The following is a 72,089-nucleotide window of genomic DNA, read 5'->3' on the forward strand; positions in this document are numbered from 1 at the left end:
GAGGACAGGCTTGACCAATATAAGTGTAGGTTTAATAAAAATACACTGTAGAGATACTGGGGTGCCCGAAAACAAATGCTTGATTCTGATTGGCCAGTCACTAACATAGCTGTGATGTCTCCTTGACTTCTCACGTTATAGTTTCATCTTATTCTTTTGCATATTGATTTATTAGATACATACATAAATGTTCTCAAGGCAACTTGCATTGTGACTTTTGTAAATCTAGTTTCAAAATCAGGGCACAATTGATAATACACTTTTTTTTAATGTAGCTATTTTCAGGGTCGATAAAGTGTAATTTTAGACAAACTGATACACATTCACACAAAGGAAGAGTGCAGGCTTCTCTCAACACCACACAGGCAGTCCCGGCAGCTCTGACGTCAATCAGAGATGTTCTCCATTCGGATTGGTTGCTTCTTACTCTCCAGAGTGCCAGCGGGCGATGCCAGTGGGACAGGAAGTGGGTGTTGGTGGAGTGAAATTGCCCCGTACTGACTCCCTAAAGCCCACGGGCATGGCACTGAGCTAAAAGCGCTCAAGGCCATCAGCGTGCCCATGCAGGAGTCCATATCCTCTCTCATTCACTTCCTTTTTTACATGCTAGTAACTCGTTTTTGTGTGAATATAAAACCTTCCAAAGAACTCAAGTTTTGAGGATGTTGGCCATTTATATTATGTACACTGTTTGCACTTTTTCCAAAGACAAGCCTTGAAACACTATACATTTTGACTTATTATTTTAATTTATTGAAATGTACAATAAACTAATAAGTGAGAACAGGACAAGGCAAAGACAAACAGGATTTGCCTTTTTCATTTCATTTTTATAAACGAATGGTATTTGAGCATTCTTTATTTTCTTAGGAAATTGTGAGTGGCAATTGCCGTTGACAAAGCTCACCACCACGATTTATTCTGTTGCTATGTGTTCAAGTAGACATTATGGGATGGTTTCCCGGACAGGGATTATCTTAAAGATCCCGTTCCCGGCGAAGCCATTTTTCTACCTTTAGTTAGGGTATAATGTTGCTGTTAGTGCATAAACAGTACCTGCTAAATGATAAAACTCAAAGTCCAATGCCAAGCGAGATATTGTCTATGGAGAACGTCTGGAATCGGACTACAGCCGACAGCCGATTTTAATAACCTCCGCCCAAAGGAATACCAAAAAATGGGTGAGGCCTTCCTTAGAGAGGACGAAGAACCGCTGGAGTGGTGTTCGGTTATCAGAGATTGTAAACATTTGACTGAGCTACGCGCTAAACTACTTTCACTTTCATCACAGTACTACAGCTGGTAATAAGAATTCAGCGACACACATTCTAAGATAACCAACGGTCAAAAAACAACTTCCATGACTTTAACATCCGCTCTGAAAGCTGTTCTGTGTAACACTTATATCTGTCACACTTATATTGTGTGTGTGCGCATACCTCTTAAACACTTCTATGAAATGTCCTTTGAAGTCCTGCTTGCAAATGTCTCCTGGTCAATCTCCTTGTTTTATTATCCAACTCGGGTCCAATATAAAAAGGGCAAAACTAACGCTTCTGTTAGAACTGATTATTAATATAAGCGGCCTGAAACCATTCTGTCAGGTGTCATTTCCCTCACCATAGTAGGAAAAAATGTGATCTCTCACAAAGACTGGAATTTGCACATGCACTAGCAGACCTCCGTTACACTTCGATGGATCCGCATGTTTTTAACTGATGAATAAAAGTTGATGCCATTGTTACTGTTTATTGCTAAAAGTTTAAGAATGCACGTCCACAGAGAGGGGCATCGACCAATCACAACAGCCTGAGAAGGGGAAGCCAATCACGTCAGACCTGGTCTGCTTTACCAATCAGAGCGTTTCGGAAGGAGGGACTTTACATAGACCGGAAGAAATCCAGTCGTTTTGTGAGAAGAGGGACAGTGGTGAACAATAAACTTGAAATATAAAGCGTGATATGAGTCAATTATTTTTAGTTTGATTGATTTTTGTTGCCTTTATTTTAGGCAGTAATAATATTGATATTTGCTTTCTCATTACTAGTAATATCTGACGATATTTTATTAAGCAGAGCTTCTGTGTGTGGCTGTAAACGTGACTGCATCTCTTCAATATAGATGCTCAAGAAGAGGGAAAGGTTAGATGTTTATGTGACAGTGAGTCTCTGGTCCTTCAAATCACACACACACACACACTGCCATGATGCGTCAAGGGTCACTGGTTCTATTACTGAGGGTACATGAGAGGACAAAGATATGAGCCAAAGATGTTACAATTCCCCCTCTGTCTCACTCACTGTCTCGCTCTCTCACACCCTCAGGCTATGACCCCCCATCCATCCCCCGTCACTGCCATCATGGCTGTCTTCATCCTCCATTGGTGTATGTTCATATATGTGTGTGTGTGTGAGGATGCAGAGAGGCATGTTGGTCCGTCGGCTCTGCTGGTGTCCTGGGGCTCACACCAGGTGTTTGTAGTCATGCTAATGAAAGAGACGAAGGGAGAGCAGCCAAACCGAACGCGAATCATCTTTTCTTCAACATTAACATCTCTATTAAACGCAAGCCAACATCTGCTACTGCTGAACTGACACCCTGTGTTCACTAGCTCACCCTGCCGTCACGTGTGTGTGTGTTCAAGCATGTGTGTATGAGCCCCCAAAGCAAATTCTCTCTTAAAGTAAAAGGTACCAACTGTAGCCAGAGTGCAAATTAGGTTTAGGGCATTTCTGACCCCCTAATTGAGGCCTGAACCCTCCCAAAGCAAATCAAACTGAATTATTTAGAACTACATAATGCATTTGACAGATTTCCAAAGGGTTTTTAAATATTTCAGTAACCACAAGCATGTTTTCGCCTGTGAGCGCAATAGACACTTAAGGAAAGAAGTCACCTTCACTTTAAGAGGTAACCATAGCAACAGTATCCAGCTGTAGCATTTTCTGTTAGCATCAGTATAGACAAAACATATGTACAGTTAGCGTTATTCAAATACCTATCACAATCATTTTATTTTATTTTCAAGGTTTTACAATATTTAACACATTTGGAACAAAAAAAGAGAAGAAAAATCAGCTTCTACAATACTTCATTTTTCTTCTATCAATCTTTCACCTAAAATGTTATGTTAAAAAAACATTATTTGTATTTTTAACTTCATACATCAACATAATTTTTTTAAATATGTTGACATAAAAAGTTTAGTGGTTTGTTTAAAACTTATTTTAACATTTGTGTGGTGTTCGAGTGGGTTTTTCCTATCTCTAACATTTATATTTTGTCATTCAGATCATAGCTTTTCCTGTTTTGATTATTTTTGTGTTACAAATAATTAATAGCATCTTATTCATAAATGGGAATTGATAAATTACAAATATTTACCTAATGTTCTGTCTGTTGATTATAATTTGTATGAAGTAAACATCTTTATTCACAAATATTTGAAGAGTTTGTTTGCAAAAATAGATAATTCAATTTAAAAAACAAAAAATGTATTGCATTTCCAATTAATATCAATCAAACTGCAGCTGGATTTTTTTGATTAGGTCAAATTGACAAAAAAAATACAGCTAACTCAAACAATAAAACAGATAGATTAAAATAGATTTTTGAAATTTGATTTCTATTTTTGCAAATTGTTGATTTATAATTTATTCATATCTGAATAATGTCAGTCCACTAGACATTTGCCATTACCAAATGTCATGAGTTCCATGATACAAAGTTACCAACAAAATGCTTCACACAGTAAAACCGCAGTGCATGATGGGATAGACTTCCACCTTTATGATGTTCTAGTTGATAAACCGGAGATAAACAGTGTTTGCATGCGTGAGGTGTGTGTGTGAGAGAGATGTGTGTATCCCAGACTGGGACTTCATCCATCATTAGAATCAGCATGTGCTGTAATTACTGTGTCAAATAAATGAGAAGATGCCTTTGAGGAGGACGACGAATGTGTGTGTGCGCGCGTGATCGGCTCCTGATCGTCTCCTCTCCCGAGTCTCTTTCTATTGCGCTGTCATCTGTCATGCCCGCAGAAGCTGTCACCGAGAGCTGGCAGCACGGGCCAATCCCTCTGCAGCGGAGACAGCGGGATTTCACACGCGCTGAAGGTTATATATCACATCAGCCGACGGTGAGGCTATGCATTAGGGAAGACTGATGCGATTAGGTAGGGCCGCCTACTCCAAAACACAGCTGTAACCTTTTATCAGCAGAAAATATTGTCAGGGCGCACAGAGCTGGACGGAGATGCTGAGGCTGAGAGGAGATCTTCATTTTCCTTTTTTGGATTGTAGGTATGATGCTGTGGTTTAGCGTATGATGTGGATAGGTTGGGCTGGGGTGCTCATGCAAGAGACACCGGTTTGAATTTGATCAATGGCAAAAGATGACAAAATAAAAGCTTTCCTGACCTGAACATCAGGTCATCTGTTGACCTTGTTAGTGGTGCTTGCTTTGGCAATCTGGGAGGCAATAACATTGATTGGTGACTTGATAAAAGGGGAATAAATATATCAGAAGCAGGGCTCTGAGCAAGGGAACAGAATATGTAGGAGAGGATGGGCCACAATGTGGGCATTTACTAGTAAACTAAAACCAAACATCGAAGAATACAAATGGCTTATTTTTAGCTTCAGTGTTCTCAACAACGCACGTGAATCTGAGCAGATCTGAGACCTCATATGTTCACGGAGTGTATAAAAGCAGTGATGTGTTGAAGATGTGTTTCTCCTCCACTCACACGAGCAGAAATGTGAGCGATGAGCGGAGTACTCCCGGGGCCATATGGCTCAGCTGGAGGTTCCAGGAGTGCCCGGGCGAAACCGTGAGGTGGAAACGGTTTAATCGCTCGAGTGATTCGCCATGCTATCAAACAGTCGCCGAACCTGTAAAGAACCCCCCGCCGGCGCAGGTACTGCCCCAGCCTGTGTGACAGGAAAACGTGGTAAATTATTTGCCCCAGTGCCGGACGCCGTATCCCCTGTCCGGATGAGGATGTCTCGTAAAAACACTACAAAGAGCGACCCGCAAGTCAAGCGTCTGAGAATGTCACGAGCTAGATGATGTGAATTGAAACGTTATAATGAGGATCAATACATCATAGTCTGGATATAAGAGCTGTCAAATATGGAAATTCCACTTTAATAAAGGTCATAAAGTCTCAGATGTTTCTACAAAAAAATGAGAGAAAAAAAACCCAATACAAATTGGAATGGACGTGTGAAATAAATGTAAAAGTAAAATAATCTGATTTGACAAATCTGCGTTCAGTTTGAGACATTGTTGAGATCTCTTCCAAAATCAGAGACATCCTTCATCCTAGGGGCACACACACACACACAGTTCTCTCTGTCTCGTGTGGTCACATTTAGGTGAGTTACACTAACAGTTTGTGTTCTTTTAGCTGTGTTTCAGCCGCAGGTTTATTGGGAAGTGGCAGCTCTCGTGGGCTATTAAGACTGTGTAACATTTGGTGCCATATGCTGGCGGGTTGTTGAGCTGCTGTGTGGCTGAATGTTACAAACATTTTGGCAGTTAATTACCGTGGTGACATCTATAACCAAGACTGGACGACAGACGCCAAAGACAAAGAGATGAGACAAGCCCCGGTGAGACCCATAAAGATGTTAGAGAGAAGATGAAAATGGGTAAACAGAACGCAATATTTGGGGTGACAAAAATATGTAATACTCACCACATAGGCAGTAAATCATATAAACAGAAGCAGATTTTCACTTCCTTAAGGAGAGTTTGGTGTGCTTGGGTTGGAGCATTTGGTTCTTTGAATTTTTTTAACTGCTTTGGTATTGCAGTTACACTCTTGTTTTCTGTCGACTATAGTTGTAGTGTTAAATATGTCTTTGCTTTTAAATAATCTGTACTTTGTTCAGAATCGCATGGATATTTCACCCAAAACTGACAATTATTTTATCATTTCCTTACTATGTCATTCCAGACATGTGACTCTGATTCTTCTGCAGAACAGAAAAAGAATGTTGTCGAAACGTCATCAAACCCCAGAGACTTCCACTGTATAAACACCAAACCGCATTTTTCATAACATCTTCTTTTGTGTTCCACAGATGAAAGAATGAAATACGTGTTAAGAATGACGTGAGGGTTAATAAATGCTGACAGAATTTTTTTTTTGTGTGAACTATCCCTTAAATAGAACTTTAACTTCAAGGGTAAACCATTTATACTGGTTTTAGAATAGAAAAGAATAGGATAGTCATTGATGTATTACCAAATTAAAGTTCTCATTAGATATAATTCCATTTTATTCATAATTAATATAATTGTTGAAATCTGTATACTGTCTGATTATTTAACTATTACACAAAACCCAGCTTGTAATGTTTCTGGTCTCTGATGTGCTACCTGAAATTTGGTTTAAATAGCAAAATGCAATAATTATTTAGACCACAGTCGTCACTTTTTACAAATTTGATTCCATTTAAAGGAAGTTGAATATACAAAAAACGTTGGGTTGTTGTCAACCCATGGTTGGGTCAAAAATAGGTTAAATAAACTCATAAATGTTCATATTTGGCTTAAACATGAGATGAAACAACCCAGCATGGATTCATTTATACCCAACGGTTGCTTTTTTGCCTTCTAACAGGTTAAAAATAATCCATCATATTTTTGAGCTATATAACTATTCACCCATTCTGCTGTTGCTGTCTATCATCAGAACCACAGCAGATTGAGTTATAACTGTATGATGATGTGTAGACACAAATCCCAAACTGATCGTTTACGAAATATAAACCCTGTAAATCTGTACTTGCCCTCCATCTGCTATAGGAGGGTTCTGCTATTCAATTTATTCAGGTATTCTGAATTTCATCACCGCACCAATTCTACTCAGATAATTGGTTTCCACGCTTACCTTGCGAAGCTGAACTATAGGTTGATACCTCACCTGCGGTCACGCCTCAGGTTAGCTCTTTATTACGAGAGAGAAATGAAACCGCAGCTTTCATCTCTTCCTCCACTGCAAACCTCGCGTCCAGAAAGCCTGAGGGGTGTTTTTTACGCAGCCTGCGGCTGAGTGGCACGCTTCGGGTAATCGGCATGAAGGGAGAGGTAATTTAAAGATGTCTCATCGCTGACAAGAATGAAATTGTATTTTGATTTTCTCATTAGCCTAATCTCAAGTGGGCCTCGTTATTGTGTAATTTTCCGGCGTTGACACGACATCTTGTTTTTGGAGCTGACAGCCTTATGTTGTTGCTGCGGTGGGGGGGTATCAACCGTGAGCTGGGAGGACACCGATTGGCTCCCTCCCCCTGAGCCGATATGAGACGGGATGTTGTGTATCGACACCTGGGGTGTGGTTGAGGAGGGGGGGACGTGACTGGAGAGATTCGCTCGGATGCATCTTTCAATGTCACATTGCTTTTGAGATGCCATCACTTTTAGCGTGGAGTAAATTAGCTTTTCAGGGTCCTGGCGTTTCTCTCCGGGAGGTTGTCTGATCTTCAGTCGCTCTTCCCGCTCTGTCACTGGCTCTGATCAGCTTTATATCATGGGCGGGTGACCTCTATCTGTGAGCGTACGGAGCCATATCCAACTCTTTGGATGCGCTTGACTGTTTTCGCCTGACGCTAAAAATCTGCCACATTTCTTAATGGGAAGCTGTGTTGAAGCCCTTCAGGGCTAATGATGTCTTTTTCACATCATAGTGTGACTGATGTCACTCCTTACCTGAATTTTCGTAAGATTTAAGCTGGAATCTCACATCTCACAGTATCAAAAGTGAGGTCACGACCTTCTTTAAAATAGAAAAAGATGACAACAAGTTCAAGGTACCGACGTTGTCCACCAAAAATCGACACAAAGTCTAAATCTCATTTTTATTCAGTATATTTGAAAAAATAGTTTAATATTAATGTACATGTTTTAGAAATGACATGGAAAACAGACCTAAGCAGGCTTTTTAGCATTAAAGTCTATGTTTGAGTCATTATCTATAGCGTTGTTTTACCCAGCGTTCTCTCTGATGCATTTTTATTGTCTGTCACATTTTTGACAGCAGATATAAATCATCCACCCTAATATCCTGGATCCTCTCTCTGGTTTTGCTTTCCGTTTGCCAGTCTTTAGCAAGCCAAAAGTGAACAATGTGACCCCAGCTGTGCTCCTCACACCTGTTGTGCTGAATCCTGTGCTCAGGCAGGTATAACTGGCTTCTGTTCAAAGCAAAACAGAGGATGTGTTTCAACACCTAGTGAGCCACCTAGACAGATTTTTGAGGCATGACGGTTGTTCTGCTGATATAAGGCTCAGAGAAATGTCAACTGAAGATATATACTGTAGAGACTGTACATTTATTAATTTCATTCAATTGTAAAATATAAAGTATACATTTATTTATATTTATATTTATATATTTATACAGTAAATTTTTATAAGTTTTTATAAAAAACTTAAAAGCCATATCTAATTTGAAAACATATACAAAGAAAAGTAAAACTTAATAAAGACAGTGAATACTGCGATATAGGAAACATCACTGCAAAGAAATGATAAAAAAATAAGAATAACTGTTTTCTGATTTACAAATTTTTTCTGAATTTATTTCTGATTCGTACAGGATTGGATTATTTCTGATTCATGTGATTTTTTCATTTCTGATTCATGTGATTTTTTTATTTCTGATTCATGTGATTTTTTTATATCTGATTCATGGGATTTTTTTATTTCTGATTTGTGTGATTTTTTATTTCTGATTCATCTACATTACTGGTTTATTTCTGATTTCATGCTATTTTTATTTCTGATTTGTGTAAATATAGGTTTATTTTTTAATCATTAACTTTTTTCTGATTCATCTACAGTACTGGTTTATTTCTGAATCATGCATTTTTTTATTCTGATTCATCTACAGTATTGGTTTATTTTTGATTCGTGTGATATTTTATTTCTGATTCATCTACAGTACTGGTTTATTTCTGAATCATGCATTTTTTTATTCTGATTCATCTACAGTATTGGTTTATTTTTGATTCGTGTGATATTTTATTTCTGATTCATCTACAGTACTGGTTTATTTCTGAATCATGCATTTTTTTATTCTGATTCATCTACAGTATTGGTTTATTTTTTAATCATTCACTTTTTTCTGATTCATCTACAGTACTGGTTTATTTCTGAATCATGCATTTTTTTATTCTGATTCATCTACAGTATTGGTTTATTTTTAATCATTCACTTTTTTTCTGATTCATCTACAGTATTGGTTTATTTTTTTAATCATTCACTTTTTTCTGATTCATCTACAGTACTGGTTTATTTCTGAATCATGCATTTTTTTATTCTGATTCATCTACAGTATTGGTTTATTTTTTAATCATTCACTTTTTTTCTGATTCATCTACAGTATTGGTTTATTTTTTAATCATTCACTTTTTTCTGATTCATCTACAGTACTGGTTTATTTCTGAATCATGCATTTTTTTATTCTGATTCATCTACAGTATTGGTTTATTTTTTAATCATTCACTTTTTTTCTGATTCATATTCAGTATTGGTTTGTTTCAGATTCAAGTACAGTATTGATTTATTTCTGAGTAATGCTATGTTCTATTTCTGATTGGCGCATTGGTTCATTTCTGATTTACGGATTGAATAATTGATCAATCGATTTCTTTTTTGGTTGTTTCTTTTGGCATCATTGAAGATACAGTAGGCCATGTTAGAGGCATATTGAAAATGGTTTAGTAAGAGTTTGTCCACACTTGTAGAAGAATCTTCATCCAGGGTGTTAAATTGTATGCATGTGGTAGACTCTTTCGTCCAAAGAGATTTGCGTTGCAATAGTTTTTTGTTTAGTATGTGTGTTCCGTGGGAACCTTTGTGTTGCTAATGCAGTGCTTTATAAGAGCCACTGGAGCAAAAGTTATATTGTTACAGTTTAAACCTGATGCTTTGGCTTTCTTTTGTTACACTGTGTTTGTTGTCTGCATGTGATTTTCCTATGTGATAAGATCTTGGAAGTATCTTGGAAGTGTATACGAGTCTATTACATAACCGCTCAGCGTGTCTTTGTCCCACAGGAAACGTTCACTTTGAGCACTTTTAAAGTTGAGCTTATTGTGTTACGGCGACTAATAGGCTCTCTTAATTCAGAGAGGATACTCTTGAGGTTTATTAGCACCAGTCTGTATTTCGTAAAAGCCGAAGGCAAACAAAGGCTCATCAATATAACAATACTGCTAAACAAACAATGGCAGGGCTTTGATTCTCAGTCGAGGGTTTTGTAACCTTGGTTCCCACACCTCAACACCAGCAGCTACGACAGACCCATCATGACGCTGCACGCGGATGAGATTAATGCCTGTGAGTTTCTCGTATGATGACAGCTTCCTGTTTGAATAGGGATGTGTTAATTTCCCACAGTTCCTGCAGCCATCAAACTTTTCGGAGACACGTGCGCGCCCGCAGAGCTCGGTAGCGTCCATCTGGTGCCTCGTGCTCGGACCTCATTTGTCACATTGGCACATCCTGGCCTTTGATTATGACAGGTATTTATTGGTTTGCTCATTCAGAGACGGCACAGGAAAGAACAGTAGCTGTTACGATGTCTCGCTGTCTCTCTCTCTCATACAATCTTGCTTTTACAGTGTCAGAGGTTAGATGACCAGCCCTTTGTTAGCGTGACCAGTTCAACAGGCCTGTGAGCTTCTGAGAACCATTGGCGTAAGCGATTGAGACGTCTGGTAAAAATAGCCGGGAAAACCTTGGCCCTAACGTCTGTGCGGAGATGAGCGAGGTTTGTTTTGTTGCCTGAGTTTTATCATCTGTCTGGTGACAGCCATTAGCATAAGAATTAGCTTGCATTTAGGAGACAGGACAGAACATCTGCGGTGATGGGAATTAATTGAAATCTCGAACGCTCGCAGCAGCGCTAATTCGCTGCTTTACTAACTGCACGCGGTGGAAAAAAAAACACATTTCGCTATTTAGACATGTCTGTTCTTTTACGCTAATTAAGAAACAAACAAAGGGCCGATGCTGCAGGATTCTCATCTGATCGTTTCCCGTCTTCATCATGCTGTGCATTTTAAGGGCCTTCGAATGTGTTTTTGCCTTTTATTATCGGCATTCAGCTCAGCTATCCCGAATGTCAAAGGTCTCGATCCCATAATGCACAGTAAATGCCAAGCCCACTGTTCCCGAGTTCCGGTCGGGGTTGCCGTGGCGATGCAGTCTCATTTATATGGGGCTTAATGGGTATGTGGGTGTCAGCTAACGGGATCTGACTCTTACCTACATGTGCATTAGGCAGCCGCTGATCTGTGGCAGCTCTCGGTCGGGGGACGCTCGCGAGAGAGTCTGCTTTACGCCATGATATATTGCCACGTTTAACTGTGGTGATCTATCGCATGGAACTGGCAGTAACGGATGAATCGGCCGGGCTGGAAAAACTTCCTCATTTGTCTCTGTCGCGGCCGCTGAAGGAGAGGAGAGGCTAATACAGGCTGACGGCACAGAGAAGGGATATAATTATGTCTCCGTGCCTCCCCAAGTGCTCGCTGGGTACCCAGCCGTATTAGACGTAATAAAGCAGAGTTTACCGCTTTCCTCTCCAAATCCCCTTAGGAGCCACAGGAGGCAGCGCTCATAATCCCCCCGAGCTGTTCTTGTGCTCGCGGGCCGCTTCGAATAACATCTGAAGGGTCAGGAGTTGCCTTGTACCGAACCATTTTGTGAGACAAGAACATTTTGGGTATAGGCTAAAATGAATGTTTAGAGGAGTGCTCTGAACTTTATGAATAGAAATGTAAGAAATGAAAGTTAGTCACTTTCACTAAATGTGCTAATCTAAAGCATAATTACAAGGAGAATTGTGGTTAATTTTTCCGGAACTTGTTATTGACGAATCAAACACAATTCTTCACATTTTAGATGATGGGATCATTACAGGCCTTCGACATTTGAATAAGCAGAAAAACACACGTACACACAATACAAACACACTCTGGCCCTGAATATTTGAAAAATATATATAAAAAAACTTTAAATTGTTTATTTAGATTTTATAGAATGTGCACTTATTTTATTTTCTGCTTTTCACACGTATAATTAACAGTTGGTTGATTAATCAGAAAAAAACATAGAAACTTAGAAATTAAAATATACGTCAACAAACTATTTTTATCCTACTTTTGTTTTATTTGACTCCTACATGAAAAATACTGTAGTATACTTATTTATATTACCAGAGTAAAAATGAGCGTACAGCATTTACCATAGTTTATAAATTCACTATACTTATTTAATATTTTAATTTTATTGTTGATATATTTTCATTTACAACACATTATTTAGTAATTGCTATAGCATAGTATACCCCAATTTACTATATTTTCCTGTAATAACACTAAAGTACAGTATTTCCTGTTTGTTTATTTTTTTAGACAACTGGACCCTATTAAACAGAAATCACATGCTCCACAAATTTCAATTCACATAAAAAAACATTCAAGGGATTCACATTTACATAATGTACACAGATTTTGTTTCCAGTTTCTGTCAGATGGAAATGTCCCTGAGAGCCTGTAGTTGTCGGATCAGGGTCTCTTTACAGCCGTCACACATTGAGTGACGTCATACACTTTGAAGTGTCGTCTGACCACTTGTTGCACATCTCAACACTCTCTTTCGAGGCAGAGATACAGGGCCTGCTATGTCAATTTACCAACCCGACTCCTGCGTTTGGCTGCGATTCAAGGTTGCACGGGAGGAGTTGAAGTGCTCGAAGGGAAGGCTAGTATTTAGAGAGCAGGAGTTATTCATGTCACCGAGCATTTCCCAACAACTGCTGCAGACCGCAGGGGATCGCAGGCACCCCAGAACTCATCACGCGCTGCCGCAGACTGGGAGAGATTTTTCCTTCACTTCTGAAATGACTTGATGGATAAAGTCTTCCTTCGCTTCCCATCTATCTTCAGCCTCTGTGAGGCATTGAAGGCCTTATACAAACACAATTGCTTATCATGAACAGGAAAGGCCTGCTGTTTTATGAGGACCAGCTAGTGTATGATTATAGACCCACTCTCTCTCTCTCTCTCTCTCTCTCTCTCTCCCCCCTTAGAAAGAAAAATCACTATTTTAGTTTAAATTCCTGTTTTCTTACAGAAATTCCTAAAGAATTTTAGATACAGCATTAATTTTTGAGAACACCATTAAACCATTAAGTTTCATCTACGCAAACTTTCTACTGAGTTTCTCATTCTGCTCTTTCATTCAGAAACCAGAGTTTATTTAAAAATGAAGAGTTTGTTTCCAAAATGAGAACTCTTCAAATATATATGCAAACATACTTTCCAAAAAGTGTCAACCCAGAGCCAAGCTCTGCTTAAGCTTTGACCGTAACGTTACCTCTACCCCATTAATAACCTTCAAGCAAACCTGTCACCTGCACACAAGAACTGAACATTTTGAGTTAAAGGTCTTAAACAAAGCCTTTATTTCTAACCTTTTTCTGATCCATAGAACTGTACCAAAAAGATGTTAAAGGTTCTATAACGGACTTTTCCTTTATGGAATCGAGTAAGACCATTAGACACATATCTCTTTTGAGATTTTGACAATCAAGTCTCCATTTTGTGATCATACAGACTACTGTTTCCATTTTATTTTGCTTGACTCTTGGTCCACATTTCGTTCACACGGTTGTGTTTTGACACTCTTTAAATTATTTCATTTAATTCTGATTTTAATAATATTACAGATCTGTGTAAAATATTAACTTGACTTGTGGGTTGTGTTTACAATGCACTTTATAATCGGATCACACTGCAGACTCTCAAGGTCTCTATTTGCTTTCCATTTGAGGGTCTCGATTGGTTTGGTGCGTTCACACGTACTCCAGAATTCTAGTGAAGCACTTTCCGAACCCTAAAACTTAAAAAGTGTATAAACACACCTTGGAGGGACAGAAGAGGTTTCCACCTCTGTTAATGATTGTTACCTTCCCAGCTGACACAGAACTTTGGCACTTTTAGGGAGAGAAAAACACGAGATAGGAGACCAGTTGTCCCCTGAAGCGACTGAGTGTTGGTCTCTCGGCTGTGGTCTGTCAGTTTAGTCTACTGGGAGACGCAGACTAAGCTGCTGATCTGGCACGGTTTGGCATATATCCGTCCCCAGAGACACTGTTTGCGGGTATATAAATGAGTTCCCGTGATGGTGTGCGAAGGACCCGGCTGGGCTGCCCGTGAGAGCGCCTGAGGCAATTTTACGTTTTTTACCCTCTGCTGGAACACATGAACGAGTTGTGCGTCACGTTCCATAATTCATCTCTTTCTCTCTCGTTCTCTCCACTTCACCCTGCGTGGCAGATTGCCGTCTTCCCTCGTCTGACTGAATGACAGATATGAATTGGGGTTGGGGTGCTGGTAACACTTCTGATGGAGAATCCTGTGTGTAATCTGTCTTTATTACCATCCTTATGTGTTCATTAATGTGCTGTTTTATGATAAGTCCTGAATTTAAGAATGAAAATATGATGCAATTACTCACTTTTCAATAGAATGGAACATCACAAATACTGGATAGTTCATCCAAATATGAAAATTCTGTCATCATGTGACTTTCGCCTGCAGAACACAAAAGGCGATATTTTAAAGAATGATGGCAACCAAACAACACTGACCCCCATTGTGAGATAAACCTCTCTCTTTCAGGGCAGAAAGCTTTTTTCGTTTCATCTGCGATGATGTGCGCTCTCCGTGAAGGCATTCCTGGCGGCCGAGGTAACGCAGATTTACCCTCTGCACCACAAATGTGTTTAGAAAAGATATGATATACGGGGCCCAGCGTTTTATGAGCGGAGCCGTTCATTACATTCCTAAAGTAGCCGCATATCTCAGCGAATACTGGTCTCCTTCACCTCCCAACCTGACCCGTGTGTGTCCTCCCAGATCAACAGTCAATTACACTCTCTCCCTCGCTCGCTCTCTCACTTTCTCTCTCAGAGAAGAAAGGAAGGTCTTGGAGCCGGCCGCGGTGCCACCGCTCGGCTAATTAGAACCAGGGTCTGTTAAAACGAGAACTTTAGTCAAACATGCAGTAAAACCCTGAAGGCAAATCATAAACTAACCCATTTCTTTCATTCTTTCAGAGGGGACTTGGTCTGAAACCTGGGCGTTAACTTTTACGAGCACCCCTGGGGTCACCAGTAAACCCGTTAATAGAGATGAGATATGAGGACTCCCAATGGCCTCCCATTTCGTTTGCTTTTTCTGTTTTTGTGTGTTTTTTGTGTTCTGAAGGGTCAAGTGCTCGGGCTCCAGGTAAACCTGGGGCAACACAGGGTTTTTTATTTAAAGAAGTGTCACCGAAGAAAAACAGCATTCAAATGGATGGATAGATGGATGTCAGTTTTCTGCAACTTGCTTATTTTGTAAATATTTTCTAAATTGTTGAGATCAATGATCTACAACACATTTTAAACAATTAGCCATTTTCTAAAAAATACATTTTAATAGAATTGAAAAACCTGCAAAGCTAATAAAAAATGAATAGAAGATAATGAGGTTTGACCTAATAGGGAATTACCTTTTTTCAGGCCCTGGTTTGCACTTTGCCTTTTCAGGCCCTGGTTTGCACTTTGCGTTTAGATCTTTTTGATCTAAATAAACAACCCTTTTAAAAGCGTTCGCATAATCGTAATTAAATTCAGTACATAATTTGTCTCATTGCAGGTTTGTATGTACAGGCCAAACTTTGACTGGAGATGGGAATTTAAAACCGCTAACTGAGTTCCGAAAAAATCTATTAGCACAGGAATGATGATGCCGTTGAAAAACCTGACAAAACAATTTGTTAATATTATAAATGATAATGATTTTTAGGCGGTCACGTTGCCCTCGGGCAACACAAACACGCTGCGCAAGGTTTATATATCTACGTTGGCGTTGTCACAAGGGTAACGCGCTTCATATTTCAGAGCTACACTGTCTCAAGTTACTGCGTAGTCTGAGCTTTCCTACCCCTCGGACCACCCCCGATTAATCTTCCCCTCATAGCGCCTTTATAATTTGCCATTACAAAAACCATTAAAGCGTAGTCTGATTCAGGCCCCTGGAGGATACTCTAGCTGAGAGATCGAGAGGCTCCTAAAGGCCCCCGGTGGCCCTTTGCACCTCGGACGAGCCAGAGCCGAGCGGACAGGTCCTTAAAGCTGGGTGAAAAGATCAGCCAAAAGAAAACAAGCATGATTAATGAGAGAAAACGAAGGCCCTTTGCTTTCTTTCATCTGCTCTGATTCTGGTCTTCAGTGAGCTATTAACCCACAGGACAACTGTCCACCGGCGCGCTGAGAAATGAGCTCCCTGTGCTCGGTTCAGGCAAATGTTTATGCCTCACAAATGAAGGTGGAATCGGGGGGACACTGAGGAGGAATGTGGGTGGAGAGATAAACAAAAAAGCCAAAGTTGAACTGATATGATTAGTAACGGTTTAAGGGCAGCTGATCACTTACTCTCTTTTTATCTGACAAAGTGGAGCAAAATGACCTCTGATGGCTGAGACACATCGCAGATTATGTAACCCACCAAACCAGATGACTCTTGGTGAATTCAGAATGAATCGTGCGTGCGTCTCAATCAAAAAGGTTCACTCGCCGAAAATTCCTAAAATACTATAAGGATGGATGCCCACGCCACGGTACATTTTCTGAAGCCTATTGCCACAAATATGCAAAAGCCAATAAAATAGCGAAACAAGACAGAAGTTTTAAAAAAAAAATTCATTTGAATATTTAGTATTTCAACACGACCACTAGACACATATGGAACACAACTTAACCATTTTTATCATAAGTATTTAGTCAAAGTATTGCAAAAAACAACAGACTATGAAAACATGGAATACTTACATTTGCTGTCATATGGTTGTGAGAAAATGTACGCAGACCTGTTAACAATATTAAGTTTGAGCCATATTGTACCAGGCTTTTCAGTGCTGACTTGAGAGAAAGGAGCATTCTACACTTTAAAACTTTGCTGTAGTTTTTGCAGCAGGTTTGCCAGTTAATTAAATTGAATTACTACTTAATGTTCTTTCCAATTATTACTGTTTTCAATTACTTTACTCAAAATTACAACACTTAACTTTTGAGATTAAAAATGAGCAAGAAGAGACTATGACATTCGCACAGCAACACTGCAAAAAATGACATTCTTCCTAAGCATTTCTCTCTTGTTTTCTGTAAAAACATTTAAAACTTTTTAAATTACAAAACATTTACATAACAAGAAAAGTGACCCAAGATATTTAGTCTTGTTTTAAGAAAGAAAAATGTATAAACTTTAACTAGTTTATGCTTAAAACCAAATTGTACATCTACAGTAAGTTACTCGAAATTACAGCAAAGTTTTACATTGTATAGTTACCTTCATTTAATTATAAACATGACTTAATATTATCAGGAGTTGATACAGTGCTGTCCTATTTACACTTGTCACTATTGTAGTTTTGAATAAGAAGCAGGATTTTGTGCTGATATAGTGCTTAAAATCATATTTAATAAACTGGTGGTGTTGATTATTACAGGTTGAACGACGTTTTAAACCGATGTGAATTGCAGAATACACCTGTGACCGCATCACATCAGTATTACTGCGCGATCATTCTTATATTCTGAAGAACTATATCGTTTGGCGGAAGAGCATTTTTAACATTGTTATGTGTTTATCATATAAACCTCGTCAGTTATTTGTAATATCCGCTTTATATACACTCCGAATTGACGTGATTTTAAACACCCTTTATCTCCGTGGTGGGAAATCTTCGGAGATACGGATTTAATCGTCATTTTGCTGACAAAAAATGTAAAACAAGTATTAAACCCGGGCTGTAAAAATCCCGCTCCGTGTTAAGGGTCTGAATGTTGGGACGACTCGCGGCGAGTCCAGCCGCCCGCACCTGGACCGGAGTGAAACCGAATACGGGCTGAACTCTGCATGTGTGAATCTGAGGTCTGCCAGAGAAGAGAGAGAGAGAGACGCCCGAGGTCAGGAGAGTGAGAGAGGAAAGGTCAGTCACACAGACCGTCTCACACGGTAATGTGTTTCAAAGCTGTTCCCTCTGCAGGGGTAAAGCAACACTCTTTCACTTTATATCGCAAGAAATCGGAGTACTAACCCACCCGATTGAACGCCGCTTTCAAAAGGCTTGATGTGGAAATGGTCAAGGTCAAATATGATTTAACGTTAGATGTGAAGAAGAAAATTTATTATTTCAGCGTTAAAAATGGAACTCCATGATAAATGGCTCGCAAATCCCAAAAAATGGCCCTTATAAATATATCCTACAGTTGGAGAGGTGTGAAAAGTAAGTCAAGTTCATTCAATTTCTTTATGCAGTTACAGCCATTTAATCTTATCGAGGTGAATTGAAATTGTGATCTGAAGATGTCATTTGATCAGATTATGAGATATTACTCTTAGACACAAACTCGTGTTTATCTTCACTTGGCGCAATGCTAATTGATGTGCGTTATGACGTCACACTCAAGAGTGAGTCACGGTGCTGAGCTGAGTGAACTCAAACTCAAATTTACGTTTAAAATCACGTACTGTATGTGACAATTATGTTTTTAACTTATTGTGTTTTATAACTTAAATAAGAATAATAATAAAATAAAAAGTTCCTGCCATTTTATATCCGCCATGTTTTGTCGTCACGTGACCTGAACATGTTTGTTGACGTACTAACAATAACGCGAAAATGATTTACTCCGGTCTTGATAAGTTGGCTGCAGAAGTTATTTGTATTACTCACTATAATTTTTTTTAAATTGTGGCACAGCTCCTGTGGCCTTTTGGGATAGAAAAGGGTCCATCCAATCCATACTGTTAAATCTATCCTTATATATATACTATCCAGGTGTTTCCAAAACAAATTCACCATACTAATGTTTTGGACAGACATTAATTTTTTGAATACTTTTGCACAAGAAAGCTTCAGCAGCAATAACATTAACAAGCCTTTATGTGGCTACAACTTAAAGGCAGGGTGGGTGATCCTTTACAGAATTTTTTGTCATGTTGGTTGGAAATCTCTTTACATCCTGATAGCAATTATATTTGTATTATTATATGTTGTCTGTGAAAGGCATAGGATAAAAAACGTTTGCCCAATCAAAATGTTCTGGTTGAAAGTTGTGACTGCTCATGTGTACATTTTCGGCCAACGTATTGTCCATACCACTGCGCACCCTGTTCACAAAGACATCATACATCATCAGTCAATGTAGTGAGGATGGCGGACAATCAGCAACAATCATACTTTCCTGCGGAACCGACAAAAAGTAAATCTATAGAGTGAGAGTCAGTTTTTGAAAAAGCAGTGACGAAAAATTTCTGGATAATTAACAAGGAAAACTTGAATTAATATCGGTTCAGATTTTACACGATGTGGACAGACAAAGGGTCTGAAAGACAACACCATGGTTGCTCTTTTGGACAGGTGTGTACATGCTTCGAGATGAATTTAATGGATTTAGTTTGTAATTTGTTACGTGGATTTACAAAATACATTCATGTGCTTGGAGGAGGTGTGGCTTTGGACAGCGAATCGCATGGAGGGTGGGATTATAATGTCAGTGTTAGCAGGCTAAAGTTAGCACTTTTCCGAATCGAGTAGTTCTAATGTAATTTAATACAATTAATATACTATAAAATGCTAACATAAATTAATATTAATTTACATTAAAGGTGCTGTGTGTCATTATTTTGTTGCAGAGGTTGCGAATTGCAACCAACCGTTCATTCCCCCCTCCCTTTCAAAGCACTATGTCCTGTAAACCAAGAGTGGATTCAAATGTTTTCGCTACATGTCAACAACTTTCGATGCATGAAAGAAATAGCTAATTCTAAGGTAATCCAAGCATAACTTTTCATTATGTAACGTACACCTCTAGTTATGTATATTATATTGCACGTCTGTCAAAAGATCCTCTAAAAAAACAACAGACTGGTCATTTAAAAAACAAAAAAAATGTTTTATATTATAACCAAACAGACTGGAAGTAACATCGGGTCAGCGCGTGTGTCTGTCCAATGAAACCGTCTATAGCAGTGTTTCTCAACTCTGGGCTGCGAGATCCACTTTCCTGCGGAGTTTAGCCCCAACTCTGATAAAACACCTGAAGAGGCTAATCTTTGACTTCAGGAACATATGCATTAAGGGCTGCGCAGACTGTTTGGCATATCACATTAAAGTACCGCGAGAGCGATTCAAATGCGTAGCGAGTGATCTACAGTTGAATCGCTGTTGTGGTACTTAAATGCCATAAGATAATATACTTGCGCAACATTAAGTTGAATTCATCTATTCTAAAGACGCTGGTTAGCTTTTTCAGGTGTTTTATATCAGCATTGGGGCTAAACTCGGCAGGAAAATGGATCTCGCGGGCCAGAGTTGAGAACCACTCCTCTATAGTTTAGAAGTGTTTCAGGTATTTTTTCTTTGTTTCTTTACCGACAACTTGAGCATGGGAGAACACACGGGCTGCTGGGAGAGAGGAAATAATCCTTCATTAACCTTTGAACTGGAGAGAGCGTCAATTCACTAACACACACAAACACATTCCCTGCAGCGATAGATGCTGCAAACAGACCATTTACATTTTAGAAGATATCATGAAGTTTGGCAAGCAAAAGAATCACTTGCTGCAGTACATGGTTGGCAAATGTCCCATAAACCCCTTTCCACGTCAAAGACCGTTATAAATATGAACGTTGCCTTGGATTTTTAAATACACATGCATTATGATCAAATCTGTGCATGTGCATGTTTTATAAATGAGGCCCCTGAGGTGTATCTATGGACTCTATCAAAGGTTAGACTCTTAATTTTGGCCGATAAGAAACTACCCAGAACACATCAGCATCATGTCTGGAACTGCTGCTTGTGTCAATATTTTTCCTGTTATTTTCTGTCCCACAAGTTGATATAGTTTTATGTTTGCCCTCTCACAGAATCTTTAAGCATCAACTGACCCCGAACCAGATCTCTTGTGCTGACATTACACAGTGGTAGCAGTAGTTACGCGTAAGTCAGTGTTGTGTAAAAACAAACTAAATGCCAACAGAGGCGCACAGTTTTCAGTGCTGCACGAGAGCGGTTAGCAACTGCTTCAAACTCTCAACAGCTACAACCCGTATGACATTTCATCCAAATATACAGAATGTGGGAAAGAAGCCAGCCATGAGTTTTGACTCTGTTGGCACTGTTAGAGAAAAGCTTTCATCGATTTGGACCGTAGAAACCGAGCAGAACGGTCAATGTCTCGTGTTGAGGTTTTTCCTTTCTATTGGATGCTTGAAGTACATGATGGAGAGCCGTATTGATGTCTTTGGGATTTCAAATGGTTCCGTTCAGACTTTTTTGTGAATTAAATTGTACAAGAAACGATACATCTGTATCAGTGGAGACTTGTCGTATAATGATATTGAAGTGTCTTGAGTTTTTTTTAAAGCAACCGCTGGGTGCTATCCGAGATGAGGCCAAGAGAATGTATCTGTGTTTATTTATTTTTTAATATTAACTTTAATTTTTTTATAAATGCATTTATTTACTTACTATTTATTTACTAATTATTTACTATGCTTTGATATGGTTGTTTAATCTTAGATAAAATACATAAAATCAGTTTTTCATGTCAGGCTATTCTCTCAATCCACATGAAATGAACATGATGTGACAGTGAGGAATTAAGGGCATCTGTGTGTGCAGCTGAGGATAAAGAAGCTTGTCAATAATTCAAGAGTATGAAATTAAAGGGAGGATTTTTATTAAGAGCGCAGTCATTACTGCAGAACTATGTGTCTGTCATCCAATACGAGCTGTAACACGGTTAGAGACCATTCCCAAATGAAATTGGAGAAAACAAATATCTTTCTACAGAAATAAGTGACTATAGCAAGGAAATACAGAAGTGTCGGTGATTTCATGCTTTACATTCAAGTTTTGTATTTTAATTCATTAGTTTTTTTATTGACTTCTGTAGTGCCTGCTAAAGCAAACTTTTCTTATTGCTGACTCCAGGATTAAACACGTGACTCATCCTGTAATGTTTATGTGCTACGGACATGAATGATACATCAAATCATAAAGCTTCTTGAGGTGAAGAGTTGCATTTTGTAGGGAGATTTTCAGCTGGCAAATGAAATGTAAATTTAAAAAATATAGATTAAAATATTTACAGCAGTGGCCAGAGGGAATACTTGTACAGGATTTGCTTTTCATAACTAAACTTGGTTATTTAAAGGCCAAACTACAGTGCACCAGGAAATATCTGTGTGTTATTCTAATGAGGGCTGTCACGATACATCGTACATTTGTCTAGCGTTACATTGTCACGCTCTTATTCGTGTTAAACCACGTCCGCGTGTTTTGAAACAGTTGCTTTGACGCTTTCAGTGTAGATGGACATCTTCTAGTTGTGGGACGTGGCAAAACGCAACGCAACAGCGGTCCAGTCCTAAAGGCTGCGTCAGTGAATCTCTGTCCGAATCTGTCAGACAGTACACCAGTATAATGTTATCTTTTGTGCTTGAATGAACAAAACGTGCTGAAATGAAAGTGCTTTTGGATGTGTTTTGTAGCTTTAATGGGAATTCTCATGTATTTGTTTTGGAATTAATTTAACATTAATGATATATTTCCAACCTGTTAGACATGATAGCTCTCAATTATACCGTTGAATGGCTATATTTAATGTTACAAAAATAAATAAATTAAATTAAATTATTAGAGACATCAGATGCAGTTCTAATATCAGAATGTCTGCTTTCATTCATAAAATGATGCTGTTAAAGAAATCTGTTGTTTACATTCATTTGGAGATTAAATGTGAAATTATGAGAATGTAAAAGTTTATTTAACAAACATTAATGTTATGTGTGATTAATAGCGATGACATTTGTCATAAATGTTAAACAAAGATGTATTGTTTTAATTCCTGTCATGTCAACATAAAAAATAATTTGCGATAAAAATCTGTTTTATTTCTAAGTGGCTTAGACTTATTTTGTTTTTAAGTGATGTACTAAAGGTTTAAAACATATTGAAAGTACAGTTGAATGTACATCAGAATTGTTCATGTTTTGGAAATAAATGTTATTTCAAAGAGAAAGGTTTAAATAGTTATTTTGAAATAAATCTGCTATGTTGTTTAAACATTTTGTTGACAATATCATTAAACTATTGTATCATGAACCCAGTTCATCACGTTTTGCATCACGTTAGTCCAAAACTGAGCTTTCTTTTCAAAAATGTGTGTATATATGTGGGTATATATATATATATATATATATATATATATATATATATATAATCATTCTTTCTAATTTCTTTAGTAATTTATTTTAGGGTGAACATCACTTTTGGCCAATGCTGTACTTTGAGAAAGGGACTTAAAATATAAATATAAAAAAGTCCTTAATTACTATTCTTGTCATTTAAAAAAAGTTGTTTTAGCAATAAACAATGTAATCAATACCTATAAATTAGAGTTAATTAAAACAACATGTAGTGACATGACAGCATGTATACAGCATACGCCGTTGAGTCAGCGATCATGCAACTGTTGGATATGTTTTGATTTTTCATCTTTCATTTCTTTCTGTTAGTGTTTGCGTTTTTCCCTCGTAAATCGTGAACTCTAATCAGTACGTCAAGCTGTACGTGAGTGTGTGTGAAGCGTTGTGTCATCACCGTGTGCGTGTGCGTGTATGAAACGTGTCCGTTTGCAGTCTCTACATCACCAGAAGAAAGGCAGGAGTTGCTACCAGATGGTTAAACAAACACATCACCCAACTGCACATAACTCAGATCCAGTTAGTGTGGCCTGTCAAGGGTTCCAGGGGAAGTGGAGGGACGTACTCCTCTCCTCACCTCTCGCTTCGCTCTAAACTCTTCCCATCACATGCTTCAGGAGAATGAGAACAGCATGGGAAAGACAGAGTGCAGTCCAGCGCCGGGTGTAGTTAATTGTAATCAGGGAACACATTTGTCTCTGTTACCGACTCTCCGTTCCATGTGTGTTAAATAAGAAAGTGGAAGAGTGTGTATGTGTGCCTCTGTGTGTTTGCGTGCGTGCAGAGATAAGAAGATTCATGAGGGAAATCTTGTGTATGTGTGCCGGTTTGGCAATTGACCTGATTGTTCATGCTTACTTAAACATGTAAAAATGCAAAAAGATTACTGAGATGGTTAGGTTTTGGGGTGTGGTTTGGGGTAGGAGACCGAAATAACTATTCTGCATAAAATCAATATTAGTCTTTGGCAAGTCCCCACAAAGACACCACAACAAACCTGTGTGTGTGTGAGTTTGTGTGCGACATCGTCTCCTGGTAAGCGTGTGCTGTGGAGTTGTTGAAGGCCTGGGGGTCAGAGGTTAAGAGTTTTTAGGTCAGAAGTTCAGTGCATTTTACTCTCTCTTTACCTCTCCTCACTCTAAAAGCTCTTTTGAGATCCATTAGTTACTGCAGGCCCTGCACTTCCTGTTTATAAACCTGCACACACAGACCTAAACATCTACAAACCTGTTTTGTTACAGTGATGGCGAAGCTATTTTTATTCTTCTTCATTTATAGTAGAGTAGTTTAACTTTTATCAGTCTTGAAAACTCAAAAGGTAAAACAAGCTGTACTGTAAATGATTAGGAACAATTAATAAACTAGTCTACATTATGGCTGTTTAAAGGAGCAATTTCAGATGAATTTAATTGCTTTATAATTAAATATATATTCTACTTTTTAAACTACAAACAGTAGTGTATTTAAATTAACTTAACATAATACTGTAAAAAGTGTTGGTTTATGATACATAATGCATTACACACAAACGTTAATTAACGTGTTGCCATGCTTATTTCTGTTGATTCTTTTTTATTTTATTATTTTACCCATTATATACAGCTGCTGATAAAAAGAGAGCATATAAAAACAAATCTAAATATACTATTAATAGGTGTTAAGTTGATAATTTTTTATTTTTGTTTCATTCTGTCATTCTGTTCTGTTTTCATTCATTCTGTTCAACTACTTCCAATATTTCTCCTAAATTTCAAATATACATTTTCAACAATATTGTTTCTGTTTGCATTTATTTGCAGAAAATGAAAACTGGAGAAACAGGTGAAATGAACAGAAAAGATGATTTTTATTTTTTCAGAGAAAACAAGTTCATAATCACTTTTAAGCAACACAACAGTAATATTTCTACATGTATTTAGGAACATTACAGAAACATTAGAAACATTTAGAAACATTTTTTCATGTTGGAATTTTATCACAGTTTTCATGTGTCTTGTCATATGCTCTCAGTCTTTAACATTGCTGTCACTCCTGAGGTTTGATTTAGTTGAAATTCAACAGACATTTGACTGGAATGACCACAATACATGTAGTAATAATGATTTAATTAAAATGTGGAACTGTATTTTAATCTTTTCCGCAGATGTATGTATGTGTGTGTACAGTATGTTTGGAAATAAAAAATGTACTGACTACTCGAAATTTTATTTCAGAAAGTTGATTATTGTATTATGTTTGTTTGTCTCTTCATGTGAACACGTGTTTAATCTCATGCATTAACGGGTTTTATTGCTTTATAAACTCCCTGCATTCAAGTGTTTGACTCGCACTGAAAGTAGATTTTGGCTTCGCATGATTCAACATCACTTCCCACGCCGGTCTTTCCCAAGATTTGTGATTCTCACAATACTCTTCAAGAATGTTAGTTATGCATCACATTACCTTCTTGTGTGTTTTCTCCGTTAACAGCAGCAAAGGAGGAGCGATAATTATTATCGCATGGCTCCGCATGTCAACAGAGGCCGACATCAGCGATGCTCTAATGCGAGGCTTCACGACGGAGTGAATTACATTGAGCTCCTGGTATGTGTAGAAGACGTCCCTCAGACTCCTGAAGTTCAAACGCAGATCAGCGCTGTCACTCCTACGGGTGCTGAAATGTGATTGGCAGAGGAGGATTCGGGGGAGGGTACGGAGGTAAACCAGATGTTTTCTTCCTAAGAGAGAAAATAAAAGCGATTCCTCCTGTTGTCCACCTGTAAGAAGTACTTTGAGGTGGTGGTTGGGTGCTGGCTGAAGGCAGATAGGAACATCGCATGATAGACAAACTGCAGATTTGAAATAATCGTTTTTGCCAATCGGTCTAAAATGGATTTAGGGCTTCACATCTGCACTGTTTTTCAGTTATTGATCTACGTAGACATTCAGACGGGCGTCTTTGGCCGTGGAGCGGCATCTGTTTTGTCTGTTTTCTGCATTAATGTGTTTTGTCTTTAGATGCTTTTTTAAGTTATAAACGGGTTAAAAATGAGAGGTCTTAAAGGAACAGTTCACCCAAAAATGGAAATTCTGTCTTCATTCACTCACCCTCGAGTTGTTCCAAATCTGTATAAATGTCTTAGTTCTGATGAACACAGAGGAAGATATCTGGAAGAATGCTTGTAACCAAACAGTTCTTGGTCTCCATTGACTACAATAGTTGGAAAAATTGCTGTTCTGTTGAACACAAAATACAATATTTTGAAGAATGTAGCAAAGCAAACCGTTCTGTGGCACACCGTTGACTACCGTTGTATTTTTCCTGCTATGGCAGTCAATGGTGGCCAAGATCTGTTAGGTTACAAGATTCTTTTAAATATATTCATCAGAACAATGACATGTATTCAGATTTGGAGTAAACGAAGACAGAATTTTTGTTTTGTTTATTGTTCTTTGGAAATTAAAATCTAGATTCATAGAAAGAGTCCTAAAACATCTAAAAAAAAACGTTCTGTAAATTTAAGTGATTCCTTAAAATCCTCCATTGGTAAAAAACGACAATGCTGTCAAGCAACGTGATTTAATGCGCACATTTTTATGCAAATGCGATCAGTGCACATTTATTTGAAAATGTACACGCTCATTTGTCACCGTTTGTGTTTCAGCTTTTCTGGACATGAAGCCTGTGCTTCCAAAATGCACAACTGCTATCTGTCAGTCCGTGTGATCGAGTCTCACCGCAGACATCCTGGAGAGCAAAAGAAAGAGAAGCCAGAGGAGAGAGGCCGCGGCAGACCGGCGTGACCCCGGGCACCGCCTGATGAGCGTGCGGTGATAAAGCAGGAACTCTCACGGATGAAGATGGAAGGAAAACAGACTGTATTTATCTCTCGGCACACACGGCTCTGCCAGAGATCTGCGGTGATGTCATACAGCCGCACCAAACGGAGATTGATGCCTTCTGCGCACAGATCCAAGCGATATAAATTGGGGAAAAGGAAAGGGAGAGCTTTGCTTCTGACGAAGGCCGCCAAATGTGAGCAGAGCACAGCGTGAGTCTCATATCACGGTTGACGTGCTCTTCGTCCGCCCTTGAATGTCTCAGACAGGCTTGCTCACTTATTTCGCATCGTGTCTTTCAACGGCTTCATTTTGGAGTGATGACTTCACTAGAGAGGAGAATGGGAATCATTTACCAGCACATGTCACAGCGTGACATCAGCTGAACGTACCTTAGACTTTACCCACAATTCAACAGGCCTGCACGGCTATTATCGCTTTTGGAGAGACATGATCTTTGCAAGTATGTGAACGCAGAGGCTGGATTTCACAATCATAAGGCACGTGTATTTAGTTACATCATCAATTATAGCCGTCAGTATTTTCCCAGTTTAGGTCAACTGGCAGTTTGCTAAGCAACTTAATGTTGCACATACTGTCGGTGTGTTTATGGCAGCTATCTTGAATAATAACACATTAAATGGCACAGACGTTTGAAGAAAACTCTATCGGCCCTTTGAGCACCGAGGTTTTAACTGACACTGTATTGTTCATTGATCATCAAATTTCGACCTTATTTTTGACATTCACAGACAATTATTTTATCTTAGGTTGCCATGCGGTAGTTTATGAGCAAATTTTTTTTAGTCCCGATTTGCCTCCAGAGATCTTACCGCATTCATTGACAGCTTTGACCTCACTTTTATATGTTTGTGTTAATGTGATTTGGCTCTCTATCGCCATCTCTGTTTAAAATGTAAAAGCGCAGGTTACTTTACCTACTGTACCTGTGTTTATCACATAAACCTGTTGACTAAACTCATGACTGTTCAAATTATAAATATATTGTTTTATTATTACATGCTCATTGTTGTGAATTAGGGTGTTTAAACGCTTGATGTTCATGCTTAAAGAGATAATACACCCAAAATTATAATTCCACTGACTCTGGTTAATCCAATCTGTATAAGTAAAAATTCTGTTGACATTTTTTGGAAGATTGTAAGTAAACAATCAGATATATCCCCCATTTACTGCCATTGTAGGGGAAATAAATACTATGGGAATCAATGGGTAAAGAGATCTGTTTGGTTACTGACATTCTTCCAAATATCTTCCTTTGTGTTCAGCAGAACAAAGAAATGTATACGGGTTTGGAACAATCTGAGTGGGAGAAAATGATGACAGAATTTGCATTTGGTGTGTACTATCCCTTTAACTTTTTTGTTTATGTTTTTACAAAAAAGTCACAAATAACACCTTTAAAAATACTTCTCGACCAACCGAGAAACCAAGAGACATACTGAAACTATACACTGTTTGTCACTGTTTGGAAATGATAGAAACCATGGTTTTATATTCTCCTTTATTTCACAATTCATTACATTTATTTATGATTCTTTTTCAACTTTAAATTTTTTCTTTTAGAAGACTCTACTTCTTCTGTGTCCAGTGACCAGCTTTGAGTCCAAAAACATCACCAAGGTGAGAAACAAACTGTAATTTTCCCATATAAATGCATAGTTCTAACTCTGCCTGTCCAACTGGTGTTTGAGCATCAATCTAACATAGTAAACGATTTTAACCTAGTAAATCACTCAGGTCAGCCTAAGACAGTGAAAATGTAAGAGAAAAAGATAAGGAGACAGAAAGCACATTGAAACTTGGTTGGCCTACTCAGTTTTCTGCCAGGAAACTCCACATGAGTCTTGAATCTGAGTATCACGCTGAAATACCGAGAAGTGGTGACGTTACCGCAGGAGAACTGAGATGCATTGGCCAGATAGTCGCAACAGTCTTTATTTCATTGTATACTGGAGCGACTGCATTTATAGAATGATGTGAATGCCTGTGTGTTAACATGGCACTGCATTTTAAATTCATAGCATTTTATTTATTTAAAGCGTAAGCTTAAATGGCATTAACAGACCTAGCTATACTGTTTCAAACCTAATTATACTTTGAGAAGAAAAAACTCTCTAAATAAAAAAATTACATAGACACCATACAACCAGAGGTGTATAAATAGTACTTGAGTATTTTACTCCAGTACATTTATGGAGTACATTTATGGAGTGTTTTTTACTTGTGGAAAATTCTACTTCACTACATTATGAAGCATATATACAGTACTTAAAGTTTACCGCACTACATTTCATACAATATTTTTTTTCACGTTTTTACATTAAATCTACTATCTTACTTTTACTAAAGTAAAAAGATTTTTTAGTAAATTACTTATAAATAAGAAAGTACTTTGACTTTGAATGTACTTTCTTGAATGTAAAAATTGCAGTGTATGTTTCAAGTGTAGTTGAGTAAAAAGTTTGATAAATGCCATGCTTTATAATGTATGGAGGTAAAATATTTCCAAAGTAAAAACACTAGTAAAAACCTATAGATACTTGATCCGTTTTACACGGTATACTTGAAGTATTACACCTCTGGATACAACCAAATGTAATATTGCATGCCCTTAAAGGTACAACTTTAAGTACGAAAATGCCCATTAACTATAAAAAGACAGAAGTTGTATTTTAGATTTAGGGATTGAGTTAGAAAATGCATTAACATCCAAAGCAATTATAATTTGCTTAATTCTATCCGTTTACTTATTTAATTGTACTGTTTAACAATTTAAGTCAATAAATGAAGAAAATATAGCTATAGATACATTTAAATCTCGCACATCCTCTCTCTCTCACTCGCTCTCTCTCCCTAAGACAGTCGGGCTGAGATGAGATTATGAGAGCGAGCTGTGTAGGGAATTGAGTTGCATTGATCTGCCCTCTCTTCTCTGTCCCTGAGCCCATGAAAATCATTAACCTTTCTGCCACCGACAAGCTCCAGCTACAGCCCAGTATCTAACGGAGGTTAATTAAAACTAAATGCAGGGAACGGGTTGTCGAGAGGTGGCCGATCTCAGGGGAGAGTCACCCAGACTTCTAAATGAGCTCGCAGCAGACTCGCACACACAATGGCATCATTGTCTGCCTGTTATGGGACATGATCTCCAATATTCCTTGGGGTCTTTTTTGAAAGATTAATATAGACCGTGGTTGTTGTCTCATAATTTATGACCCCTTATCTCACCGAAGGACTGGTTATGGAGTTATTAATAGATTTCTGGTGCGGTTTCAAAGCTGTTTCTCTATGGATATGGAGGCTTATGGAAGAACGGCTTATATATGTGCATTGTGCAACTCTGATGAACCACATTGCGTTGTTCATAATGGGGGGTACTTGACACTTTTCAATTCACTGATCTTCATCTTCTACAATTGTCTTTCTAAACACTAAAGTGTTTTTACTATTTATAATGTAATATATCTGTCAAATCAAGCTCACCAATTATTGTTGAAGAGCGAATAATGAAAACATTTTGAGTTGTATACGTTGAAGAAGAAGATTCGTGAAGTTTCATCCTGTAAATGATGAGAGTGCAAAGACTATTCGATTTAAGAAGCACATTTATGAATCCTGTCAACAACAGAAAAGCTTAAAACAAAGAAAATTCAATCTGCGGTGCCCAATTCATTCCGCGCATGACTCAAATCTTTTATTATTATATACATTTTTAATGAATTTCTTATTGAAGATTGTGATTATGCCGCAAATAATGACATTTTGAGTTCTAGGCCTTAATATCAGGTTTTGTAGGATTGTAGCTGTAAATGTGATTACTGTAATACACTATAATGATGTACAATATGAGTTCCTCTCTGTTTTGTGTCGGATAAACAGATAAAGCTGTGGAAGAGACACACTTCAAGTTTATTGCTCTCTATTGAACACGTTATTGCTTTTCTCCCCATAGTTTCTGTCCCAGGTGAGTATGTGTGTGTACGTGCGTGCGTGTGTGTGGTGGTCTTTCAGTCCAGAGCAGATCTGTAATTAAAAATGTGCTGCTGACTCAGCCAGTGCTCAGGAGACGAGCAGCAATGAGGTGCATTTAAAGGGATCGTGGATTTAAAGGGATCGTTCACCCAAATCTGAAAATTCTGTCATAATTTGCTTAACCTCGTGTAATTTCATACCTGTGTGATATACTTTGTTCTGGTGAACAAAGAGAAAGATATTCTGAAGATTGTAAGTCATTTTCAGTTCCGAGACATTGACTACCATAGACTGAAAAATGTTATGGTAGTCAAAGGTGCCCCAGTACTGTTTGTTTTCCTAAATCCTTAAAAATATCTTATTTTGTGTTCAACGGAACAAAAAAATTACAATATTTTTATTCCTACTATGGTCCAGTATTGAGTCGCAGGATTGAACATTTCTAACATTCTTCCAAATATGTTTCTCTGTGTTCATCGGAACAAAGAAATTTATACAGGTTTGGACCAGCCTGAATGGGAGTAAGTTATGACAGAATTTTCATTTTTGGGTGAACTATCCCTTTAAGGTGAACCACATTCATACACAATTTTGACCTTAAAAATTGCTCACAGCAATTGTACTATTATAGAGTTTTCCATAATATTTTAACCTATTTAAAATCTGTCGGTCTGGTATTGATTCATAAAGCGCTAATTAATAATTATTTCAAGGTGTTTTTAATTACACATTTTTGGAATATTTTTAGATTAAATAGGCTAATTACTGTTTATTTTAAATGAATATGATGTCCAGGTCCTAAATTACTCCATAGAAAAAAATATATAAATTAATAATATAATACTAATTGAAGAAATTATAATATTATGCAGATTTTTAGCACCGTCTCAATATTATTCTGAGTTATTATTCTGATTATTATGTCTCAAAGTATTACAATATGTCATTGTAAATGTTTTTTAAACAAGTATAATTGAAAGGCAGTTCGACATGCTATTATAGACGTAATGCGTGTGTGTAATTGTCATTAAAATATTGTAACAATGAATGCATCTGAAATTGCTTTTGGATTTATTTATTAATTTCTGTATTTTTTTGCCTCCTGTTAGTCACTGGTGGAGAGTTAGAAGTGTCTAAGGTGGACTCTTAATCAGTTTAATTGCAAGAGTCACATTAAACAAACATTACATCTCCATTTATTAAAGAAATCTTTTTCATATATCAGGTGCTAAAAATATTATTTTAGGGTTCATAGAAAATCGAGGGGAAGAACAATAAATATTAAAACCTAAAAGGGATTAAATTGTTACATTTTAAATTATTAATATCTTCAAATCTGAAAAGTTTTTAGGGAAAAAAGGCAATGATTCTGTGTCCTGATGGAGAAGAGAGATGAAGAAAAGACCAGACAAAGAAAGAGAAGATGGTAAGAGAAGAAGCATCTGTAGTAACACGTGAATGTTCTTCCACTGGTCTGCCGCTGGTGTTCTGTTTGTCACAGAGCAGCTCTACTCATGTATTCAGTATTGTGTTTCTGACACAAGCCGCTTTGTTTGTGATGAATGACTGTGCCAGCGGTCCTGACGGCTGTGCTGTTCAATACATATAGAGACAATACCGGCTGCCTCAGTGACACGCTGACGGGCCTTTGTCCCTATTCGTTTCCATACCGTTTAATCTCGGCCACCGTAATGTGAGTGTTGCTGGAGACGGGCAGAGCCGACCCGGCACCAATGAATAGACTGCGACTTTCAAGAATGGCTGAGCTGAGAGATTATGAACACACACGACTGCTCTCTATCTGAGGTTTAGGTTCAGATAAAAGACTTGAAAACTGTTGATAGGACTCTGCTGGAGGGACCCATCAAAGATGTTGGACTTGATTATAGAGTAATACATTCAAATACCATGAAATATTGTTTGGAAGTGTTAAACACTCAAGTCTTTCAGATCATAGGAACACATTAAACAGCTGAGCTGCTGTGAATAATGTTTTTCTTTTCCGTTGTTTTAGATTTTGTGTCTGTCTGTGGTTTAATTCGTTGCTTTATTTCATTAGACATTATTTAAGATGTGAGAAAACAGATGCTTTTTTTAACAGATTCACCCTGAACGCTTTCTCTGTGCTAACAGCTGTTGCTCTTTAGTGTGAGATAAAATGTCAAACGGAGCCGTGTGAGATACTACTGACAGTTTTCTTGAATCGCAGGAGCGGAGTGCTGATCAAAATGGAAACTAATAACTGATGAGATCTTCGTGTTTCGAGTTATTTCTTGTAGACATCAATGAGATCTAATGGCAAAATGGAAGCTTTTGCTTAAGTCTCATCTGTGTCTCAGATTTCCCTGCTGAGAAAGAGACAGAAATCTCACAAACGACTCCAGTAGAGTTTCAGAAGAGATGTCAACAATGTCACAAACTCAATATTCAAAAGTCAATATTATTGACAATCTCGATATGAACTCAAAACATTTCCATTTAAATTATAGTACAATGCACGAATCTTATTATCGGAGGTGTGATATCTGATGTTATATTGTTGATAATCAATGTTATATACCCATACATAAGTTTGTGATTTTAACTTCCTAAAACTAACTTTAAAACTTTCCTTTTTTCTGTTAGACATGAAACCGCAAACCCTGCAGCCTGTTGAGAGAAAGTGAGTATAACTTCTGAACAACTACTAGTCTAATATACTTCTACGTTATGTTGAATTACAGTATTGACGATAGAATCCGCTGCTCTGGATTGTGATAGTAAATACAAATTCTGTCTGGAGTTCACTCGTTGCTGCATTTTCACCCTCAGATCCTTCAGCATTGGGTTGAAAGCCTTGTTTTCTGACAAATTTACTGTAGAGATTTAAATCCTCCTTAAGCATTGTCATCTACCGTTATTTATCCTCCTCTCCACCAAAAACAAATCCTGGGCGCTTAAAAGGATGACGGGAACGCACCAGAGCACACATGCTTCAAAACGTGAAGCAGTAAATATCGCTGGTAAGTTAGCAGCTCCCGTCAGCACGGTGATGGGGCTGAATTTGTGTTTCTCGTTGTACATGCCTCCCTTTCCATTACCTGAATGCAGGCTGTATACCGCTGAAGGCTAATTGTGTGTGTGCAGTGACCCCGAGCCGCTGGGATACACACTCACACAGAGGCAGACGCTTGTGAATGGCTTTGAGTATAAGCCTATTTCTGATATTTATGGGCGACTGGGACATTGTAAATTATGGCAGGACCGAGGCCCTGGCACTCTACTTTTTTTTTGTCTCATTCAGGGGATTTTTTATTTTATTTTCCAATCACACATCCATGTCCCCGTCTTTCCCTGGTATTTTTTCTCTTTTCCTTTATTGGATTTGTATTGTTGGAAAAATAAGGCAAGAGAAAAAATATCTATAAAACCAACAAGTTTTTTTCTTTACAAACTGTAGCTGGATTTGTTTAGGATGTTTTCACAGAAAATACTCCTAAACTAACTCACTTCAGCTTAAATCCTCTCAAAGGATTCTGTGTGTGTGTGTGTTTAAATCACTTTTTTATTTGTACAAATCCAAAAGGTTTTCTTTCAGGGTTAGAGTTATGGTGAGGTAACAGTGTTTAAAACTGTGTAAAAAAACAATAGAAGTCTATGGAGTGTCCCTATTTGGATACATGTTAAAGTAAACGTGTATGTCTGTGTGTTTATGAATAACAATAATAATATTTACTGCTGTCATCTGTCAACAATTGAACCCACTGTGTTCAAACATAATAGAATAGAATGGAATAAATAAATAAAATAAATAGAATATATTTGTTTTACTTGCTCTTACCCCGTTTCTAGAGTCCCTTTCAGTGTTCAATGAGAAATGTTCCATGAGGGACGAGCTCTTTTTCCTCCATAAGATGACTTACTACCAGGGAGTAAATAGTTTCTGTTTCAAACCAAGTCCAAAACCAGAGGGGTAATGAAGGTTTAGTCGGGTCTGTTTCTCAGGGATGTTTTGAAAAATTATCTTTTTGTGCTCACTGACAGAGCAGTTAATCTGCCATTTCCAATTGGACTGTATTTATGGGATCCATCTGGGATGTACGCAGCCCCAGTCTCCCCAATCCCTTATGTGTAATCAGGTCTGGACCGGTTTTGCACTGTGCTTGTGTTTATAGGGTTTTCCTATTTGGCTATAATTATCCTTCATGTTGTGTATGGGTACACTACAGTAGATACTGTAACCAATTTATTACCTCATTTAATTATTAAAGTAAACACAGTATGATGATTATTTCCTTAACAGATGAAAAATGTTGATAATGTGATTCAATGTGTCCATTGAGTTTTAACCATATAATACAATCTAACAATTGTATTTGTTAAAAGTATGTATTTATGTAAAATGTTCAGATGCAAACAAAGGGTTGGTAACCTCAACAGAACACGATGTTTAACGAACCACAGCATTTTTATTTTTAAACATTTTCCAATTACTTCTACTGCAAAATTGTCAATGTATTTAATGCTGACAAAGAATAATATCACTGTGTCCTTTGACAATTGTAGCTCTCTCTAACTTTACATTTCTCTCTCTGTAGGTGTCATTTAAGTGTGCGTACCCTGGGAAAGTTCAGCGCTATATACTGGATATGTACTTATCCTAAATATTGTTTGACCTTCCCAGCGCGAGGCCATTACTCTCCATGGAGTCGAGCGCAGATGGATTTTTCATTGCATTAATCCTCCAGATCAGGTGGGTTTTGTCAAAGTGTTAAACTTTAATACTTTGGGTCATTTATCTTTGCGGGAAAACCGGGTCTCTGTCAGCGACCAGACGAGCTATTTCCTCATTGCGCGTTCTGAGTGGAGAGCTGGAGAGGGCAAGCGCTAATCAAAGCCGTATGCGCGCTGCCTGCTACAAAATCTGAAAAAGCACGCCTCTGCGCAACACCGATGCGCGTTCATTACCTGCGCGTTCATAACATCTAGCAATGCTTTTGAATGCATGTTTCGGTTCTGCATGATAGAATTCATGTTACACAATGTGTAAATATGACAAAAAACACTCAAATAATACTGGGGTGTTTTACCCGTGCTTTGGTCGGATATTGACAAACCAAAACGTTGGGTTGAAATAACCTAAATATTTGATCGAACCATGGTTTAAAAAGCTCCAAGCATTTTAAAAGTGCAATCTATATATTCACAGAATATCTCTACAGGGTTTCAAGAGAATATTAGCCGTTTTAATCCGTGGATTTTTGTATAATGAACTGTGAATTGCCCTAAACCCACTCAAATAATAAAACTTATTTTTTTTAATGCCGAAAATATATTTTTATATAAAAATATATGTTATATACATACAAGGTTAGGGAGGTAATTATATCTAATCTGACCCATAAACTGGTAATACAGACAAGTTAATAATAATTATAATATAATTTGATTCGAATAAACTATGTATTAAACGAAAACATGCTTGTGTTGGTAGGCATGCCCGATTACATATTTTATTGTCAACAAGCCCCCCTTTATGGTGCACGTGATGTGTGTTTGACTAAACCAACATTAAACCTCTAACATTAATCAGCATGGAATTTTTGATGTGATGATTCACCCCCAGGCCCCCTAACATCAACCTCGCCATTAGGCACCCAAGTGGTCGCGGCTAGAATTGCCATGATTGATTCTGCTGAGGTTCCCACGGAACAATGTGCTCTAGTGATAGCATTTATCTTCATAAACGCTGATATGCACCCGGTGTGCACTCCAAATTAAATCCCTCTTTAAAAAGCGCAGGGGTGCATCTCGGGGAGTTACATAAATCGTGCGTGATATTGCTCCTCTGGTTACTTGCGTCATAATCAGCTGATGACGATTAGTTATTTCTATTGCAGAGGATGCACGAGGCCCTCTCGTGAGCTTCATTCCGATGCATTAAATGATCACAATTGAAATAAATGACAGACAACATTGGAATCCAAGATCTTTCTAAAAGTTGTCAGTTTCGTGCATGTGATATTTCACATTTATTATATATATGATATGGTTTAAGTACAGAATTTTAAAATGTTTATTATTGGTAGTGTCAACGTAACATATAACAGTTTGTACATTGAATTACAATTGGAGTTTGGTAAAAGTTTTATTTGGTCATCCCTATCATATCATTTTTCGAAAATTGAGAATAAAAACGCGTACACTTGGCCCAACGATTAAGATGATTAGTCAATATCCATTTTTGCATCGAAGAATAATGATAGGGCCTACACTTAAAAGATGTTTGTTTAATAAATTTGCTTAATATTAAAAATTTGTTCTGTTCCAAGGCCACATCTTTACCCAATCTTGTGTATCTTCAGTGTTGGATCATCGCGCATCCTTTCGATCACTGCGTTCTGTGGTTTTGCCTGAGCTCAGATGACGCTGCGCTCAAAGGCCAGCATCCATCACACAAACAGAAGAAAGGTGTGTGTGTAAGTGTGTGTGTGAGTGTAAATGTAAGTGTGTGTGTGTAGGCGCGCGCGCGGGAGAGAGAGAGAGTACATGTGTGAGTGCGCAATACATAGATTAAATGAAAAAAAAAAGAAATTAATGTTTTGTGGCGTGTGATATTCTACAACAATCATCCTAATTTCTGAAATCAGCCACACAATCCAATTATTAATGTAAATTTTAAGGCTACTATTTTTTATGTGTGCAACATCACTGACTAAACAATATACTAGAATATAAGAATATATAATATAAGCATATTCTAACATAGTATAAATATTATTAGTATAAACCATTATAATAATAGAGGCAGCAAATGCTTTGTGTTTATGGTGGTAAAATTACTTTATGCAATATGTCACTTTTTATTCTTCAATGCATTAAATAGAGGAATCGAATTCATATTAATAAATGGATCTATCTGTTTCTGTATGACCTCTTTCGTTTTGTTAATTAGTCAGAAATTAAGTGCACACTAAAACAATCACCCTTTACAACTTGAGTTGTTATAATAAACAACGTAATCATTGTTGTAGAACAGCTTGCAATTACGCACTGTTAGTTATTGCGATTGTAATTATATTAATGATTATTCCAAACACTGTAATGCAAGTGTTTTGCGTGAAAGCAAAAACCACCCTGAAAACTAAATATTTATGAGCTCAAATGATTTTTCATACATGAATGCCTATGGCAGCAGGGCAGAGTGGCATTTCCAGGATAGTGCCATGGACCTGAACACAAATCAGCTCGGTTTTGGCTTCCCCTTATTGGACGCTCAGACGCAGATGTGCGTAATTACGCGTGTCCATCATTGAAGTGTGTTGGAGTGTCAAACGTTTATTCAGGTGAAAAGAGAGGGGGTTCCTGTGGAGATCGAGTGCGCGCGTTTGAGGGCCTGTGAATCAAAGTATGTCACTATGTTAAAATTGATGTGACATGCAAAATTAACTCTATTGATACATTGCGCAGAGTAGTAAAAGGGTGCTGTTCGTTTTGAGAAATTTCTTCGATAAATTGGCATATTTCTTATAGGCTATGCAATCTATAATATTTTTTTAACACTTGTTTTTTCTAATTGTTTGGTTTTAACTATAGGCTCCTGACATGATTTATTGCGCCTACGCTGCACGAACAGTGGTGAGCATCAAATTCCCACGCCTTGCTGTTCTATCTAAATAACCACGTTTATCAGTGGGAACGAATCCATTTCCTCCTGTTCACACCTTTGCAGCTCGTTCTCAAAACACACGACGTAAAGCTCCATAATTCCCTCCAGGAGACGTGCCCCTCACGGCCATTTTTATGATCTCAAACCGACCCCATGGAGCCCTGGCAGGGTGCAACACCGCTCCTAGGGGTCCGATCCTTTGATCCGTGTGACCGTTTGTCCGGAGTTTAGGGCCATAGGGGAGGGTCTGTGAGCTTTGGGGAGCCCGTGCATTTGTCATCCAGTGAGTGAGAAAACATCAACAGGTACTAAATACTGCCGAACATGACACCATCAAAAGCAACATGGGATGTAAAACAGCAGGCGACTCTGACGTTTTGATTATATTGTTTTTAGAGCGATGTGTCTAAATAATAAGGAGAGGTGTTTGGACACTGCGCCACCCAGTATCTGCACGACGCAATCGAACGCGCGTCAGAAGAACTGGCACGCGCACAATTAACCTGTGACCATCAGATTCGCGTGCACCTTACTATACATGGATTTCCGATTTTACTGCTCCTTAATTGACTGAAGCCTGTCAAAGCCGAAAAAACACTAATCGATATGACATTATTAAACACAATTAACACTCGTGACGACATCGATTTGCTCATTACATCCACCAACAGTCCATTAACTTTGCAACCTTTTTTATATGGACTCTTTAAAATTTGGGCCAGAGAGGATTTATATTCCAAATATATTTACCTAACACGGCGTGTCATTTCTAAATATGTTGAACATCACGTAATTTTCTCTATTATAACTTCTCTTGTAAACATTAATAAAAAAATGTTTAGATTAGGGCTATAATATTTAAGCGTACTCTGCAACAAGAGCTATATGGAGTAATGCTTTTTATAGATATTATGTTGGCCATTTTATATGCTTTATATGAAAATAATTATGAAATGATCTCTTTGTGATGTACTAATATTTTCTAGATTGGGTTTGTGCGCGCGTGTGTGTTGGTTAAAACACCCAAACATTGGCCCGATTGGTTTATTGCTCGTTACAAACGCCTTGATAGTAACTTGTCAATCCAGTGAGATCAAACAGCCGCCATAAACACGATTTACAGCTTCATAGACACGAGACCATTTACTTAGCTCAACAGATATTTATGACATCCCATTTTATAAATTCTGCATTTATTTATATTCATATATGCACTAATATATTTCATTTAAACCCAAGTCTTCCCCCATCCGAGGGCTCAAACTGTGCCAAGAGGGTATTTGGAAAAGAAAACGGTAACATGGCACAACGCATTACTGCATAACGCACCCGATAGGTGTATCATAGTCAAATGTCACCGCTTGGCTCCACGTTAATGCGTATGTCCCCGTATCATGTTTATATTGTAGTTAGTACAGCTGTTTGGGTAACAGAGAGGGGCGTGCGAGAGGCAAATGTTAGCAGAAACCAACGTGACTTGTACGCATTGACAAAGCAACATAATTGGGAAATTTAAAGAAGGGCGACAGAAAATATTTGTAAGGATCTGGCCTGTCCTTTTCTTATAGCCTCCCTTTAGTCAAATCTAAGATTTAATTCGTTTAGATATCAGAAATGAATTTATTTGGATTTTAATAAATGTAGATGATGTATTATCTCAGTTGAAATAATTATTGTTTTTCATAAATATTTTTAAAAAACACGCCACCCATATAGTGTGAAATATGAATTATTTATATTATTATATAAGCATTTGGTTTGTTAAATCGTTTTTTTGTCAGGCCCACTTCAAATATAGGCTACGTACCATATAGGGTGCTATCTACTTAATTTGTCCTATCATCAGGTTGGTCAAATCATTATAATTTTTTTAAATACATAAAATGAGATAATTAAGATATTACTATATAAGGCACTTTTAAGGTTATCTGATAAATAATATTTACCGTGCATTGCACATTTTGACGTAATAATTTCAAGGATTTTGACTGCATAAAATAATACAAAAGTAATTGAATAACCTTGTTAATGATTCTGTCGTGGTACAAGAACAGATGATGTGCTATTTATTTATTTTTCTATTCTGTTCTTTTGCACATTCCAAAAGAAGTAAAGAAAAACGTGTCCACCAATGCGCGGTCTCCTGCACTGTAGCATTATTAACAATAAATGTTTCCATCGGCCATAGCATTGCCATCTTCATACGAGTATCTGCTCAGGGAAGTGACGCAGGGACAGGGTGGGCGAAAATAAAACCCTACTCCCCCTAAAGCCGTGATGATTGATGATGTCAGGTGTTCTGTTTCTAATTAACGTTTAAATTAGGCCAAAGAAAACGTTTCGCATTAGCACCGTTCGGATCCTTCAGACCTGTGCGCAGGAGAGATATGGCCGGACTTATCTTTAGAACTAATAATGCTCGCCGCATTTGAGAGAAATGTAACACCATGTCCAGCTTCGGTTTCTCTGCCCGCCCTCTGTGGGGTAATGCGAATGTGCTATTGTTGGCGCTGAAGGGCATCATTCTCCCGATCAGAAATCCTATCCATTCACATTACAGTAATACCCATGTATCGTTTAATAGCTTTAGCAGCTTTCCCGTGACCTGCCAGTCTGAGGTTAAGAATTCGATAAGGAGATTTTCGACCCAAATGGAAACATTGTGACAAATAGGAGGATTTTATATTATTAATATTATTATTGTTGTTCTTGTTGTTATTATTGACCTGCGTAAACGTTGACTTCACCGTAATATACTGTATATCTGTAATTCATGACAATGTGGTCTCATGTGATTTATTAAATTATTTTTCTATTGATTTTCAATTTATTATGTTTTCTGTGACGCAAATCGTCAAAATTCACTTATCTCCAAATTTACAAACAAATCCCAGATTATTCTACATTATGCCTATAAAATCTTCCATTTCAAATGTGTTTTCGTTCTACCTTTCGACAACTGTGATTTCAAAATGTACATTTGTTCACCATGTTCACCATGCGTTTGTAATCGTATAAGGATGTGACAGTATCAGAGACTCCTTAGTATGTTTGTTCAGCCAGTTACATTTGTTCAATGCATTGTTGTTCATTTGCCATACAATATTCAATTCAGCTTGGCTCTGCGTCGCCCACGTCGACCCGTCTGGACCTTCACTAATAGAATGTCGTGCTGTTTTACTGCTCGTAATCTGTTTGGCTCGTTTTGGTCCCTTTACGAATGTCACCATATGGTGCTGTTGGCACGGACAATGCGCTTTTGCTGCGAACCGGCCATACATCGCCAATGACTCGTGTAAGAGAGACATATATCACCCTAATCGATTATCGAAACGCTGTTAAATATTATCAGATGTCAACTTGTTCTTTTGCCCAAAAGATGCACTACAGTTTAAGGCCTCGGTAAAAGATTTGTGGGGAAATACAACAATGTCGACCTTAAAAATGACTTGAAATTGTAAATATTGTAAATAAATGTTAATTTAAGTACATTTTAGGAGGCAACGCACGTTTGTGTTACAGTTTTCTTTGTTTACTGTGCTTATTAAAAAAAAATAACATAAATATTTGTGTTTTAACATTTTGTTATACAAAATTATGTAAATTGTTAAAAGTGATAACTGTAACGCAGGCTATTTGAAAATATTTATGGTCATGTATAAATCATTAATAAAAAAAAAACGGATTTTTTGTATTGTACTATTTTAAATTATATTTAAAAGGATCTGAAATCGTAAAATCATATACGTGAATTGTTTATCATAATATAAAATAGACCAAAAGAACAAAAATGACGTTTGTAAAATAATAACACGATTTTCTCTTACCTGCATCCATACAGTTTCGTTGCGTGTGGCAAGAGCATCATCTGAAAATCTGTGTCCAGAACTGAGAGTGTCAGAGCGGCACTGCGCCTTTCTCGTTACCCACGCGCTTCCTTATGTTTCATGGAGAATTACTTTGGTACTGAGGGGTATAACTCCAACATTTTATGTTGCACTGTGCCGAAATTTAACTTAATCTCACCCAGTAGTCTCTCTTTTTCTATGCCACCATTAGACTACATCTAATGATTTAACTAAAAGATAAATAATTGATCCTACAAGACATTGCACAATATCTCAGACTGGTTTTATTTGTTGTTAGGCTATATTTCAATACCTAACGGTGTTGTTGTTGTAACTACAATCTTTATTTTATTATGTAAATGTTGGCTGCTTCTTAGCTGCATCGACCATTTTTGCGTCACAATAAGAGCAACAGAAATCATTATTCAGACTAAATCGCATGCTTTGCATTCTGATCTCGTGTGGTCTAAGTGATTGCCGGTAGACTAAGGGTGTGGAAATTATGCTGTCATAAGAGTCTAAAAAAACGCAATAATCACATCCTCCAATGTTATAATAATTAACCACACTGCCTTTCATCACTTTGTTTTGTTGTTGCACAGACAGACAGAAAGACACGGAGAAAGACGGACACCACTTAATGAGAGCACACTTTCCTTTTCTGGAAAGTATACGCGTGGAGCACGTGGTTTGCCCTAAGTGGGAGTGGGATGCATCAACAGATGCATAAACACGCAGAGCCATCATCTCCCCTCTCTTTAAACTTCAGTGCGTAACTCCTCCTATTCTCGCGTCCAATTCATTATTGTGGTGTGGCCCTTTAAGACGGAGCAGCGGGTCACAAGTAGCGTAGTGTTTCTCTAATTGAACTTCGCAAAAGCAATCAACAAGAACTCGTTAGCAGTTACTCGCTGTTTTTGCTTCCTCGAGACCGCTTATTTTCGTGCATGCGGTCGCCCCCCTGGCCAGTACAGCTACACATGCTGAAGATCTTTATGGAGAGCGCGCATCGGACCCTCGTAACAGGACTAAAGTTCGGGTCGCTGTGACGCTTGAAGCATGGTGCTTTTGGAGAGCCATTTCAGAGCGAGGAAGAACGACGATTTCGCTTAAAGAACGGGATAAAGAAAAGGTTTTATATGTATAAACGTGTCGCGTCGAACATTTAGGTGACTTCTGTTTGCAGTTGTTTTTTTGGACTGAGATGACCTCCAGTACTAAAGACATGAAGGCAGGCTCCGTTTTACAGTCCAGCGGCGAGGAGAGGCGGCGGGGTCCCTTGGATCAGCTCCCACCTCCGGCGAACTCCAACAAGCCCCTCACCCCGTTCAGCATTGAGGATATTTTAAATAAACCCTCCGTGAAGAAATCGGTCAGTACTCTGTGCCCTCCCCGGGTTCTGGAGAAAGTGGCCGGCTCGGCTGCGACACGGAACGGGATCAGCGCGCCCTCTTCTCCGTTATGTGCTCTGGAAGAGCTGGCGAGCAAAACTTTTAAAGGGCTGGAAGTTAGCGTTATACAAGCCGCAGAAGGTACATTTTGGGATTTTGTCTACTATTTTACTCAAATTGAATTGTGTATATTAATGCATGGGTTTTCGTAATTACAAGGAATGTTTAGTGATATTTTGTATTTGTTTGTGTTGTACTGTTTATCAGGAACTTCTGTGTGCGCAAGTGATAGTATGTTGTTTGTGTATTTTACAGTTCGGATATTAATACATATTTTAAAAATAGATGACAAGACAGGTTTTATTTGAATAAAGTAGTTTTGAAGATAATTTGAAGATGAGGAGTACGCTTGTCTTTTTTAAAATGCAAGAATGTATGTATGAGCCTATATTAGTTCTATTTTAAATCTACCGCTCCACAAAGTTTGGGTTTATGTATTTTCAAACATATATATTTCAAACATTTATCAATAATATATATATTTTTTTATACTGATCCACGTGGAATATCTCAATGTCATTTTGTGATTCCTCGAGGTTGAGAGTCACATTATTTCAGGAATTACAGGCAGTCTAAAGCTTACCGTGACGAAGACACATTTGCAATGAAGTTTGAGTGATAGTGATCATTCATGTTCGGTTGACATATTTACTGAAACCGTCTTTCGTCACAGAGTTCGTGTTGACATTGCGGAACTATCTTATAGTGGGTCACAGCAATCGTTAAGGTCGTCTGTAATGAGGTTGTGCACAGTTCTGTTGCTTGATACTTGATTAACACATAAAATATTTAGAATATGTCTGGCAATCAATAGTTCAGATGTTTTGGAAAGTTTTCCCCCCACTTTTCATGAACAGCTGTTATGCAGCTGGATTGAAATGAACTGCGGCCTATTACACAGTGTGTAACGCTTTAACATAACTATCACGACTTATGCTCAACAGATCATTCGTTCTTGTTAATAAGTGAAAGTTAGACATTTTAATTCATGTTTAATATTTATTCTGATATACATTTACACAAATTGCTAATAAGCGGAATGTTTTCTGAATTGTATTTTTATAATATATTCATTATAGTCCTCAGCTCATGCAGTTTTACGCATTTTAGGGTCGCACACTGCCTGCTTTATTCCAATCACTAGTTACTAAAAATCCATTTCTTTTTTTATCTGTGTGTTATTTTCAGGTCGCGAACATCTTAACGGCTTTGGCCAAAGACAGGCCTCCAAGAAACGAAGGAAGTCCCGCACAGCATTCACAAACCATCAAATATACGAGCTGGAGAAACGCTTTTTGTATCAAAAATATCTGTCACCGGCCGACAGAGACCAGATCGCGCAGCAGCTGGGTCTGACCAACGCGCAGGTCATCACCTGGTTCCAGAACCGACGGGCCAAGCTTAAAAGAGATCTCGAGGAGATGAAAGCGGACGTGGAGTCGCTGAAGAAAATCCCACCGCAGGCATTGGAAAAACTGGTGTCCATGGATGACATCGACGACCCTCATGGTGGCTCTGGGCCCATTTCGCCCAGTCTTTCCCCGAGAGCCTTTCCACAGTCCCCATCGTCGTCGAGAGGCCAAACCACAGACGAATTTTCAGAGGAGGACGAGGAAATTGAGGTGGACGATTAAAAAAACAGGCCCTCGTTTTCAGAAAAGGGCATTTTTCACAACATTTTGCACGGACGTTTGAAACTGCGGAAGAACTTGAAATGCAAGGAAGGTTTTCTGTCTCCCTTATTCTTAATTTATTGAAGGATTGTAAAAGCTCCATATACTGATGTCCAGACTGAAGACGTGGTTTAAGGAATACGTGTTCATATCTGAGAAATGATTAGAGATAAATGGTACAGTATCAAGACTGCAACATGTGTATGTGCATTTTAAGCTTTATTTCTCGACTTGATTTTCGAAGGAAACGTGTGCAATTGTTTACACTCATGTTTCAATACACATTAATGACCGCTATGAAAACCTATGCCAAAAGTGAAATTCTCATTTAAATAGATTTATATATTTATAAATAATTTCAGAAGTCCTCAGTGAATTGACTTTACATTGCAATTGTAAAAACACATTTCCCATATTTCTACGTTATGTATCCAAGTTCCTGGCACAATTTCTATGATTGCTGGCATTATAAACAAATGATTAAAAAGTGCGTGTATGTCCAAAGCAATGCAAAGGCAAGGTTGTGTATATATATAACACGTTATGATGCATCTAACTCGTTAAATTTATTGTAACATTCTATTTAATCCTCATTTATGTAAATAAAGGGTATATGTATTTCACAATGTTTCTTGACGTGACGTCACCTTCAATCATGAACGAGTGTAAGAAATGAATTGGACTCCAAAAATTCAGTGAATCAGTTTTCTTTGATTAATATTGCAAGAACAATTGGATATTTAATGCGTATTTGTATTGCGCCCTCTCGTGAAGTTAAACAGCCGCGAGAACCAGTGCGCTTTTACGCACCGGGTTCATTGTGCGTGTGTGTTAAGAGTGTTTGTGTTTGTTAAGTGCTTGAAGCTTAATTAGGACAATTGAACAAGCTCCCCCATCCTCCCACCTCACGCGCTCTTCAGAAAGCAGTTGTCACGATGACAACATAAAGCTTGCTTTCCCCTCGCGCCATATGGTTTATGAATCTTCTCTTACACAAACTAGTCAACATGATTGATTAGGTTAACCCGCCTTTGAGCGCGCATTAACAGTTTCAGTCGGCCGAGCCCAAATAATACCCCCGCATCTGTGCCCTGTGTTAAAAACGCCCATGAATAGCAGTCGATTTGCATGAGGTTTCTAATGAATAAATCTCAATAGGAAGTTAGTGGAAATGGGACGGATTGTTGCATCCTGCTTGTCCGGCTGCCCCGTCTGCCGAATTTCTTTCGGTCCATTTGTGTCAGTTGTGAGCAGAACAAGACCGCAGTTTTGGGACAGAGAGAAGATTGAAGTACAATTGGCCTAATCGCTCGGAATAGTTGGGGTTGAAAAGTCAAGTAGATTTTTATTATCGCTTTGTGGAAAGTGTTTCTAGAGAGCTGCAGTTCTCAGAGCAAAAGATTGTGTTCATGCAGAACTGACTGAAGTCTGCGAGTAAATTCACCCGGATTGCTGAGATTACAGGTGTTTGATTTGTATGAATATAAATGCTTTGCTGCAGTGTGGAAATATTGGAAATTACCAGATAACAATGACAGAGCAGTGTTTCCGTTTCTGCAAATAACATGTCAATGGTGTATAATGAGAAACATTTTATATTCATTTGAAGATGTTCACATTTACGAAAAATGGTTCGTAGAATTTACAATGACAGACCTGAGGAATGTTGTGCAAAAGATAAATATTATGAAAGATAAAGATCATAAATCACTTACTAGAATCTGTTTTTATTTAGCTAAGGGGTCCTTACTGAAATACTTAAAGTAAATAAAAAAACGTATTCGATTATAATTAAATCATTGCTAAGAGATACATTTATCATTTACTTTTTAAGTTATTTTATATTTTCAATAATGGAAAGCTGTTTATTTTCACTTTAAGATTCATAACGTGAATTATGTTCATATTTGAAATTGTATAAATATAAATCGTTAGAGACGAAAGTCTAACATTTGCGCTGTCAATTCTTTATTTTTTTTAAAAGAACTGGAAATTTCATTTCAGGACCAATGCAAAACATAATTAGGCTAACATATCAGACTAATTTAATAGTGCTCATATACATTTTTTTAAATTTCCAAATCATTGAAAAACATTTGAGATAATAGAATTTAGGCTGTCAAAAAAAAGGATAAACAAATTTGAACATAACATCTTATTTACAAAAACGCGTAAAAAATGCCATAGAAAATATCGTAATGATCAGATTTGTTGTTTAATAGGTCAAATAAGTTTGTTTCGTCATGTATTTTCAAAGCATGTAGCCTGCAAGTTTTATTTTTTGTAGATTTTCCCTCTTTATTTGATAAATTGAGAATAAGGATGACGAAAGTACTCCGATTTATTTGTCATTGTATATTTATATTACTCAAAATAAGATCATCAAAGATGAAAATGCCTTTAAATTATCTTTTTATGGAGTCACTGGATAATTTTGCGATGGTGATGATTTTATAAATACCAACAGCGCCCTCTTGTGGTTTTCGTTTGAAAACAGCGAAAATAAGACCACGTTCAATTCACCAAATAGAAATCGCTCTACATTGAATAGCACTTTTCATAGCATTGCCTTTCCTTAAAATGAATGTTTTATGTTGCTTTGGGTTAAAGCATCTGCTAAATGCCAAAACGTAAAAGAACAATTGACACTGAAGGGATTTCATCCACCTTGAAAGACACCACAAACATTTTACCACTTAAATTTTATTTTCAAAAATACAAAACCAAAAAATAAGTATATATTCACAGAAAGCTATTAAAATATAATATGTGAAATACAAAATATTTACACCCAATTTTTCACAAAATCCTATCTTGTTCGCTTGTCTTTTATGGCATAATGGAGCACCAACGGTTGTGCCTGAAAGAGAAGAAAACAAGAATTAAATTATTTAAATAATCAAAACAAAGGATAGAACATACGTAACAATGTAGATTCCCACAATCTTTATAATGATGTCTGCTTAAAACAATATGGAGAACCGCACTTCTATTCCCTTTTACAGACCACAAGGCGACGACAGGCATACAGCTTTTCCCAGTCCTAATAAATCTTAAATCTGCCTGTGATCCCTCAGAGAAGTGTTCTTCATTCAGTGTGTGAAATACTGCACAGTAAATCGCAAGCGTGCTAGAAAATGAAATGAAGATCCCACCTAAAGGGAACACTAACAGGCTGATGGTGTAAAAGAATGCAGTATGAAATTAGCTGGAGACGCATTAGACTGTAATACCTTTCCAAACCAGTGAGCAAGCCAGAGACGCTTCATGGTCATGTGATCTGGGAGGGATTCATTATTGAATAACATCTGGACCTGCAGCAGAACAGAGACGCACAATGAAGACAAAAGACAAAGCCTGCTACACAATGAAAGGTTTAGATAAAATTCCGTCAGAATAGATTGAAAATGTATATTTTCTAGTCGGTAAATACTCTTAAATAAACAAATGTCATTTCAAGTAATTATTTGTACATTTAGAGTTTTTCTTTATTTGTAATTGATTTGTATAATGTATCTTACCTGATGTTTTTCTACATTCAGCCGATGACACAACACCTTCCTCAGATGCCGTACTTCAGCCCTGACCGAACAACGCACAAACTTCTGCTGCAGGAACATGAGAAACAAAACGATTCAGAATGATCATGATGTAAATCATCACTTTCTCATAATGCTCTCGGTAGAAATGTAGTGATTCAATCCTACATTCCTTTTCAAAATAATGTTTTGCTGTTTTACCTGTAAAGTTAATCTGTGTTTGTCTTTTCCAGAAAATGACGAACTGTGAATAAAAAAGAAAAGAAGAAACTTTTTTTTAAAGAATCAAGACTCACGTATGTATCTGTTATATGAACACTGTATAAAGAAAATATTACTGACAAACTTTGCACGAAGGAAATTAACCAAAGGTTTATTATTGGATTTAGTGTTTTATTTATAATCGTTCTTTGCTTTCGTTTACAAACTTTTATCAGCGCCACGAAATCAATAACAGCGATGACATCATCATCAAACACATTACCTTTGCCTTTCCAAACAGAGAGAGACCTGCTCATCGTATCTGTAGAAATGAGCTTTAGAGTGATCGAAGCTTGTGTAGGGTAATCCTGTATTATCCGGAACTGAATCTACAGGAAACACAAAACAGATTCACACAACCATCACCAATCGAGAGATTAAGATATGCACCGTTATAAAATAATGCCTTTACCTTCTCCAGACGGCTGTATGATGCGTTCAAGACCCCGTGACTGATAGAATTCTTTAATTCTTTTGTCTTCGCCTGAGAAGATGAGACGAACATTTAAGCATGAATGACAAGAACAAAGTGACGTATGATCAGACAATCCTCTTCACTTGACTTACTCTCCTGTAGACCTGGGACGAGTTTGAAGACGATGTCCTGCATGACTCTGTCCAGCTTCAGGTTCAGAAGAGGCTGCGTTTCGTGGATTTTGATGTTACACATCGGACAATACTTGCTGGTCTGGAGATACTTTACGATGCAACTCTTACAGACTGAAGGAAAACAATAATGTATTATTAAATCTCTAGCCATCCAAAATGTCTTCTATCTTTATTCTGCATATGCAATATGTGTTATTGGGTCGTATAAAACATACACGTATGAAGACATTCTGTGATGGTGGTGGCATCAATGAAGTATCCAGCGCACAGGTAGCACACGATGTGTTCATTTAGGTCCTTTATTTTTATTTTTACTTCTTCCTGTGGTGAGAAACAGAGAGAAGCGTGTCAGGCTCAACATATGATGTTACGTGATCATGGAGAAATAATCTCCATGAGAGGAACCATTACTGTCAAACTTATTCAGAAGAATCAAAGCTCATATCCCCTTTAGATTTTAACTATCCAAAGCATGTAAAGTGAAACATCATTGAACTCTCTTGTCATTTCAAACCTGTATGACTTGCTTTTCTTCCACACATCACAAAAGAATATATTTCCAGAAATGTTGACGGCATCCATTCACTTGCATTGAGTTTTTTTTGTCCATACAAGTAAATGTGCGCCAGTGGATTCTTCAAAATATCCTCTTTTGTGCTCTGCAAAGAAAGTCATGCAGGTTTGAATGATCATTGAAATGTGATAATGACAGAATTTTTGTTTTCGGGTGAACTGTGCCCTTTGAAGTACGCCTCATAGCTGTATATACAAGTACCATATATTACATATTGGGTATCTTTTTATTATTAATATTATTAATAATTTTCTGTATCGTCCTGTTTACCCATTCTATTTTTTATTCATTTATCATCCATCTTGTCCGTCCGTGAATAGGCTATGACAAAAATACCTTTTTAGAAAGAGCATTATCATTTTAAGGCTTTATTTTTACCAAACATATATGAATGTCTTTTAAAAAAATTATTTGTGTGCATTTGAAAAGTTGTTGTTGAAATACAGCTTTCCTGTAGCTCAGTGGTAAGAGCATTGCGTTGACAACACAAGGTTGTGATTGCAAATACCTATGTAAAATGTAAAGGATAATGAAATGCAGGTCGCTTTGGATAAAAGTTTCTGCTAAATGTAAATGAATACGCAGACATTTGAAAGTAACACATTTTAGTGCTGTAATGCAATACCGTGAAACTTTTGCTAAAGTTGATCATACCGCCCACAGCCCAGATTATAATAAATCCTCAATAAACAACGACTGAATGTTAAACTGCGTAAAGAACAATCAGCTAACAAGTCTTAAAAACGTTTGGCTAACCTAAAACATTCTAGGGTGAATAAATGTTTTTAAAACATTTGTCCATCACATATAAAGTTGATCAAAGCTCTTTTAATGTGACCAGCCATGGTAGAGTTTGGAAAACATAAGGATAACTTGTTTATGATGTTTGGCAATTTGACATTACTAGGAGATACTAATTTTTCCTAAAAAATAATGTTCTGAAGTAGAGACTAGGCTTCAAAACCGTGTCGGAGTGTTTTGCGGTGACGTCGGAGCTTTGGATAAATGCGCCTGCCAGATGCAAACTAACAGATGCACTTGACCGCAACGGGACGGAGCGCTCTTTACTTTTCAAGAGTGAGGTGTCATCTGTAGACAAGCTTACCATTGGCTAAAATGACCCGAGGGTGTATTGAAGTAACGTGTTTGTCACAACCGACAACAGCTCGGACTGTTGGGCAACAACTCCGTGTATCACCGCGACGAAATCTGCGAGAGCTCCGCGGTGTTGAGGAAAGTCATTTCATGTCCCGCGACTGAAGTTGCGATGCATTCACCGCAATGTGTGTTTAACGCGCGCACGCGCTGCAAACAATGCACGCGGCAGCGCTCATAACGATGCACTTGTTCGCGCGACAGGGCCAGCGCTCATTAACAAGCATGCGGGACATCACGCGGCGATCACGGTTACTATAACTGCGCAGACGGGAAAACCCGCATGCTTGATTCGTAAATTGCATTCTGGAGGAGACCGCGCACACATGTGGAGATTAAAGTAGCTCGGATTTAACAAGAAACCACGCGGCATTGAGAACAAAAACACAACAGCTGCACGCAGCAGATCGAGTCTTCGCAAAACTCACGCCTGCGCAGACGCGCCGCACGGTCTCGCGCTCCATCTCTCGGCTCCAGCGCCACATATCAGACCCCTCGCGCGCGTTTATATGAACCGCGCGGCCCGAGTCGCTCCACTAAACGGCTTTTCGCTCGGTTTACTCACCTCGTTTCTCAACGGGTCGAGCTTGTAGACGTTCTGCAGCTGATTTCTTAGCCGCATAGCTATCGCCATCGGACCTTGTTCCGCCATCTTTGGGAATTCTGCATACTTCCGGGTAACGGGAGAGTGGGTGAGCTCGGTTGGTGAGAGTCGGGGGTGCGCGCTGCTGGTTTTTTACACACGCGCACGCCCATCCCGCGCCCACATAGTTGCGCTCGATGTTTGCAATGTTTCGGACCTTTTTAGGTTTCAAACATTCAGTATAGAATATGAATGTTAATATTAAGATTAAGAATATTACCGCAATTTTACTAGAACAGGCCATTATGGTGTTTGTAGTAAAAATACATGGTTACCACCAATCATAGTATTTTTTGCCATTCAATTTCTAATACAACAATTGAATTAAACCAGTTTCTCTATTTTGAGCACCAAGATCTTCGTTTCTTACAGAGGTTTCACTTTTAATCCTGTTTAAGAGTAAAATGTAAAAATTATTTCTGATTTTTAGTTGCATTTAGTTATCGTGACAGGTTGAATGATCATAATAGATGAGTCGACGTCATGCTGCTGATGACCACAGAAATAACTTAACAACTCATCCCTCATCAACTCAATAACAATGTATCCCTCGATCAGTATAATGTAAACAAAACACATATCGACGGATAGCCTAACTATTTAGATTAGTTCAGTTTCGTTTTCCAAATTGGGAGATTAGTTAAAATGATTATGTTGATCGAGTTTTTTAAATAATTTTCATCAATCATGTTTCTATTGTGCACAATACACAATGTAAATTAATAATGAAAATGAATAATATCTGTTATTACAAAGGAAATCTTCAAATGTTGTCTATAAAGTTTTTTACGTAATTCTTAGCATCCCCTATAAATCTTGCATTACTGATAAAAGTGCAATGTTGTACTTTGGACGCTAGATGTCGCCGTTCACACGATTAAAGAAAAGAGCCTCTCGTGACGTTAAGATGCAAATGAACAATCCACAATAGCATTGCAGAACATCAAACGTTTATGAGCTCTATTTCTGTTACTTCTGAAACAAATGTATAATTATTTCTTATTCATTTCGTTTGGGAAATTATAATTTTTTTCAGGATTATGTAGGACGGTGGCTACAAATCTTTAGTAGTCCTTTATTCTAGGCCAATTTATTATTGACATTTAATTTGGCATTTATGCATGTGGAAGATGGTTTTATCCAAAGCGACATGCATTGCTTTTTTACATTTGTATCTGAGTATTGAGATTGTAATGTCAGATCTATAAGACGAATAAAAAATTTAAGGTGTAGGAACAACACTTACCTTAATATTTGTGTGGCTAGCTGAACTACACACAAATACAACATTTTCAGTTCAGTTCAAAGTTGACAATTTCTTCTGGTTATTATAAAAAAAATATTTGGAACAAAGTGCCTTTATGTGCATTTGTCATCCGAAAATTGTTTCCCTTATTTTAACTAACATCTCATAGGTGGCCTATTTTGCCTTACCTGTCAAACCCTATTAGAATGAATCCTGTTTTCACCTGTTTGAACTGGATGTGTACTTTGCGCAAAAGAAACAACGTCTCATCAAAACTGTCACTTTAAAACTGCACAGAGCAACCTGCCAGTAACTGGGAATTCATTTGACTATGACACTGTGTTCTGTTTTATCATAGATGTCTGATGGGGTCATCGCATATTTGACTGACACCACCTGACTCTACAAATCAGACTCCATCATTCACTTTTACCATCATGTCAGATGGTTTATATGGACAATAACACCTTTCTTTTTTGCTCATTGCATAGACAAATCCATCCAGCGTATCTCACAACTAACTAAAATAGAACAACGATCTGATTATTTTAGCTGTCAAAAGGAAGGGGATTAAGTAAACTAATGTTCAATAACCGGTGCCTTTTCTTCATTGGACAGAATTCAGTTTTGAGTGAGAGATGTGACAGAAGTTTTAATGAAAACCTCTAAGCGAATTCACATGATGATACAATATGTGTCTTGTTGGGATTCATTCATGTGAGGGAGAACCAGAACATGTTTTACAAGAGCAATAGCAAACGCAGACCGCCTTCACCCTGAATTGAAGCCAGATCTTGATAAGTGGAAACAATCCATCTCATTGATTCACTGTAAACCTGCTTTATTTTCCCCACCGCTAACAAAAGATGTGTAAAAAAACCCACACAGGATGTGTCCAAAATATGTACTGCGCTTATGAAAGCCAGTCAAGTTTTTATTGAAGTCATTTTTCTTTGATAAGAAGTCAAAAAAGGGAAGGAATCTCGAACAAACCCAGCACAAACTTGCTAATATTCCAAGCGATTTCCACAAACGTTGGTGCATTAAGGGATTTATTATGTCTCCTGTTGCCATAAAAAACAACAAAATGAGAAAAGCAAAGACTGTCATGATCATTTCGGTGCCCTTCGCATAGACCTGTTCACCAAAAAACAAACAACCGTACAGGGGAGAGGTTTGCCTGCCAAGTCATACCTATGTGAGGCCCTCTGTTTGGGGCACACAGACTTTTGCCTCCCCCTGTCCCAGAGCAATCAGAGCGTGTAGGGACGGACACCGAGCTTTTTGTTTTTGCTTGCTCCAGCAATTAGCTGTCAATGGGCAAGCTAATGAAGATAAACCCACATCCCCCCCAAACCCTGATCGCCAGCCAGTGAGCTGACGACAACACCAAATACCAAAAAACACCTCTTACGGGAACATGTGGAGATATGACGGGACTGTTTTGTTGTTAATTTTTTAAACAGATAGGCAAGTCGCTTCTCTGAATTCAGAATGGGCAAGCCCTGCTTAAAAGTGTTGTGTGATAGAAAATCATGAAAAAACAAAAACGACATTTTGTTGGTAGGAATGTTGGTATCTGAACAACCGCGATACACAGTGACTTCAATTCATTTTTTGTCTATTAAGTTTATGGGTAATGGCATTGTTCAGTTACCAACATTCTTCAAAATATCTTCTTTCATGTTCTGCAGAAGAAAGAACGTCATATAGGTTTGGGTGGGTAAATGATGACAGAATTTTCATTTCATTTAAAGTTATAAAGGTTATAATTTAGCAGAATTATTTTGTTTATTATTGCAGAATATTATCATATGCGTTCGGATAATATGTCTTTTTATCAGTCTGTTTACTTTGTCCTTTTTCTTGTTGTTGTTGTTGCTGCTGACGTTGAGCTTTTAACCTGGTAGAATAATTGTATCTTAATGCCTTAATGACTGATTGCTTCAATTAGTTGCAAATATTATCAGTTGGTGTGGTACGTGTATGTGATAGAATCTGAAAATGTAATTTGTGTTTACAAAGGTCACTTCATGTTGTGTTGTTATGCACAATTGATTTTAAACTTTAGTTAGGTGACACAGATCTGTCGACACTCAATACATTTTTATTCAAAGGCTCACATGACCTGGATACTGGACTGCACAACAGACCTCACACTATTACAAAATGATTTCAATTTCTTCCCACCAGGGTGCGCTAGAGATCGAACAGAAAATGGAGGTCGTCTGGGCAGCTGATAGTCCATCATTCCGTAACTCCAGCTCATCTAGACGCACTACCCGTGTCTGTATCTGTAATGACTGGCACTGTTCCTGTAATTTCCGTGTTCCAACGAACTCTGACTGGTACAGTCTGAATCCGTCCAACCCTGCGTGATCAGCCAGTGTGGGCAAACAAGCTCACATTGAAATTTATGTTCAAAGCAGAGACTTTCTTACCAAAATAACTAACAAAAATGTCTGTTGTGTTTGTTCCAGGTACTTTTGTTGGAACGGCTCATACTTTGAGTAGCAAGACTGTTCTACATGGACAAATGCAGGTACTAAAACCAGGCATATAAGCTCTTGTCCCCCTGTTTCACAACTCCTGAGTTAAACAAACTTGAATCTTTGAGTTCAATGGGAGATTTCTAGAACTTGCATGCCAAGAAATATATAGACAATACATTTTCTTTTATTTCTTAAAGGCCCAATGAAGTTTATAAAATGCTTAACTATTTCTTCAATGGTGTATAAATACTTTACATAACGAAGTCTTTTGTTTTTAGTATTTTATTATAAACTATTTTTATCTACATACACCACGGATCCCCTACATAGAATTCACCATGTTGTTTCTACAGTAGCATTAAACAGACAAACTGCTCACTGTAAAAATAAAATCCTGTAAAAAAATTATTACCAGTACTTATTCCTTTATTTTACAGACATTTTCGTTAATGCTTTAATGTAATTTTAATGCAGCGCAACATGTCAAATACAGGTAAAACAACTGTAGAAATGAATATGGAAAATTTCTGTTTAGAGTGCATTTCCTAAATATGTTATCAACTTTGACAAAGAAGCGAAAACGTGATGACATCCTAGTCCTGTGTCAGCCTCCGTAGTGCTTCGAAGGAGCGTTGTAGTGAGCCGTTGGTTGCAATTCGAAACCTCACCACAAGATGTCGCTAAATTTCAATCTTAAAGTATTAGCACCCAGTAAATCTGTCATCATTTATTCACCCTCATGTCATTCAAAATCTACATATGACTCTTTCTGTGGAAAACAAAAGATATCTTGTGAAGTGGTTTTGTATCCATTGAATGGAAGTCAACGGGGTACAATGTTGTTGGGTTGCCAATGTTCTTCAAAATATCTTCTAATGATGACTTTTGTAAACTATCCATTTATCTTTGCAATTATTCTGTAATTCAGACATTTGGTCATTTAGACATTTCTTTATCATTTTCTTGAGCCCCTCTATTAAAATGCTTTGAATAAACATCTTGTGTATGACGTTCAGTTGCACATGTTTTAACAACAGGACATTACACTGAATGACAGACTGTCAAATACAAAGATTTGTATCAAATAAGGTCCTGTACATCTCCAGTTGGCGCATGTGTCCCCACAGGACTAAACTATACATGATATGTGCATGTTCTGATTTCAGGTTAACATCTGAACGCAGCACAGATTTGGGTAGCGTACACGCGACGGCCCTCTCTCATTTCAGCCTCTGGGGAGCTCACTCAGGTGGTCCCATCAGGTGCAAAGCGGACTGCGGTATAAGACAGGGAATCTGTCAAGACAGGTTGGACCCATGCCCAGAGAGAGGGGGGCTGAAGACTTTTAACATGTCACATTGCTGTCATTCACTAAGTGTGCTTGATTGCAAGCAGACCAAACTCAACTGGTTTAGTTTAAGGGATGAAAGTTAAACTTTGCTCAACTATCCAGACATACTTTTTTCTGACCTGGATGCAACTTTCCACAGGTAGATTGAGGGAGAGTCTTATTCGAAACTTTACGGCGAGGATTAAACGCCCATCTTGGAGCCATCTCTGGCTGGTTCGGAGTTTGAATGACACCTTCAAAAGCAGAACCCAAAATGACCTCAGCATAAAGAGATACTCGTAAGATTGTGTTATCGTCTATTTAATTAAAACTAAAGCCTCTGATTCTGGATGATTAAAAGCGCTGGGCCCTCGTAAGTCATCGGGCTGAATGTTGACGGCTCTGGGGCCGTTGTCGGAAAAAGACAGAGCTTTTTTTTGAACTGGCGTGACATTCACGCCCGAAACTCCTGTTTGTTCAGAGGAGCAGCAGCCGTGCTAGCCTGGCACGGCTTCACATTCCTGCAGAACTGGCTCATGCTGGAGCGCACCCAATATAAAGTATATCTGAAGAGTGAAGTACCTTTCACAGGTGTTAAAGCTGATACGGCAGCCAGTTCTGCAGGAACGGAGTTCTCCTGCAATGTAAACATCTCACAGATGCTTTGACTCTCTGAGGGTTAAGTTGGTTTGACTCTTGTTTTGGGTGGAACAGAGAGCAAAATGGCATTGTGCGAGACTCTAAATAGTATAGCTGACTCTTGTAAATGTAAAAAGCATTCGAGGGGGCGGAGTTGTTTGTATTAGACCAAACTATTGTCAGGGAGCACAAGAATGACTGTCGACTTATCCCTCCGTTTTTATTAATAGAATGGGACATAAGTTTACATGCTGAATGCGTTAAATGCAGAAATTAAAGCTCTAATTTGTGAAAAGATATTTCTAGATGTCCTTTGCTCTTTTCTACGCAATCATTCAAAGGTTTTGGGTGATTTTATCATTCTTTATTTATATTTTTCAGAATTTTAGAATAATTGTAAACAAAATTCTGGAATAACACAAATGTAACAATTAGTTTTTTTTGTTTCGACTAAATAAATCAAAACTGTAATATTTTATTATGTCAGCTTGGTCAACAGTTAATAAAAATAAACTGTCTATTCTGGGCACTTGGCTGATTTAGTCATACATTTAAAAACCTTTTTTTGTGTGTTTTGTAATGAAAATAATAAGCTTGAACGATAATATTTGTAGTTTTAATAATAAACAATAATTGTAATGATTAAATAATACTAAAATTAATATTTTATAATGTAAATATTCAACAATCAAATATAAATGTTGAATAATAATTTAAAATAGTGTTTGAATAGTTTCAAAGATACATGCCTTCACATCCAAAGGTTATTGAAAGAAATCACACACACACATGCAACACAGACACAGACACACAGACACACACACTAACATTTTATTCAAGTGACCCTAAACTTCTGAACAGTAGTGTATATCAAGTCAACATAACTAGATTATTTGGGTTGAAATGTTCAACCTTGCACAGTTCAAGATAGCAAGATTTTTACATTCAAGTGTTACGGTTATGCTATCAAATTAGAGTGGCCATTTATGTTTATCATTCATAAAAAAAGAGTGAAGATTTCTATTGGTAATCGACAACATATGCTCTCAATTGACGTCAATTGTATTTAACAAAACAAAATTCCAAACAAGAACTGACAGGGTTGCTTGGTTCTGCAGGTGAAGTCATTTGCAATGTTCTGCTTGCGTAAATGGAACTTTCATGTATTGAAGCCTGTGATAAACTGTGTTAGGACGTAACGTGACGCAACCGTTTCCGCTGTAATCGCAGACGGGTCTGATGTTCCCTCATTCTTATCCGTCATGCTTGTTTGAAAGCATGCGGGCGCAACTCAGACCTTAAAGTTTGCCGGGTCCGTGTGCGAGATCCACTGGGCCATCTTATAACAGTCGGAAGGGCTCACCTAAAAGTCCACGCTGTCACGAGAGACGCCGGCATTCGATAAACGCTAATCAGAGACCCTGACCGCCCGTGAGACGCCCACAAAGCATGTAGAGAGCTGGCAGAGGCAGATAGTGGCCGTCTTTGAAGACTTCAGAGTTATGATTATTACTCTTGTGAGAAGCTTTGATAGAGTCACACAAGAGGCAGGCGAGCCCTTATAGCCCGCGCTACATTAAGGAGAGGTTTGTTGTGGAGACTGTATTCTGTCTGGTCTGCTTTCAGCCAACATGCAGGCGTTCTTTCATCTTTGTGTAGCATCTCTTTGTTGCTAGCATGCGATGCGCAGGAAAGAGTACAATGTATCCATTTTTATGCTGCGATTCTCACAATTTTTGTGCTGGCCTTTATGATTTAGATGCCGGAAGATTCGAGTCGATTTGCAAGTAACGCAAAATGATGTTCGACCAGAAGATAATGTGAAAGCAGCGCATGAATCCGCTCTAATTCAGCTTGATTTATGAGCTCTCTCGTTCTCCTCGAGCGCAGCGGAGAGACGACGCAGGTGAGAATACTTGAGACAGGGAGGACACAGATCAAGCTCAGGAATTACATCTGCTGAAATTAAAACTAAAGACATAAATTCACGTGCGTATATATCAATAGGATACGTGGTAGACAGGCCTCTCAAAAAAAGCATGGTCCGGGGCGCACACACAAACACAGATAAGCTTGTCTCGCTGCCTGAAAATTAAGAAATCATTAGAGTCATTCATCATTGTGATGGGGGGGAAAGCTCACTCCTTTAAATAATTACACTGAATCAAAGGCTAAGTGCAGAGAGATCAAAGTCAAGCATTCTTGACTAATCCTCCAGCGGTGCAAATCTTCAGTCATCTGCCATAGCAGGTCCCCACTGTTTGACTTGTCTTTACTGTAGAAAAAAACAAAAGTGCCATTAATTTCTGCGCTGCTTTCCGGCTAAGCCTGATTTGTCAAACCAAATTTTGGATCAGCCCGGTTTCAGTGTTTGTGGACGTTTGGGATGTTGACAAGTGTTTGTATTGATGTCTGTGTTTGTATTATTGTGTTCGTCTGGTCGTTCCGTGCGTGTTTCTGTATCAGGGGAGTGAAGATGAGATTAGCGGTGGACTCGGGCAGTTTACTTTTGTGTGTTGAAATGTATTCTAAAAAAAGGAGATGGAATTGTGCAACGGTTTCTCCCGCCCTCACCCCACACACTGCTCACCCCCCGCATGAAACACCCACCGTCTCCATCACCTCAGCACTGACTTTCAAAACCCAACACTGCTTGAACTCATGTCAGGGTCAAGGTGGTTTATTCGAACCACCCGTTGACTCTTTCTCGATTGTGAGGCCGCATTCACACCTGTTTTTAAATTCTGTTTCAGGAGATTCAACCACAAGTGGACAGAGACAGGTGTAAAAGATATTTTCCCATCGGATCAGTCAGACCATGACAGGTTTCTAGTGCAAATTTGTTCTGATGACAACGTCAAAGGATTTCCTATTCGTTTGTCAATCAAACACTTTGCTGAAACAATAGTTAAGGAAACATTCAGGCCACAATTCTAGATGTTGTTGTGACTGGTTATCTCTACGTTTATCACTTGGCACAACTGCAAATTATCTGTTGTGATCAAAAATGGTCCTTAAATGTACAAAACCGAGCATGTTAAAAACACGTAACAGTAACTACAAAATTTTTGTTTAGTCCTGATTTTTTATTTATTTATAGTAAACTGGGTACAAGACCCACTAGGGGGTTTTAAGATGTAAATAAGACAAAACAATTAAAATAAGCTAAAGGCTTTATTAAAGATGTAGATATTATTTAACTATATTACTTATTATTATAAGATAACTTGTGGTGTTTGGTTATTTTTATAACATATATACATTTTTACGTTTTATGCACAGTATGTTTCAATTTTAAACACACCAAGGCCCAGTTTCACAGACCTGGATTATTTTAAACCATGACTAACCTTAAATTGAATTAGGATATTGTAGTTGCTCTGATGAAAATGCGTTTGTGAAAAACATTACTGGTGTCCATCTTGAGATGTTTAAAGATAATTTAGGGAAAGTTATTTTCAGTTAAACAATTTAGTCTGGGACTAGCCTGAAGCCTTGCTGTGTGAAACCAGGCCTAAACGTTTTTAGGTTTAGCTATTTATTGGTATTTTGGTATTGGTATTATTGTGTTTAAATGTGTATTTTTAAGTACTTTGTTACCACATGATTGTTATCATGTTTTTTATTGTGTTTTATTGTGTTAGTTAGCTTTGTTTGTTTTTGTTATTATGGCTTAAGTCCAAACAAACCAACTGCAGTTTGATTGTTATTAATTGGAATGCACAATAAAAAAACATGATTTTAGAAAAATTATATACATAACGGTTGAGTTAAGTGTTTTGATGTTTAGCTGCAGAATATTAAACGGGTGATTCGCCGGAAATACCTGTTTGACTTTGTCTTGGTGTGTTAGAAGTTGCCCATGCATGTATTAGACACGTAAAATTGCAAATATTTATAAACTCTTTATAAAAAAGAATCAACAACTCTCCCTACATAAATTATAAAAAAAATAAAAAAATTGTATTCTAGAGTCTTATACCTTTCCAATGGTATATAGTTTGTCATGATTCAATTAGAAATTACATGCACAATATTGATGGAAATTTAGGTGTCCCGTACACGGAACGTGTGACAGTTAACAGGCTACTTGTATGGTTGCCTATATTATATATATTGGCAAAACCCAGTTACGAATAATAAATAATGGCAACAAATAAAAATCATGAAATATGAAGATGAATGATGTGAAAATGTCATTTTTTATGTTCCATAAAAATGTCGAATGTAAAACATGTATCTATCTCACCTGGCCGCTCATGATCATATCTCCTCGGATGCCTCTTAATACCAGGTGTACTCAGAAGCAAAGAGAGGCTTGTGTTTCTCAAAGCCAGTGCAGGTGGTTCAGGTCATTATCCCATCATTCCGAGCCGCTCGGTGTTGTGGCGATATGCGCCGGTATGTTGGAAAACTCGAAAGCCAGCCGAAGATTTGTGAGTGAGTGCGAGGTCTTTCATTTTCCTGCAGGTCCTGATCAGGGGGTGGATCAAAGTAAAAGTGAGATTAAAGGACATCGGCAGAACTCTTTCCCTGCATAACTCTAATCCAGGCAGCAATCAGTAGAGCGCTGGACCACATGGGAAACGGGAGAGCCCCCCTGAGATGAGAACAAGAGTGCAAGGGTCACGTTAGAAATCCAGTAGATTTCTTAGTTGTGTGATGAACGGCGCACAATGCCGACACACGCGGACGGCCGCTGAATGATCCGTGAGCGCCCTGAGCTATCGATGGATGAAACTGATGAAGCACTTTAAACAGTCTTTCCTGGTCACTGACCCCTGTTTTAAGCTAAGTGTCTACCTCCCATGTGACACATGTGCAGGATTTGGCCGCAGAAGAACCATCATCCCTGCCCGAGGAGGCGGGAAGAGGGGATTCTGACCGCAGCGGTGAGGTCATCTTTAGCGGAACCTCATTTTCCTTTAAATTACCCTGGCTGATGACCCCGTCTTTTCTTGCAACAATTAACTCTGATTTGCTCATCAACCCAGCAGAAAAATGGCCGCAGGGCGAAAAAAACAAAGACCACATAGTTAGCCAGGCCGGCTATCTCCCATCAGGGCCGGGACGCTCCTTTCGACGTCACCTTTTGCTTTGATCGCAGACTAGACGTGCTCCTGGCATCCCTCTTTCAGACGATAAAGAATCAATGACAAGTATAACAGTAACACACTTCATCTGTTGCATGACTTCGCATGAATATTTTTCTCACTGTTTATGTGAATTTGAGGTGTGTTTGCGTTGGAACGTCATCCAATAATCTTAGACATTCTCTCGAGATGAAAAACTGGAATAAACAATACCTAACGCACAGCAATGCATCCACTGTTTTACCCACAATCATTTGCACTCCGTGCAAGTTGATGTTGAAGTTCGGTTGATGTAAAAACAACTTGAAGCCGTTAAAACGAATGGATCTCAAATTCATGAACTCTCTCTGGATAAGAAATGCTTCGTGATCTTCATGAGCGATTAAGTGTGCTTAACGGCGTCGATGGGAGAGACGGGGTTTTGATAACAGCGGGGGGCTGCGCTCTCCACGCCGTGTTTGACAGGACATTGATTTCCCATTTGACTGGTGTGTTTGGTTCAATCAGTTACAGGAATGTGTGAAGAGCTCAGCCAGGTCGAGATATACCCGGCACTTCAAACGCCCGACCGAGGAATACCAGATTACGCCTGGGAGTTTGTCCAGGTAAACCCATTAAGTTAAAAGATGACATGTAAATAGAGAGCAAACGAAACGTGCGATCGATAGCCATCCCAGCCTTGTTTGACTTCTAACCTCATGGTTTTTGTATGTGTAAAAGTGCTGAAAGTTTCTTAAGGGGAGTCGAAGTCGGCTTCTAGTTTGCTTCTTGTCTGGGTTCCCGTTCCCGGTGTTGTCTTTAGAGAGACGCTCGAGGAAAGACCCTTCTGGACACATCGTTGTCTGAGAGGCAATTACATTTTGAATTACTTCGATGGGGACGGCCAAATTGTCTGGGATGGAACTGCTGTGCTTGCCAATGGCGTTGGATGTGCTTCAGTTGTGATAACACCTGATCTATGCGTCAATATATTACCTCTACTGTAAATGTGAATCATCTCCGAGATGCAAAATGATCTCATCGTAGAGTTCACCGAAACTGTTCGGCCCACCGAGGTGACGCTGAACGTCTGTGATCTAATAGCTGTGCTGTAATCCCATGTTATTTACGCGTTCTTTATTATTATGCATCGTCTGTTATGTAACCCATATTGACCATTATGTTGGGTTTGAGTTGAATTATAAGTTTCCAGTTAAAGTAAGAACGAGTAGGAGAACAAGAAGGGGGGAAGAAATGAACGAGAGTGTGTGTACTCAGAGGAACTGAACTCATTTTACTCTGAGATGGAAAGAGAGGTCAGTATAAGTCTTCACCAGCAGGGGGCAGAGCAGGTGTCTATCAGGTTATCTCATTGGTTCTCTTTCAATGTGCAGTTGGAAGAGAATAAGAGTCAATTTAGAGTCAATAAAGTCAATAAAGCTCATAATTATGATTAACTGGAATAAAGTGCTGTTGAATGAACGTAATGCCGCATTTGAAGGCATAAATGATTGGAAATTGAATATTGTGCATTGAGAATTGAGTCATGAGGGATTGTGGTTAAAATTGTATAATTGAATTTGCTATAGATGTGTGTAAATGTCACAATGATTAATAGAAAAATAAAAGGTTATGGTTAGACTGTCAAAATTATTGTAAGGTATCGAACAACAACAGAAATATATAGCATGTCGATGAAAAAATGAACCCCAAACAAAATAACTATTAGGGACATTTGGGGAAAATGGGAAAAGGTTCAGCTTTGGAAAAGACCATTCCATGTGTTCATTTAATCAGCATTTCTAGATGTATTGTGTTCATTCCAGTCCAATGACTGTTGAACAAAACCAAACCTCAGGAGTGACATAAAGTCATCCAACAGCTAAGTGAAAGATTGACAGATTGAAAGATTAACAAGACACATGATCCAGGTTATCACATAAAAATATATTTTTGAACTTTTCGTAAATACATGTGGAAATATTACTGTTGTGTTGCTATGAACTTGTTTTCTTTCCAGTATTTGAGGTCTGAAAAGATATAGAGCATGTTTTCTGTTATTTTCACCCGTTTCTCCAGTTTTCATTTTCTGCGAATGAAGGCAAATAGAAAAAATAATTGTATGTGGAATTTGGGGAAAATTTCAAATACAAATACACTATAATTTAACCCAAACATATACCTACTGTTTAAACAGTAAATTCAGAAAATAATAAAAAGTTTCTTTTTAATTTTTTTACATGTGAGTGTGTGTGTGTGTGCGTGATGTCTATTGTATGGCTCAATTTAAATATCTGTGTGTATTTGGTATGATGGTGAGAGTTCACGGGTAATGTATAATTCAAGCTAAATTGAGGGACCCGCTCCGCTCTCCTCGTATCCAGTGACTTGGAACATTACAAGTTTATTGCCCATATCAAACAATGATGTTATCACATGTAGTTGGATATTTTCCAAATGTAGCCTACAATACAGCATCAGATACCTTTTCCCATGCACACTTTCTTTCTCTTTCTTTCTCTATCTTTGTATCTATCCAGTTATAATTCTCTATATGTGCATGTGTTCTCTTAAACTAAGTGACCGGATTTGCCGTTGTAGCCATCATTGTACATCAGTTCAGATAATGCACCCTCAACTTACGACTGATTTTGGAGATACGCCCGTAAATCTGTTAGATTACCCACATGAACACACACATGGACACAGATCTACTTTCGTGCACATGCATTCTCTGTATAGACCTCACATATTGACACATGCATGTATATAGCACTGTAGCCTTTCTGCAAGAATATTTAAAGATCTACACCTCTCTCTCATACACGCACACATGCACAAACACACACAAAATTGCTGGCAGCTTTGGGAGTATTTCAACCCATCTCACATGCTTGTATTGGTGCAATACTTACCCCCAGACACAAATGCACGGATAGAGTGAAATCATTACCTCCTCTTGATATGGATGTATGTGTTTTAGGAGAGAAAACACGGGAATAGAAGAATTTCACAGTTCAGATATACTACAGGTGCAGTTGGACAGAACATTGACTATTGAGGGGGGATTAGTTCATGTGAGCTCTGATGGAGACATTTGATACATGTTTGAGGTCATACAGTACATAAGAGCTTTAGGGGGAAACTGCTTTCAGAGATTGAGAGATGAAGGGGTGTAGGGTGAGGGTGTGTTTAGACAATGTTGAACTTTTTAGGATTTTTTGTGATTTGAATTTATAGCGCACTATTCACACAACAATCATTATCATTTTTAGAGCAAAAATTGTGTGTATTTAAAAATCATATATATCCATGAGAAAAAAATGTGAGATGAGATCTCGACTATCATTATTATTAATATCTCGATTATTTCCTTGAAATCAATGAGATTAAATGGAGAGCAAATGGACACTTTTGCTTAAATCTCATCTGCACCTCAGATTTTTCTTCTGAGGAAAAGAGCATGAAATGAAACAAATGTCTCTGTCATTGGAGCTTCAGAAGTGATTTCAATAATGTCTCGAACTGAGCTCAGATTTGTCAAGTCTGCAATCAAAAGTCAATATCATTGAAGGGCTCAATATGAACGTAGACATTTCTCATCAAATTAACACAAATGCAGACCATTTTACCTCTACACTGTAAAAACAACAACTAGTGAGGTTTACTTAATTCTTTGTGTTGAGTAAATTTTACTCAACACAAGTCACCATGATACGGAAGTTGTACGGAAGTTGTGATTAATTTATTTTCAATATCGTGATGTGTATTCGAGTTAAAAGACTTCTGAAATTAGAAAAATGTAGGGCGGGGCTTTATTTTGGCCTTCCATTTTGTATTGGTTTGTTGTAATTGGGCATGGATGGGAGGGTTTAAAAATGCCTGGCCATTGCTGACATCATTTGCACGCATAACTCATTTTTAATAATCACTGCAACACTGTGTAAAACACAGAACTTTCCTATTTGATTGGATGGTGACTTAAAAAACTTGACAAACAAAAAGGTTACATTTACTTAAAGTTGTTTCGTAAAGTTTTTTTTCACACATTTTTTAAAGTAAGATTTACTTAAAAAAACACTGTGTGCAAAACTGTGTGCTAAATTTGCTCAAATTTAAAAAATGTAAATCCCAACATTGGTTTTTACAGTCATTCATTTTACACCTCCTTTCTCTTCATGTATAAGAACAATTGCCTCATATGTTTCTGTTTTATTTTTATAGACGTAAATGATTAATTTGTGTAATTTTCCTTCATGCAACACGTCCAACTTTTGTACTGTTCTGGGCCTGAAGTGCAATATTATTGGTGTCGTTTGATTTTGTTACTAATGAGAAACAGTTAGTAGGTTATTATTAACTGAATATGTCCATCAGTCTTTAATTCTGGTTTTTCAACACACACATTTGACCCCCCAGCCACCCCATCATGACTTTCAATAAGACGTCACCCTAAATCGTAATGCTCATGTTACTCCTCTGTTACTATTTGCAACAGGTGAGGGTTTCTTGTCTTTTGAGTCTGTGGGTGACCTCACTCCGCTAAATCAAAACCCCTTTAAAACGTGAAAATATCAAGCGGAGTCAGATGAAGCGTCAGAGGTAAATTATAGGGCTATAATCCTTTCGTTCCTCTGAAGTCTCTGACATGTTTACAAAACTCGGTTCATTTATAATGACTCGTGAATGTTTAAAATCAAAGGGTTAAACGGGGCGACCGCGGGTTAGTTGTTGAATCTAATATTAACTCAACTCACAGAGACCCCGGGTGAGACCACGCGGCTTTCAAATCCCACAAGACTTTGCTCTCTGGTCAGCACTTGAAAGGCGCTCGTAAATTCCACAGATTAGTCTAACATGACACCACTCACACTTCTGACTTTATGATAATCTTTTCCTCATTCGAGGGTCTGGCTAAAACAACACTCTCAGTGTGAAAAACGCCTGCAGAGCAGAGATGTCGTGTTGTTACCTCATTTCTGTATTTGAAGATAAACTCAAGGGTAAAAACTTGAATACGATCAACTTTTTTATCTTTAAAATGTATTCATGATAATGCCCTTGTGATCTTTATGACAAGCTTCAGAAATCATACAAGTGGGCAATAATTATTCTTGTTGCCCCTCCAGCTTATGTGAAAATACATCGATGTGTCTGTGTGTCTTTCTCTCTTTCTCATTACTCAGCTTTTCTTCATATCAACTTGGATAGTAAAACTTGATTCTGACATTGAATTGATACATTTTCCTCCCGCAGACTTCTCAAACACTACCCAGCAAACTGAACAGATATGTTGCACATAATTCAGAATCGTGCACCACTTGAAACATGTGTTGATACCAGTCACATGCCGTAAACATGTCTGTGCAGTTTTGTGTGAGCTCTGCAGATGTTTCTGCACTTAATTCCATTATCTCTGAGACTATAATTACCAGCGACGATTCTTGTACGGTCATACAAGCCTCTGCATTCTTCAGCTCCTAATGCTTCTTTTACGTTTCTCTCTTTTTACTAGAGCAAACAGCTGCTTAATCCCAGAGGCAGTGTACTCCTCCCAGACTAACATTAAACATAGTCTTTACCTTCCTGAAAGCGGCGCGCATCTGTGCCTCTTCCTGCCTGAGATGTCTGGTTACAGCTGTCTGATGAGAGGTGGGCCGTCGTCAGGGAAACCGCTTCATTAGGGCTGTAATTAACATGATGTTGCTAGACAATGGATACCATGGTGACAGACTCTCTTTCGGTGGAGACGACACTGTACAGGTATTGAGATGCTAAACCCACTTTATGATTTCATAAAATAAACCATTGATCCAAAGCCAAAGAAAGGAATAGTTAAATTAAATATGAAAATTCTCTCACCATTTCAACATGGTGAAGCTTCAAAAAGCATGAATTATAAAGTACCTAAATGACTCCAGTGGGTTAATAAATCTTTTAACGCATAAAATATGTTTGTAAGAGAAAACAGTTAATATTTTGATCTTGTTTGGAGATTTATATCAATGGTACCAATGGCATGATAACTTCACATCTCGTTGGTTCATGTGTGCCTCGTGACTATGTCATTGGTGACCCAGTCTCTAAAGACGAACTTCAGACTTTGATTTCATTTACATTTATTTATTTACCAAATGATAGAGCATTTAATATTTTATCGGTGACAGTATTGTAGTTTTCCAGGCCATGTTTACAAGAAGGACACTGGCTGAGGAAAGAAAGAAAAAAACAACAAAAAAAGTTGATTGTTAATAGCTAGAGAAAATGTTCTATTGATGTGATGTATTAATCCCTTATTCAGCTTAACATGATATAAGGGTCCATGTGCTTTTATATAAGAAGATAATGTATATAAAAATCATATTTGGGTGAACTTTTCCTTTGTGTTTTGGATATTGTATTGAATGCAAATGAAAACAAGGGTGTTCAATATGCGTTGCTGTTGTGTGCCAAGCTGTCAATCATTCAGTCAACAAATTACTGAAAATACATCTTTATGCAAATTTTGAAGAGATAAAAACTCAAAACATGAATTGTGTAAATAAAAAGTGACCTAGCAACACAAAACAGTACGACATTCTAAAATGACTGTACAGCCTTGTTTCAATTGGCATCCAGTTAAATATGCTGCCTAGTCTGACTAAGAACTGTCTGATGCCTGTTACGTCTGTATTACATAATGCATTTAAAAAAAATCTTGAATCTGTCACATTGAAATGTGATCTGTCTCTGCTGACATAAATTGCCGCATGTGAACATTTTCAGATGCTTCTCCGAGTCCGGAAGCTGCATGGCGATGGCGTGATTCTAAGAGCCAGATGAAGGCCTGGTGCTTTGAGTCCGGCACAATGAGCCGGAAATGACCTCCAAATATAGCTTGTTTGTGTACTTTTGTTGAATTCTAGGATGGATGTTCAGCTTCAGAATTCAAGCTTCATCGTTCTTTCTCTCTGCTTTACATTTTTACATAGACCCGGTTTCATTGGTCTGGGACATCGCTAAGCTGGCGCGGCTCAAAGAAACGCTGTGAACCAACTGCACTAGTCAGGTAAGAATGGCCTCCTAAATAAACAGCGCAAGAACTACACTCAAGTCTCATTCTTCCGCCGCCGAGATGCGCCTCCATTTCCAGCTCGATCTGGCATGGCCACGAACCGTTTCTCATGACTGTTCACGCTGGCTGTCAAATCAATTGACTGGTTTGATTTCTGTCGTGTCCCGCGGGTCGGCGCATGTGTTCGACGCGAGCAAGAGAGTAGCTGGCAGGCACAGAGTGAGCTCGGAGATGCCTGCTGGAAATATACACGTCTGAAGAATAGACCCGGGGCAGATATTTGTGTGAGCTCTAATAGAATGTGAAGGGAGAGCCAGATATTTGCAGTGATACGGGGCGAGTGAGAGCAGCTGTGTTCTTTCAGCGTGTGAACAACAGGAGAGGTGATCGCACACCCGGGCGCGCGTTTATGTACGTGGAATGCAACGCTTCGTCCCAAAGCACATATTCATTTTAAAGCAAATCACCTATAGAAACAGATGAGCTGAACATACACACACACACACCTGCCCACCTATACACACACACAAACGCACACACACATGTGTATTATGAAACAGGCCTGCTGCACTCCTGGGTGGGCCGTGTACTGTAAGAGACGGATCCCAGTGCATGAAAAGTGAGACCAGAGCGGTATGTATGTGTGTATAAGCATATATGATGAAATAGATTTCTCCAGGGGAGAGGTGTGTGTGTGCCTGAACACATGGTGAAATCGAGGCCCAGCCGTGTGTGGATCAGAATGAGGGTGGACTCTCTACGCCTCTCGCCCGGCCAAAGATACAGCACACGTTCCACTCGATCCCGTCATGATGTCAGGCTGCGCCGCGAGACAAACACCCGCGCTATCCCTGACGGGAAACTCGCCATTCCGCGAGCATTCTGCAGATGACTCAGCACTCCGCCTCGAATGTGATGGTCAACCTGGAGCGCTCCGGTCGTAATGACATCACTGCGCGAGGGTCAGTTCCCACCCCGCCATGGGCTGCGGCGTTAATCTAAATCAGATTGAGCAGGGAGGAGAGAGCCTATAAACTATAACCATGGAGAAATATATTTCCAAACTTAAAGGAACAGTTTGCCCAAAAATGGATTACTTGGCCCCACATCTGTATAAATGTCTTTGTTGCGATGAACACAGAGGAAGATATTTGGAAGAATGCTTGTAAACAAACAGTTCTTGGCCACCATTGACTACCATAGTAGGAAAATTTGCTTTTGCAAAATCTCTTTGTTCTGTTGAACGCGAAAGACGATATTTTGAAGAATGTAGGAAAGCAAATAGTTCTGACTACCATTTCCTACTATGGTCATCAATGGGGGGCAAAGAACTGTTTGTTACAAGCATTCTTTTAAATATCTTTCTTTGTGTTCAACAGAACAGAGACATTTGGAGAAAGTCAAGGGTCAGTAAATGACGATGACAGTTTTTCCGAACTGTCGCTTTAAGTGCAGTTCCACAATTCAATGAGTTCACTATCACCTGACATTGAAACTAACTTGAAGGTCATTTTTTCTATATAAAATATATGGAGAGAGAATATGCCTTGTTTCGTCTACTTTGATGAAGACTACAGAAGCAGCAACACCAAACCCGTCGCTGTCATTAACGTGTCTCCCATCCGAGCTGCTCTCATGCTGATTCATGGCAGTTCCTCACCATTAGGAGTAAACTCAACACTCATA

At 38.1% G+C, this 72,089-nt stretch overlaps 2 protein-coding genes across 8 annotated transcripts; one reads left to right on the forward strand and one right to left on the reverse strand.

The window, feature by feature from the left end:
* Positions 1 to 17,743: 17,743 nt before the first annotated feature.
* Positions 17,744 to 46,391, forward strand: lbx2 (ladybird homeobox 2). Of its 6 annotated transcripts, none has more exons than XM_056769909.1 (11): positions 17,744 to 18,063; positions 25,824 to 26,051; positions 26,999 to 27,636; positions 28,761 to 28,817; positions 31,077 to 31,161; positions 32,514 to 32,595; positions 33,795 to 33,831; positions 34,113 to 34,171; positions 35,747 to 35,901; positions 43,268 to 44,197; positions 45,305 to 46,391. In XM_056769909.1, the coding sequence occupies exons 10-11, from the start codon at positions 43,870 to 43,872 to the stop codon at positions 45,748 to 45,750; spliced, it is 774 nt and encodes a 257-aa protein (XP_056625887.1). In that variant the 5' UTR covers positions 17,744 to 18,063; positions 25,824 to 26,051; positions 26,999 to 27,636; positions 28,761 to 28,817; positions 31,077 to 31,161; positions 32,514 to 32,595; positions 33,795 to 33,831; positions 34,113 to 34,171; positions 35,747 to 35,901; positions 43,268 to 43,869; the 3' UTR covers positions 45,751 to 46,391. The 6 variants fall into 6 exon arrangements, with proteins under 6 accessions (XP_056625887.1, XP_056625885.1, XP_056625884.1 ...); XM_056769907.1 differs by lacking the exon at positions 34,113 to 34,171 and adding an exon at positions 37,514 to 37,619; XM_056769906.1 differs by lacking the exon at positions 34,113 to 34,171.
* Positions 46,392 to 48,472: 2,081 nt separating this feature from the next.
* On the reverse strand, positions 48,473 to 52,639 carry pcgf1 (polycomb group ring finger 1). 2 transcript variants are annotated; one of them, XM_056769927.1, is made up of 9 exons: positions 52,493 to 52,639; positions 50,414 to 50,519; positions 50,157 to 50,309; positions 50,002 to 50,073; positions 49,813 to 49,918; positions 49,530 to 49,572; positions 49,311 to 49,397; positions 49,023 to 49,103; positions 48,473 to 48,649 (listed from the first exon to the last, which is right to left on the reverse strand). In XM_056769927.1, the coding sequence occupies exons 1-9, from the start codon at positions 52,577 to 52,579 to the stop codon at positions 48,599 to 48,601; spliced, it is 786 nt and encodes a 261-aa protein (XP_056625905.1). In that variant the 5' UTR covers positions 52,580 to 52,639; the 3' UTR covers positions 48,473 to 48,598. The 2 variants fall into 2 exon arrangements, with proteins under 2 accessions (XP_056625905.1, XP_056625904.1); XM_056769926.1 differs by lacking the exon at positions 48,473 to 48,649 and having other exon boundaries at positions 48,657 to 49,103.
* Between the last annotated feature and the right edge of the window lie 19,450 nt (positions 52,640 to 72,089).

This window comes from Triplophysa dalaica, chromosome 16 (assembly GCF_015846415.1).
Source record: "Triplophysa dalaica isolate WHDGS20190420 chromosome 16, ASM1584641v1, whole genome shotgun sequence".
NCBI classification, from domain to species: Eukaryota; Metazoa; Chordata; class Actinopteri; order Cypriniformes; family Nemacheilidae; genus Triplophysa; species Triplophysa dalaica.

What these genes read in the sequence shown, in the direction of transcription:
- pcgf1 (XM_056769926.1), bottom strand. Translation starts at nt 52,579, where the DNA reads ATGGCGGAACAAGGTCCGATGGCGATAGCTATGCGGCTAAGAAATCAG. An exon ending in TCGACCCGTTGAGAAACGAG is followed by an intron (nt 50,520 to 52,492) that starts GTGAGTAAACCG and finishes TTCTCACCACAG; the next exon opens with GAAGAAGTAAAAATAAAAAT. An exon ending in AACACAGATTAACTTTACAG is followed by an intron (nt 49,398 to 49,529) that starts GTAAAACAGCAA and finishes ATGTTCCTGCAG; the next exon opens with CAGAAGTTTGTGCGTTGTTC.
- lbx2 (XM_056769909.1), top strand. Translation starts at nt 43,870, where the DNA reads ATGACCTCCAGTACTAAAGACATGAAGGCAGGCTCCGTTTTACAGTCC. An exon ending in CGTTATACAAGCCGCAGAAG is followed by an intron (nt 44,198 to 45,304) that starts GTACATTTTGGG and finishes TGTTATTTTCAG; the next exon opens with GTCGCGAACATCTTAACGGC.